This window comes from Dermacentor silvarum, chromosome 1 (assembly GCF_013339745.2).
Source record: "Dermacentor silvarum isolate Dsil-2018 chromosome 1, BIME_Dsil_1.4, whole genome shotgun sequence".
Lineage (NCBI taxonomy): Eukaryota > Metazoa > Arthropoda > Arachnida > Ixodida > Ixodidae > Dermacentor > Dermacentor silvarum.
The window spans coordinates 77235806-77307894 of NC_051154.1; the positions used below are offsets into that span (position 1 = coordinate 77235806).

At 47.5% G+C, this 72089-nt stretch overlaps 1 protein-coding gene and 1 pseudogene across 1 annotated transcript; both read left to right on the top strand.

Moving 5' to 3' along the window:
* The first annotated feature begins 23091 nt into the window (after window positions 1–23091).
* Window positions 23092–23232, top strand: LOC119437913 (U2 spliceosomal RNA; annotated as a pseudogene).
* An 8081-nt stretch (window positions 23233–31313) lies between these two features.
* LOC119449918 (NPC1-like intracellular cholesterol transporter 1) lies at window positions 31314–32129 on the top strand. Its single transcript, XM_037713208.2, has one exon. It carries the CDS (start codon window positions 31363–31365, stop codon window positions 32047–32049), a length of 687 nt encoding a protein of 228 aa, XP_037569136.1. The 5' UTR covers window positions 31314–31362; the 3' UTR covers window positions 32050–32129.
* Window positions 32130–72089: the final 39960 nt, after the last annotated feature.

Sequence of the window (72089 nt, forward strand, 5' to 3'; positions counted from 1 at the left end):
GCTCATGAGGAAATCAAGCTACACACCAAGAACGGGCGGAATATCCCAATAGTCAGTCAGCTCAAGGTACTGGGTCTAATAATCGAGAACAAAGGTACAAACGGGGAAACCATAAGGAAGTTAGACACAAAGGTATCGGACACCATGAGATTAATCAAACGAATTACTAACAAGCACCAGGGTATGAAGGAAGAAAGTATCATACGGCTCATACAATCATTCATAATCAGTCAGATAACATACATAGCAGCCTTCCACAATTGGTTTGCAGCTGAAAAGACCAAAATTAACATCCTCATAAAAAAGGCATACAAACTAGCACTAGGGATTCCAATCAGTACAAGCACAGATCTATTCCTAAAGTTAGGACTCCACAACACACTGGACGAACTCATAGAAGCGCAACAAACATCCCAGGTGGAACGACTAACCAAAACCAAAACAGGACGGCATATACTACGCAAGCTAGGAATGAATTACCACAATCAATACGGGGAAAAGATGACGATAACGAGAGAAATTCGCGACAAACTCCTAGTAACAAATATACCCAAGAACATGCATCCAGTTTACAACAAGGGCAGACGCACGAGTAGAGCAGAGAAAATGATCCGAAGCTATGGCTCAGACGACAGAGCAGCCTTCGTAGACGCGGCTGAATACACACACAGAAATAGCTACGTGGCAGTAGTCGTAGATCACACCCAAAAGCCCCTTACCAGCGTGTCAGTTAATACCAAACATTCCGAGACAGCAGAGGAGGTAGCCATTGCACTAGCATTGGTCTCCACAAATGCTCAATACATAATTAGCGATTCTCAGGCGGCCATTAGAAACTATGCTAAGGGTAGGATCTCTCCTGAGGCGTGGCACATTATCATAGTCAACAAAGCAAAATTTTCTAACGCAGAGAAGAACGGCAGGCAATTGCTCTGGTTCCCAGCGCATACGACTCCAGGCATTCACGCAATCAACCCCAACGAGGTAGCACACCGCGAAGCTCGAGGACTTACCCGCCGAGCTGAGCAAGGAGTGACTTTTATTGGTCAGGGGAACGCGGAGGGAGAGATCTGGAGAGAAAAAGACAGATTAAAAAGATTTAGCGATATTACAAAATTTTATCAAAATCAGAGGCGATTATTACCACCGCCTCACATTAAACTGAACAGAACTGAGTCCGTTGCTTGGAGGCGATTACAAACAGGAACCTATGTGAGTCCCGTGCAGTTAAAGAATTTCTACCCCGAGATATACGCCAGCGATATATGCAAGCTATGCAAGTCTGCTAGAGCCACCCTTCAACACATGTTGTGGAGATGTAAAATATATCTAGAAAAAATGGCAGTCTCCCCGGAAAATCTACGGGCGCGGTTTCGGCCACACTGCTCAGCTCAGAACTCCAAGACCAACTTTGGGCCGTCCAGCGAGCTATGGATGCCGTGCGGGAGCAACAGCTCCCAGTGGCCATCTAGGCGGCCCCAGACCCGGGCCTCCCAATCGCCGGATTTCAAATAAAGTTATGTCACTCACTCACATATTATAGGGCGATTCCGCCGGTCTCAGTACATTAACAGGCCGACATTCCTTGCACGAAAAATCATAATGTCTAGGTAGCCAATAAAAGTATTCACATATTAAACTTTTAAAAATTATTACATTAGGACACATTTGTATTGGTAGGTATGACTTTTGCATGTGTGTGTGTGTGTGTGTGTGTGTGTGTGTGTGTGTGTATGTGTGAGTGTCTGTCTGTCTGTATATATATATATATATTATATATATAGTATATATATATATGTATATGTATGTATGTATGTATGTATGTATGTATGTATGTATGTATGTATGTATGTATGTATGTATGTATGTATGTATGTATGTATGTATGTATGTATGTATGTATGCATGTATGTATGCATGTATGTACACCCGTGAGCAAAAGTATACGGACCAGGGGTTGCGCGAAAAAGCTGTTTTTTTTTCTCTGCCTATGAACGCAACTTGTAATTGAGGACTGCAGTCCAAACTTGACACTGCGAACTTTTAAGTGTAATCATCAATGCCAGTATATGCTTGTTAATTACGAAGAAATTCCCATTTTTCGGCCACCCTGTGGTCCGTATACTTTTGCTCACGGGTGTATGTATGTATGTATGTATGTATGTATGTATGTATGTATGTATGTATGTATGTATGTATGTATGTATGTATGTATGTATGTATGTATGTATGTATGTATGTATGTATGTATGTATGTATGTATGTATGTATGTATGTATGTATGTTAGCACATTGTGCATTAATACTATATTATACTATATACTATATTAGGACATTGTATATACTAGGACATTGAAAAACAGCGTAATAAACTTAAACGCATAGCAGACCCCCCATAGTGCAACTGCGGGTGGTCTGCTCCGGGCCACCGTAAGTTGCATTTCGCTCTTCGACGAGGCAGGACGTGTGTTGAGTGAGCTCCTGAACAACACTTTGCAATGTGGCGAACGCGGTTTAAGTCATGGATCCGGGACCTCAACAAGGTGCGACGTAATGCTAACGCATTTCTCTCGCATTTACCGCTAAATCGGCACTTAGTTTTTTTTTTTTTTTTAATGAATCACGTCTTCCTGAGATTAGTATCACTTTTCACATATCCGTCCACAAAATACATCGGCGTTCCAGATAACATGACAAGGGTTGACGTTCGGCCTTGTTCGTATGTGACATGACAACAGGTATTAAGCGCAAGTAGAGACAGGGATGAAAACGAAGCACACAAGACGACCGCTAACTTTCAACAAACAGATTTCTCGAAACCGACGAACATTGACGGCGCACATGTGCCATCATAAACGTGCGTCTAAGCAAAACGCCGCATCTCTGCGCATGGCATTTCTGATGGCATATGTGCGTCGTCATTAGTATCCACGTGGGCATATGTATCAAATACATCATGTGTTCAAAGCTAGCGTTCGTCGTTATCACTTCTTGCCACCCCGATTGTTTCTAGCGCTTAATGCACGTTATATTCAAGCAGACTTGTATACGTTACAGAAAAAAAAGTAACTCATTACAATTACAATTACGTAATCGATCAGTTCTACATTACTTTAATCCGACATTTTATTAACGTTCCTAGATACAGCAAACAGAACGAGATGTCATGGCACTTTCAGTGCATTCTCTGCAGTCTTTCAAACATTGCTTATGTGCACTAACAATTGCTTTAAAAATAAATATTCGTCAGACATCGACTCTAGTTTTTGTTGTAAAGTGCTCAACCGCGACACTGAAAACTCGCTCGAGGAGGAAAGAGGGCAAGACAGGGAGGGTAGCCAGTTTGCTTCATATGGGCGCCAGGAAACTCAACAGTTTGCAGTCAGTGGTTCTCACGAGTAGAGAAACGACTGCAAGTTACCCACTTTTTTTTTTAATTATGGGGTTGTACGTGCCAAAACCGCGATTTGAGTTATGAGGCACGCCGTAGTTGGGCACTCCGGAAAATTTGGACCACCTGGTGTTCTTTAACGTGCACCTAAATTCAAGTACACGGGTGTTTTCGCATTTCGCCCCCATCGAAATGCGGCTGCCGTGGCCGGTATTCGATCCCTCGACCTCGTGCTTAGCAGCTCAACACCATAGCCACTAAGCAACAACGGCGGGTTACACGTTTTTGGCGTTGCGTTACAATCTCCATTTGCCACGCTATAGTGTCGGGGTCTCTTTGGGTGCCAGGAGAGTACAGATTTTGTAATATTTCGATACATTTCTTTCACTGTGGCAGTGCGCCTAGCCGTGGCGAAAACCTTTCGCTTCTTACGTCTGACAAGGTCAACATGACAGCAGGCAGTCCATTCTCACTATACTACCCGAAGTCATATCCATAGGGTTATACGTTTAATTAACGCTGTTTTTACATGACTTAGATAGCACATATAAAAACAGCGCAATAAGCGTGTTTGAACGCATGACCCAACTGTCTCTAATATATGTTTATATCGAGCGGAAGTGAGCACGCACTGCTTGCTGCATGTTGCCATCGTCAGATGTAAGAGACGAAAAGGTTTTCACCACATCAGACAAAGTACCGTAGAGAGAGAGAGAAACCAAAAGAAACTGGTGCGACGTGGTATCGAACTTGGGTACCCAGGTTCTCAATTTCCGGTTGCTACGTTGGCACCCGTACGCATAGCAACCGGAAACTTCACCGCCACGCCATCAGTGAGGTATACACTTGGGCACATCTGTACTTGCAATATTAAGAACTGACTGCAAACTTTATACGCTTCTGCCGCATGACTTTTGTTGATTTCGGCGTTTCGGGAGGCTAGTTCTTGTGCACTTTACGCACATTCTAGTTTAAACTTTTATTTATAATGTATTTAACGCCTACAGCCAAAAGCAAGCCCTCACTGTAACTGATTGCCATGGATGTCAGATACCTCACGCCGATTCTCCCTCTTGTTTGCTCAGAATACCACCAAGCAGCTGGGATGACGGCAAGGTATACGTGTATGTATGGACAGCTCCGCACAGATTCCCACTCTGAAGGCAGTTTGACGCTTTTGCTGGATGCCGCTTTGCGGGAGAGTTTCTCCTTGTGGATCCGCTGTATCTAACTTGTACAATTGGACGCCTCAGACGTACCTTTAGACACTTTGTCGAAGGTAACACTCTTCCAAAAGCATCCTCGTAGCAGTTTGTTACAATATCACCTGCAATGCCAATACATTTTAGTGGCACGAGCACCGAGTGACGCTCCTGTTTCTTGCGCAGCAACTTCCAGTTAGGGACCGACTTCCGGTTTGTCACAGATGGGACGAAATTAAAGATAAAAAATTAATAACAACAGGTAGATATCGATGGTTCTACTTATGGTTGATGATAGATATGACATCAGAGCACAGGTTTAGTACAGTAAAGAGCTAAGTGTCAGGAATAATTAGAAACAATTTAAGGAAAGTCTAATTGCCATGCACCAAAGCACACAATCGTACACTTTAGACACCCACCGCATCAGTACAAGTTCCTGTGAAACTCCAAGACCAGGAGTGACGCCATCAGTGACGTGACACTTGAACCAGGGGTACCCGCTCATTACTAATTCAAATACATAAAGAATACATAATTCAAATACATAAATACATAAAGAATTCACCAGCTTCAGTGTCTGTCGTAGTTCACTTTAATAACACAAAGTTAACACTAGGAAAACACAAAGTTAACCCAAACAATACACCAGGGTACACCAACGCCGAGGTGCGAGTGCCACTAACAGACACCTAAGTCAAGGATTAGGGTCGTTTCTCAGTTTTTTTTAAACAGCTTTTTGGGACGAATATCTCGAAAGTTGTGATAGACTTAGATCTCTGCTGAGCAGACTTCACTACTGCTCGGATTCAATTTCGCCATTTCAACCTGTTCGTGTTTTCTAAAGTGAACAACCTAAAACGTTTATTTGGACGTAGCTATTTGGACGTGATTTCACATGCCATTAATTTGCGCGTCTTCTAAAAAATTACCTGGAAAGCTGGAACAGTGCTATATTTCACAGCCGATAAAAAAAAGTAATCTTTTCGAACGAAGCAAACGCAGGTGGAATGTATGTTACACATTCCAGTGAAGCTTACACAGAAGCCCATACATCTAAAGCACGGTGGTTAATGAACACGGGTGCCGTCTGCGGGATACATTTCTTCTCCTGTGAAGGGAAATGACCTGCGATGTCACATCCCGAAGGTATGACGCTACGCTTGCGCACAGGGCCATTTCTTTTACCATTCTTATTTTCTTATCACGTGGCACGCTGAGAACCCTCAAAATTAATAATTAGGGATCTAACGGCGTAGGCTGCAATACCAAATTGTGCTTCGCATTCGAAAACATAAGATTCAATAGTTTTCCGCCGACTACATTTTTCTTCTTCTTTTTTTTTTTTGTCGTCGTGCTAAACTCGATGCGAAACTATTGCTAAATTGACCATCGAGAGATTTTTTTTATTATCGATAGTATCGATTCCACTATGAATAGTTTCCTAACGTTTGTTATTGGTAGCGCTACCGATAGCTTAGCAATTGTTGACTAGCAATATTACCGAAAGCTTTGCAATAAGTTACAATCAGTAACGCTCAGAAGCATCGAAATTTGGCCGAGTTGTCGGTTCATTCTGGGAACAGCGTGCAAAGACAGCGCTGTCTTGTCTTATCGTTCTTCACGGCCCCGTCTTTACGCACTTTTACGAGAACGAACAGTAACACTCAGCTGATGCACTTCTGAAATAATTTTTCGGCGAATGAAGTAAAACATTTGTCTTCGGGGTCAAGAATTCCAAATGCGGCTATCACTCACTCATACTCAAAACAATTAACCATGCGCAAACCAGACGAACAAAGTTAGTTTATATTTTCTCTATTTTAAAATTTAAAAATGCAATTAAAATGTGTTCCAGCGCAGTTATCACAGTTATGACGGCTTTTTTTTTACCGTTTTAACTGAACAGTTCAACGTTAAACTTAATGTCAACTTTCTTTCCCTTCAGTTTACTCTTCCTGTTTGAAATTAGAGTACACTCCTGTTAAGATGAACTAAATGAAACTTGTAATTTTTTTCGTCTTAACACAATTTTTTTCCTGATACGAAGTATCAAAAATGTTTAGAATCATTTGATTTCTGAAGTAAACTAGGTTACCGCAGGAGCTGCGGCCGTCGAGTGCCATAGAAACAGTGAAAGTAATCATACATAGATGATTCGCATTGTCATTATCGTAGACGCTATCTTCGGTATGCATGTCGAGAAGCTGCGTAAACAAGAAACGCGAAAGCACGATATAGGAGCGTCTCGCGCCAAGCGACAAATCGATAACAGCGATAATCTGGTGAAAAACAATCTCCGTCAAAAAGCAAAACAATCTACGCGATATAATACGGCGCTCTGACGTCATCGTGGCCGCCATGTTTGGACACTTGCGCAGTGAGAAGCTGTCCGTTCATGACGTCACGTGCAAACTATCTATAGGCTTGCAAGTATTCGGCATTGAAACTTGTATTACTCACGTTAGAAGTGTAAATTTGGAGATCACTGACCAGAAAACAAGAAAATGAGTAGATTAGTAGTAGATTTAGTTTGAAATCACTTGAATCGAGAATGCTGCATGCTATCACACACGCGAGGAGGGCGCTTAATTCCGTCGCGTTTCGCGTTTCGCGTTTTTTTTTTTTTTTGCGCGCTTTTGTATTTTTGTTTTGAATTTCGCGAAAACTTTGAAACTTGGAAAAAAAAAAGATTAATGAAAACTGTAGCCAACTGGAAACTTTTCAACATGATGATTTCAAATGCGACGCACAATTTGTGATTAGAGCTTTCTTCATTAGAACGGTATTTAATAATTTGAATTCGGATCAAATTACTTCCGTTTGAGGAAGGCGACTGCCAGCGGAACACTGTTTGTCGCATCATCGAATCTAATAATAATAATAATAATAATAATAATAATAATAATAATAATAATAATAATAATAATAATAATAATAATAATAATAATAATAATAATAATAAAGTTCTGGAGTTTTACGTGCGACAACCACGACGTGACTATGAGGCACGCCGTACTGGGAGACTCCTCATTAATTTCGACGGCCTGGGGTTATTTAACGTGCATCTAAAGTCTGAGTGCACGGGCGTTTTCACATCTCGTCTGCATCAGAATGCGGCCGCCGTGGCCGGGATTCAACTAACTACCTCTAACTACCTCTAGCATATAACTACCGCTCCGGGTTCCTCGTATCTCGCAGCCTCTTTATGATATCTTGTATCACGTTAGATGTGGCACCCTGTGTGCAGCTACATGCCCACAGAAGCGCATGCGCACATACATGCAAGGTGTCCAAGCAATAGTCACGCCTGACATGTAGAAAACAAAATAAATTGAAAAAAGGCCTTCTATGCGGCTCAAACCAACTTTATGTTGTTAGTAACTATCTTTAAGATCACCTAGATTCTTCTGTGTGCTCTTCAATTTGTTAACACGGAATAATAAAATAACGTTCTAATGATTAACTTTACGGACGCTATCACAGAACTAGGATTTTAGAGCACATTTGAAAACAGCAGTTTCAGTTCTTATGCGGCGTGCTACGTTTTGCGTAGCTCTTCTTTTCCCCGTTTGCACGCACAGGATACGTATTTTGCAGCTTTCTACTTTCTCTTCCATTCTTCTCTTATCACTGGTCGGACCGAGAGGCCGGTTTTAAAGATAACGGCAGCGTGGTGGCGTCCAAGTCAATGACGAAGGGCGAACAAAATAGAAAATGAAATTATTATTGTAAAATAAGGGCCCAGAATATATGCGCGCACAAGGGCGGATTTAGAGGGGGGGGGGGGGGGCGGATGTCCTGAACCCCCCCCCCCCCCCCCTCACTTAATTTTTGAATATATACCCCCAAGAAGCGGACCTATCAGGTCGTACGCAAAGTCTAGATGGCGACAACTGGGCATGACCAGATAGAAGTTGGTTGGGTGGAACGGCACACTGCGCTAGAAACCTTCCATTCGCTTTCCGTGCCCCTTGTTGATGGCCTTGTCGCTAAGGCAACACCAGAGTCTCATGGCTTTGACAGGAACCTCTGGCAGTTCGACTCGAGCTCAGTTTCCAATGCTTCGGGCTTATTTTGCAGGCTGCGAACGTCTGACGTGATCCGCGTTCATAATCCTCAGGAATGTACTGGACTTTATTCGACCAACTGGAACAAAACTTCAAAAACGAGATGGAGACATTGTGGCGCCTACATTGTGATCGACGCAACCATCGCTCCTCTCAAATCGACACCGAGTTCTGCAGCTGGTCTCAGATGGCTGGTCTCAGATGGCTGGTCTCAGATGGCTGGAGAGCTTGCTAACTCTATCGACACACAGCTAACGAAGCCACGAGTTACGGGCTTCCAGCGTAACCGCGAGAACGTGCCATCATTGGATCCGAGCGAATACTACCACCATAACATTGCTATTCCCTTTCTCGATCACGTGATCCAAGAGATGGACGCTCGCTTCCCCAAAAGTGACCGAGTTGGGTTTGCGCGGCTCCGGCTCTTGCCGTCAGCTATTGGCTCAGCTGATTTAGGGAAGCTGAGACAGGACTTTGGGAAATAGAACTGCCGTCACCGTCGTCACTCAAGATGAAGCTGAAAGAATGGTACCACTTTTGGACGCGAGATGAATGCACTGACAGACAGCACGATATTGGCAGTTTGATCAGGTCCACTGAAGATGTGTTTCCGAACATTAAAACCCTCTTGCGAATTGACGGGACCCTACCGAGTACAAGCTTCGAGGTGGAGAGAAGCTTTTATGCCTTGCGCCGCACTATTCCTTTCACACGATCGACGATGACAGTTGAACGGCTGGCGGGTCTCCTGCTTATCCACGTCTACCGAAGCGTGGGCACTGAACCAGAAGTAGTCTCACGCAAGTGCATCAGAATACATCGCCGCAGGATGTTTGAGACGTGTCTCCTTTACGATTAAGATCTGATGGAAACTCTACCACTGCCAGCGACGCACATGTCTGCAACTGTGTGAAAGTTATAGTGCTGAAACCGAAGAAAACAGTTGAAAAAGTGACTCATTCATCTTTTTGTTTCAGTGTTGTGCAGTGCAGTGCTTTGTTTGTTGGCCTAATTGTGCTGGAAGGTTTCGAGGACTGCACTGTCCGGTATTGAGGTGTAGTAACGGCTTTGCGACTCGGTGAACTTTTGAGCATTGTGTAATCAGTGCCACATTTCAACATGGAAAACATAAAGCATTTTTGTTGTTCGTCTTTCTCGTGTTTTACGTGCCAAAACCAGTTCTGATTACGAGGTACGCCATCGTGAAGGGTTCCGGATTAATTTTGACCACCTGGGGTTCTTTAACGTGCACTACAACGCAAGCGCACGGGCGTTTTTGCATTTCGCCTCCATAGAAATGCGGCCGCCGCTGCCGGGATTCGATCCCGCGACTTCGTGCTCAGCAGCGCAACGCCTTAGCTAACTGAGCCATCGCGGCCGGTGGACTTTTGTTGTTGTGGTGGTGTATGTGCGCGAGTGCGAGTGCGTGTGTTGTCTACTGCGTCTCTTTATTAAGTAGAATCTATAGGGGCACTAAGGAACTTTACAAAACCGCCTTTTTACGGACGTAATCTACATGATCTAAGCATTAAAAAAATTGCCATGCGTGGCCTATTTTTCCATTCAAATGTGATCGAATTTCGCTGGCACTATGTAAATTGGTTTCGCGTTCCGGCAACAGCCATGCATTTTGTTTCGAGCGATGGCTGGATTTTGATTCGAGTGAACAGGAAGACGCCGTCCCTGTGCTGATGTGCTCCGCCGGGGTGTCAGCTGTGGCAGCGCGGAAGCCTCCGAAGAAAACGCGACGCTCGTGGGTGCGCCCGTGCCTCCGCTCGCGTGAAGTGACCGGCCACGCAAGCCGCCTCCTGCCCGAACTTTGTGCGCATGACAACGAGTATTATCGAGAGAGAGCAAGTCGTAATTTCTAGTTCGCATTGCGTATATTATTCGATGCATAATATTAAAGCAAAGCTGTTCACCCGCTGTTCACCTTTGGGTGGCGTGCTCATCCAACGAACGGCAGCTGGAAAAAGGGTTTGTGTTGTGCTTTCTTTTCCTGCTGTTTAGCTTCCAGCGAATGCGACCGCGTACATTCGACACGTTGCTGCAACTGCTGCGTCCCAGAATCACAAGACAAGACACCAATTACCGGCCTGTAGCCTGCATATCGTGACGCGGGAATTGCATTTGGCGTGCACGACGACACACATCACTTTTGATTGGTTGAGCAGCTTTGCGACCACGGTCGCGCGACTGAAAAATCGCGCAGTGAGCGACTGGCCCAAAATGGTCGCTTTTCGAGAAAAGCGACCATTTGCGACCATTTGCGACCAACTTGGTCGCGCGACCACTGTCAGTCGCCGGTGTGAATGAGCCTTTAGAGCACGTAGACTAAGCTATGGCGATGAAAAAAATTACTATCTCAGAAACATCCTTATAAGTGACCATTTAACAGCGTCGAGCACCGTCTCGCATCTGAAAGCACGCGCGCCGATTTCTTAGGGTGTTGACACCCCATCTCAGCTTTAGGTATCATACTTCCCAGCTGTGCGGACGTCACACTCCGAATGTTGTATGTCTCAGCGTATCTTCGCACACTGCACGAAGCTCACCGTCACAAACATAAAGCTCATCAGATGAAACAACGACCTGGAGCAGAAAAGCGGCCGCCTTTAGCTTACAGATGAGACTGTTTAAAAGATAACAATTTACTTCTCAATAAAAATAAATTATCACGCGGTGCGCAGTTATATAAAAATGCAAGTGTCTCCTGAGGGCATATAGTGAAACAAAGACGGACGTCAGGAATGCGCGCGTTTCTTCAAATGCTACAAGGACTGCAACACGTCGCACACGTCATCAGCGAAATATGGCATGATAAAAAACTATCAAGATATTCCCAAGAAAAATTATAGCAACTCTGCTTATTTGGAGCCTTAAATTTACGTCATTGGGGGTTGCTTCTCAGCACGGCGTCGCGGGTTGTATTACCAACCAAGGCGGCTGCATTCAGATTGGGCCGCGGGACGACAGAACACTCATGCATCTATACTTGTGCGCTGAGCTTTGCCTGGCACAGTAAAGAAATGCATGTACTTAAAATGAATTAACATAAGCTGCTCTTTTATTTATATTTTGTTGCACCCTCAAGACCATATATTACAGAGGAGAGCGGGTAAGAACATAAAGATGCGCGTGTAAGAATAGAGCAAGAAAAGGAAAAGGTCACGCGTATTCTAGGCTAATCATATCTGTTATGCCGTTACGAAATTTGGTGTTTTTTTCAAGAGCGACAGCCCAACCTGGAAGGTGGTCCTATTCTTGCGAAGTTCTAGGAATGAAAGACTGATAAAAACTTCTGAAAAACAAGTTGGCCGCAAGACTCTGGTGATACCGACGCCAGAGAAGAGAAAAGTGTGTAGCAATGAAAGCTTCCAATTTTGATCGAGCAAAATTATTGCAAGTTACGCAATTCTTCTTTACGAACAAACGAAACAGGTCAACAATATCTTTGTGGTGGTTAATTATGCCACTTGTCGAAACGCTCACACCAGGCAGGTAAGATGAGCATGGCCATTCATTTCAATACATTTGCACACTTTCTTATCGTCACAGAGTTACAAGATGTCACCTCTACAGCATCCCTGCTTCAGTCTCAAACTTTCAGTGTTCCTATTGGTGTGCGTAGGTGTAGCGTACGTCTATGTATACAATATGCTGAAACAATAATCAGGCTCAAAATTCACCTGCCAGGAAAGCAAGCGTCCCTATTGCCCCCTATACCACGGGTCGGGATGAGAGAAACCTGGCGCGCAGTTGACGAGTCCGACCCACTCAGCACGGTGCATGTCAACGCGGACGGGTCGGGTCCGGTCGAAGACCGCAGTTGCGCCGTTCTGTTCGCATTCTTCGTTGACTCGACCCGGCGCTGGATGTCGCTACGATCTCAATGGACCGCTCACATCAGGTCCGTGTAAACAAACGGAAGAGTCGTATATCTGCCGCCTGTATGGCGCTGGACGCGATCCACGCGAAAGGAAGGCGCTTATCAGCGCCGCACCAATGCTCGTAGTGCCGCGTGACATTGTTTTCCACTATGCCGCTGCATGCGATCGAGGGCGCGGACGCCGATTAAAATCGCTACAAGCACACGTCGCGATCAGAAGAATTACGAACTAACATGGCTGGGACGCGCAAGAAATCTAGCCGACTAACAAAGAGTACATGCTTAAGTCTTTGCGCCCAAAGCGGTGCCTTTGACGTACGATGCCATTTATCAACGGTAGCAAGCTACTCCGTTCTTCTTCTTTCTCATAGTTTGTCCGTGTAGGAAGACCTAGCGTGCGAGTGGAGGAATTGTTGTAGTGAAGGACGGGAGGCTTGTATGATGCGCGACACAACCGCATTAACTTTAACTATACCGTATAAAATAGCGAAACCGGTTACTGAAAGCCATGAAACAAGCAAATAAGCCGACCGAACAAGAAAACAAAATGTAGTAGATCTATTGAAACTTCTATAAGGGGAGATCAAGAACAGCGTCATCTGTGAGCGAGCCCTGAAAGGCGATATAAGACTTGTGAATTGAATTTAAGGTACCTTGCCACGTTGATAATTAATTACCAGCTTCAATTTTTTACCAGACAATATCCGAATGTTTCGCTAGCACACCTACACAGTGCCTATGACACAAGAGTACCTGTACATATCACAGTAGTTGGGACTCTTGCGGCTTTTATGAAACAGTCCCACATCTGTGCATCTTCTCACGTTATACAGTTCTGGGAGGTAGTTACTGCGTGCAGCGCTAGACACACTGGACCGTCAGTGACTGTTGTCAGAACAAGGTATATTAGGACAGTGGTCACAACGAACGTATGCATGTGCTAAAGGCTGCTAGACCGCGAATTCGCTTCTCGCGGTTCATCGGCTCGCAAGATAGACTGTGATAGTGACGTGAGCCAGCTCAGAATATTGTGCGCCGATTTCCATTTTCCTACTCATTATTCTCCCTTCCTATCCCTTTAACTTCCTTTTCTTGTTTGTCAATGCAGGGTAGCCAACCGTATATCGTTTTTCTGGTTAACCACCTTGGCTGCCCTCTGTTTCTATCTCTCTCTCTGCACATATATACCTGCTCAGCCTATACAAAGTCACACAGCGCTCTGTGTGTTCACCTCGTTGTTGTCCTTTGTCTTTCTGTCACACTGTATCGATAATAATAAGTCCACACCAACTCAGCCGGTTTCAGTTGTTAGACAAAGCTTTACATCAATAACTCTGTGCTCCTGCCTGTGACGATTGAAACGGACGTATTTGGACAAGTTTATGAAAGTACCTCCTGGTAATGTCCGCTTGTGGGGTCAGCGGGATGTCACCGATGTTTGTGTTCGCCCGAGCGCGCCCGTCCACTTTTTCAGGGTTCCTCGAAACTTTGATTATTAATTACTAGCTGGATCGCGAAGATATACGGGTATCTTTTCGGTAACTACAAGCGTCAGAGAAACAATTTCACAGCACCACCCTTCGCGACAGCCGCCAAATGCTGCGACGGAGCCCAACTGAGTTTACCCTTGCAAGAAACCCTACGTGAAGATCGTAACACGTGTTCATATAAAATTGCTTTTAGCAGTGTTTTTCCAAGAACACTTTTTTTCGCGCTCACTATTGTTCCCGATCGTAGAGAATATTTGCAGCCGGTTACTTCAGCGGACTGCTACTCTCCGTGTATGTTAATTTCGTTCGCGGTGGGTTGCGCGGAGGAAATGTTCGTGGGACCGAACGCTACTAATTCTCGGGAACCAATTGTCACTCCCCGAAATTTTCACGCAGCACCCTCTCCTGGGGTTTAATCTCTGTGCACTAATGGTTTTTCGCGCCGGCAGACCGCCGTAATAACTCCCATTTCTCACTTTTTTTTGGCTTAAGTGTATCCTCACTGTACGCAGTGTACGCTAAGTTTAAGCTGAGTATACCTTTACTTTACTGTATGTGAGGGTTGTTTGCAAATACGTTACACGAACAAGGCGTCTCATAACATAAGGCTGTGTTCATTCGAGTGCGCTCGGCCTGTAGCTGCCAATGGTACCGTGGAACGTAATTACTGGTTTCAACACTTTACCTGACACATAAAAAAATACCTCGCCAATACCGACAAATACTCTGCTCGCGACAAATACTCTCTACAACGTTTCAATACGTTAGCTCTATTCACGCAGCTGCCTGTGCGGATTCTTTGAATATCCTCCCTGTATGCACACCGAAGACAAAAAACTGACGCTGCCAAAAAGAAATTCAAACGAACACAAAGTAGCTTGCTACGCCGTAGTTGACTGCAAGTGAGGAAGCGATTTTCACTTATTGTTACTTGCGCGATGAAGAGAGAGAGAGAGAGAGACAAAAGGGAAGGAAAGACAGGGAGGTTATATAGGTAATGTGTAAGTACCTGCTGGCTACCCTGTGCTGGGGAAAGGGGTAAAGGGCATAAAAGGTGATAGAAGAAACAAATAAAAAAAAGTGAGAAAAATTAACACAATAACGCGATTCTACGCGCTACTACTTTCAAAGTCGGTCCTTAAGGACTTGAGCAAAGCACATAAGGCCTTGAGTGCCGAAACTCATCTGGGCCAGTGCCCTAGAATTTTTTCCTCTGTGAAGGGGCGAGCGTCTAGTTTTTCGAGCGCGGTCGCGAGCATTTTTCTTGCTCACAGAGGAGGTGCTTGATCCTCTCCTCGCAGCCACAGTTGTCGCAAGCAGGGCTGCCGACCATTCCAATGCGGAAGGAATAGGCGTTTGTGAATGCCACGCCGAGCCACAGGCGGCGCAGGAGTGTCGCTTCCGCTCGTGGTAACCCTGGTGGAAGAAGGAGTTGCAGACGTGGATCGAGTCTGTGGAGACGTGCGTTGGTAAATTCACTGGTGTTAAACAGATTCTGCGTAAGCTTGTGCGTGATGAAGGCGTGTGTTTAAATGTGCACGCTTCGTGTAGAAACAGGTGCGGCTGAAAGGAAGGAAACACAGAGCTAGTTCGTAGGAGCAACTTACACACTTGCCAGAAATGAAGGACGAGATGCAATTAAGAAAGCAATACCAGACGTACCAGTACCAGGAACACAATACCAGACGTACTTCGCTTAGGAGGTTGATGAACATGTTGCACCTGACCCTCTACCCTATGGACTTTACTGCACTCCTTGTGTCCACACTATTACCGAATAGGTTATATTGCTCCTGAAGAAATTAAGCCTTAACGCACAAACACGCACAAGAACACGAACGTGTCAATCGAGTGCAAGAGGAGTAGTACCGAGAGATGGCACAGAGGGTGGCACTGGTCGTGGTTTGTATAGAGAAGCTCTATAGGACGAACCGTGTAATTGGAATGAAGTGAATGTGCTTCAAGCCGTCTCTCCTCTGGGCGTGTCTAAACCACTCTATAACGGTTACGCCAACTTCCGAGATTGAAGAAATGCGATATGACAACGATTATATAATGCATACAAAGAGTATGTTTCTGAACTGTTCTTTGCTTACAGAGAGTAACGATTTCATTTAAATCGGATCCTGTTCGCCCTTCTACACTGTACCGCTGGTGAGACCGGAAGCTCTTGCCATCCTCAAAATTTGTTCCAAGTGGATACGCTTGCAATCTCCCTGGCTACAATTCGTAAATTTCAGTATGTGCATGCCGTAAAGTAATGAATTAATAACTTAAATAGTTATCTTTGTCGATTAGTTTATTATGTGTTTCGATTTCTTGCGCAAGTAATGTCCGCCTCTTAAATAATACAGCTCAAGGACTAGAATTATGCTATCTGCCACAGGTGCTTTTTAAAATTCTGTAAAGCCTAAGAATGATCAGCCCGTATACAACTAACCCGCAGCGGCGTCGCTGGCGCCGCAAATGCAGACCAGTTGCCGTTGAGAGCGAATAAATGTGAATGAAAAAGAATGGTATTATTACACCTAAAACTCACTTCTTCGTCCACACCATGACCACCCCAAGTATGCATATATGTAAAGCCAAAAGTACTTAACCTTCAATTGAACTTGCTTCTACAGCGTCTGTAGACCAGTCGCGTTGTTCGTGTGGCGTGTCCTTCGCGTGATGCCTGATAGTTTTTACCCAGCCCAAATCTTTGCTCTCGTCAAGCTTACCTCGATCATAGCAGCGCCGTTTACAGCGAGTGCCGCCGATACGCGCAGAGCGAGAGCGTGACTGTGGTCGGCCTGGAGCGGCCGCCGACGCAGCGGTTTGCACGAGCTTCCCACTGACGCGCGCGCGCGCGCGCATGCATGCAGCTCGGTCACGAGAGCATTCCGAATCGGGCGTCCGGCTGGCTCTGGCCATCGTCCATCTCACCCGGCGGCCCAACGGCACCCAGCAGCCAGCTGAGACACGTCGGGCAATCAACTCACCCTGCGAGGGGCACAGCCGATCTACGCGGCGGCGGGCGTAGCCTGCTGCTGCTGCTGCTGCTGATCGCCTCCCGACCGCCTGCGGTTGATGCGCGCCAAGTCCACCGGCGCTTCCCTGGCCGGTCGAGTCGTGCACACGCCTTGCCGGGGTCATCAAACATGTAGGCGACTCGAAGGAAGGAGAAAAAAGAAGTTAAAGGACGTCCAGGCGAACTTCCTATGCAGAACTGGCGAGACGGGTTGACGCCCAAGGCCTGGCATCCAACCTGGCCGATTGTTTTGAGGCACCTCTCTTTTAACCACTCCCCTCTTGTAGCTGCCCTTAAACCCCGGCTTCTTTCCGCGCTGATTCAGTTTTGCTTCGCCGCTTCTGTGAATCGGCACGACTTTACGCAACTCCTCCGAGCAGTGACTGTTTGTTATCGTCATGAGATTAACTGCACGTGGCGATAAGGTTAAATAGTGCACGTTCCTAATTTCCACAATCGCAGATCGCCGATGATGTTTTCATCCGATGAAATCATTCTTGAAGATGAGCTTGCATTGTGCGCATTATAGTCTGTCATGCATCATGGGGCGCGTTCCGTCGTCTCCAGCTCGTGCTCAAGACGCGACGAAAGTGACAGTGTACCACAGAGACCGCAAGGTGGGCCAATGTGACTGAGCGACTGAGCTCCCTACAAATGCCGCTGCTGACATCAGCCGTTGACTTTCAACGGAAATGGAACGACACTCTGAACGGCAACAGACCGGCGTCTGTTTCATGGCTTTCTAGTAGTTGAACGAGAAAGCCCATATGCATGTATGGGCCTTTCGCAACCGTGTCCTAATTATGCATGTTATGCACAGTTGGGATATGTAGTATAACGTGGAAACACGTGCCCCCAAAGCGATTACATGGGAGTGCGAATGCATAACGTATCTTAGAAAATGTGCTTCTTCCGCTCGCTAGGCTGCATGGCTGCATGCACGAACACATTTTTCCTTTGACAAATATTTGGACAGGTTATCCGACTTTGAAATATAATAAGAATGCTATTTATCGTTATATTTACCACATATCGTATGCCCTAATAGAGCACTATACGCATATGATACCAGAGTTCTTTGATAGTGATGCAAGCCGCGTTTACATGAATAGCGACAAGAGGCGCATTCTATCGCATTTCTAGAGCATCGCATCCGTGTGTATACGGCGCGGCAATGCGCTAAGAAGGCGGATTAAAAAGGAGAGGGTAGATCGAGACGGGTAAGTCAACTCACACGGTGCATGTAAAATCTGGCATCGAGAGAGGAAAAAATAGAGGCGGCTGCCGGCGTATACTCTCCCCTACTCACCGGCAAAATGCCGGAAACAGATTCCAGCTTGTTTCAGAAGAAGGGGAACGTGCCACATGTAAACGCTGTTGTATAGTATTGCCGCGATGTGCTAGGAAAGGCGATACGCTACTATCGCATTCACGTAAACGCGGCTTCTACTAAGGGACTTGTCCAAGTTAAATGGAACACTACGGTGAGGCTTAGCCGGCCGCCCTCGTGCGTGACTTAAAGCAGGCAACTGTAGCACTTGCATGGGCATTGGCTAATCAGTGAAAGTTGCTCGAAAGCGCAACATCAATACGAAATGAAGCTAAGGACATCAACCCGTACTAACCGTTTACCTCCCCTATTCTTTCGTTTAAACGAGTACGCAATTACCTTTCATTCTACCAAATACTTGTACCTAATTCAAAAAGATACATCACACGTGTCTTTTGCTTTGCTTCCTTAATCAAAATATTTAAAAAGAAAACCTCAGAAATAGGCGTTCCCTGGATGCACGGGCGAGTTTAAAATAATATTACCGTATTCACGGGCCTCTGCATGCATTTGGTTTCAACAGGAAATGCTTCATGGTTTCAACAGGAAATCATCATTCGGGTCCACAAAGGTCAAGCGGAGCCAGGCATGCTTTGTGCACGAGTACGCTTGGGCGTTGCTTTCACGCGGCGCTACGCTCACCTTTATCGACCGACCGACGAACAGCCCTGACTGCGAGCACTTTTAGGTGTCTGAAACTGTGGGGCACATGTGTTTGCCCAAGCATATGCGTCGGAGCGACGGACACTGAATCGGCAGGCAACCGCTATCTGAGAGTCTTAATTGTTCTGCGTCCGTGACCTGGCAATACAACTGCAAGGCAAACAGCAATAGCTTTTTTTTTTTTTAAATTTTTCGCATCGAGGCAATGAACGCGCGGCTTTAGTATAGGGCGACTTTGTAACGTACACACTGCGTCAGCAGTGTGTACGTGTGTACGTGCACATCCCTCTCCACCTGTCTTCCTCATCATCATTCTTCATCAGTTACTTTGCTTTAATTCTATCTTCACCAGTGCAGAGCAGCGGGCTATAGCGCACCTGCATGCTCGGGCCAAACTCTAGGCTTTGGCTGTTTTAAAGTCCCTTTATCTCTTGAGCATTATTGCCTGTCCGCATTATAAAACCTGCCGGTAAAAGAAATGAGTGCCTAAACGGAGTACCACCACCTTAAATAGTTTCTACAGCGTGCAAAACAGAGAAATTGAAGCCTGGACGAGCAGGAGTCATCATTTGCGACAGGACCAGTAAAATGTAAGCGCTAAAGACGAGTCATTCATTAAGTTGCGAAACGGTCGAAGAATGTTTCATTTTTTGTCACTTACACTCTCGGAGCCTCAGGCGCAACAGAGGGGAGTGGATATGAGAATGCAGCGAAAATAACAATGCAGCAAAAAAAAAAAAAAAACACAAAAGTGTCCAAGAAATTCTCGCTATCCGGTGTTAGCTAACGTCACACGCAACAGGAAATTAATTTAAATAGTTATAACATTCGCGGGAATTGTGCGTGGATCCAATAAATGAACGCGTGGCCGAAAAAAGACCGGTAAAATCCCTCGGAGGGACAATATTCAGTTCCAGCTTTATGACGGTGGTCGATGCGTTGCGATTCATAGTGTCGTCCTGTAATCAGTTGACCCTGAAATTCAGGATGGTTATCAAATTCGAGAAAAAGTGTTAGGCGCGTAATAACGCATCGAAATGATGATTAAAGGAAGACCGAAAATAGCGTTCGGCGTTGTTACAATTTCCAAATATACAGCAGATCATTTGTGGACACGTTTCAATGAATCAACGAGGCCAGGGCGGCATACTGAAATAGCATGTTCAAATTTTGGGATGTATTAGAATATTGTAAAGTGGACACTTTAGGAAAATTGTAGCGCTAGAAGTGTTACGACCGAAATTGTTCCACATGCACTATAACATTGCGTTAGCCGCGACGTAAACGCCTAGGTATAACTACGAGCTTACAATTTCTGAAGAGGTGCTATTTGAGGGATCACTAGCTAGGCAGTGAGTCACCCACGGACACCCAGTGAGCAGACGAATTTTAAGGATACCGCAGACGGAAGTTGTTTAACATAAATTAGAAATAACAGGAATGCCAGGACCGAGTCTTCGGGTATTCCAGACTGAATGTCCCTGAAACAACTATATCCATCAACAGTAACCGAATTAGTGTGGTTAGACGCAAATCACGCATTAGTGCTCGTGTATGGTTAAAGTCTTCCGGGTGTATTGAAGAATTTGTAATGTAGACATTGTAGAATGAAAAAAAAAAAAAAATCCCGATCTGCAGGTTTCTGATGCAGTTTTTTTCCAATCCTGAAAGAGAGCCCGCGAAACACGGAAAAGTGCCGCGCGACAGGGAATTCTTCAGGATGGTCTACAATTTTCTCATTGACACTTTTGCTCTGAATATAATATTTGAGAAGTTGATTACTTATTAATAGCTAATTATGCAATCAGGCAAAATGCAAGAAATAGTCTGAGTTGCTCCAAGCGACGGCAAACAACATTACCTTGGTTCGGTAATCACACACACACACACACGCACACGCACACGCACGCACGCACGCACGCACGCACACACACACACGCACGCACGCACGCACGCACGCACGCACGCACGCACGCACGCACGCACGCACGCACGCACGCACGCACACACACACACACACACACACACACGCACACACACACACACACACACACACACACGCACACACGCACGCACGCACGCACGCACGCACACACGCACGCACACAAATCAGTGGGACCTTTGTTGACTGAGTGATCTAGTTATTATAAATGATAAGTGTGGGGAAGAAGTAAATTGTTGTATGAATCAATGAAGAAAGTGCGTGTCGGATGAATAACGAGTGAATCCCACACTGTCAAGTGCGGTGTCCCACAGGGCAGCGTTTTATCGCCGCTTCTGTTTAACACAGTACTCGCCGCGCTTCCAAGTCGCTTGCCTCGAGACAGTGACTTTCCTGTGAGCATAGATATCTATGCAGATTGTATTCCTCTGTGGATAAGCGGCCTTTCGCACCTTGAGCCGCGGCTTCAGAGTACTTCGGTGAAGTTGGCCTGCAGATATCACCTGCTAAGTCGGCTGCGATAGCATACCATCCTAAACAACGCGCTCGTCGAACAATGAGCTGACTGTACCTTGACGAAACGCCGATAAGCTGGGTGCGACAATGCCGTTATTTGGGCGTAATTGTGGATGATCGCATCTCTTGGCGTCCTGCCGTTAAATTTGTACGACGGGAACCGCAATCCCTCCTCAAGTACATGTGGCCGCCTTGACTGCTAGAGGTGCTGGCTGCGACCAAACAACTGCTCTGCAGGTGTACCAGTCATCTGTACTCTCAGGCATTATGTACGCGTTACCAGTCCTGAAAGTACCACCTAGTTTGGTGGCCCAACCGGAACGAGGTCATCGGGTTGCCCTTCGACTAATGCTGGGATTACCTCGAGAGGCTCAATCTGTTCCATTACTCACTGAAGCGCATCAGTTATTCCTGAGGCTGCAAGCAGACCAGAGAGCTCTATATCATATTGAGAGTATGCACCGCGCATCGAATGGTCAATCGCTCCTTCATCGTCTGATTCACCGCCTGTTTTCTAGCATGGGAAAAATGGCGGCAATATTTATGAACGTTGCTGATATTTATGAGCATGTTGCTTCAGTTGCGCCTCCACCTCCGAAAGATATCACGAAACATGTATTCCCCATTTACCTCACAATCCCTGACATACACAAAAAGTTTGATATGCCTGTTTCGACAATATTCCAATTGGCTCAGTCACACATGTTCGAAAGATTTCCAGATTACCTTCAAATATTCATAGATGCATCTGCACACAGCGACGGTCAAGGCGCCTCTGCAGCTTTTTTCTGCCCTTCAACTGAAGTATACGACGTATATATCGTATACCCCATCCAGCCTCGTCAACAACTGCGGAGCTAGCAGCAATTAATGTTGCACTGTAATACGTGCAAGAGGAGGTAATCACATCAAAGATAGTCATCTTTACGGACTCCCGCGCTGCACTTAGCAGATTACAACGCAATCATATTGATTGCCCAGTTGTGCGCAGCATTACTGACTCTGCCAACAAAATTTCATCACGTGGGGTATCTCTCGTTGCCAAATGGATACCTTCACACGTAGGGATCGCCGGAAATGAAGAGGCTGATCGGTTGGCTTCAACTTGCACTCATAACGAGTGTACTTGCCCTGAAATTTTGTGCAAGCTTGATGACGCTCGTCTGCTGATTCGTCGCCACCTACTCAAGCAGCATCCAGACTAGCGCGTCGCAAATGGAACTTTCCCGCCCGGGTCGAGGCTCGCCTCGTCTCGTCGAGCTAGAGCGCCATTCCTGAATCTAATGGTTGGCTGTATATATATATATATATATATATATATATATATACAGGGGCTATCACAATTCCGCCTTGCATTTGTACGGAACAGACATCCCCACAGTTAGTGGCATTGTCCTCTTGTTATTCAGGGGTGTATAGTTCTACACACATTTTCTCCTTTCCGCATATGACCACGCCTCCTGCTCCTGAGTGCATGTGCTATTCACAAACGATTCCAGTATACCCATCGACTCAACACAATGAATCTTGATTTATTATTATTATTATTATTATTATTATTATTATTATTATTATTATTATTATTATTATTATTATTATTATTATTATTATTATTATTATTATTATTATTATTATTATTATTATTATTGGCGGAGTGGCTTGAAGCCTGCTTCACCTCCGCCGCGGGTCGGCCCGGTATTGCACGACTTCCGGGATCGGCCCACATTTTTGCCCACGGACACGACAAATGCATTACAGAGTGGAGGTATGCAGCTTCGCTGTAAAAACATCGTCTAAGAGGGCGACCAACTGCGTTAAAGATGCACGGCGAGTTACGGAAGCACCTCTGTCGCTATACTTCCGCGATTCGAACTCCCCGTAAAGACTGCGCACTCGAGATCATTTCTGGCACGCTCGCGTTTCGCTATCGGGGCTGACGAGAAGCGCACTGAGAGGGAGATATAGGCCGTAAGGCAGAAATTATCGGCTGGTTTAAGGACTGGGAAGAGACGTTTCTCAAGTGGTCCAAAAGTAGCCCGTAAGCTGGAGCAACCTTTTGTGCATTCACCCTCCGCGCCTTCCTCTTCGCAGCGGCACAGCTACAAAGCGCTAAGAAGCAAAAGTGCGCTGGTCCCGCCATCTCGCAGCGTGTTCTTCATAGGCCATCAACTATTGCTAGTTAAGCATTGAGCAGCTATAGCCGCAGGGTAACATTACGGCCGGAAATGTGGCTGCTTAGTCGATCGATGCACAGCCTTCTTCTCGCGCCGCTTGCATGACATCCGTTGCACGCGCGCATGGGGAAGCGTCGAGCACGTCGTGCTGTTCGTGGCTTGCAGCGTGGCACTGCGGCTGTTGCGCTCGACTATACGAGCGTATGCACCCAATCGCCGCTACGGGGCCTCGCCAATTGTTAGCCAGGCTCGAGTTACGATCCGGCGGTGACCGTGGGCACGTTCATCATGCGGCGTCCGCGAGCGACGTCGCCGGCGCTGACGAGAGAAAGCGCCCCCCACCTGCACGCACGCTCCCGCGAGAATCTCCAAAGTGGACAACGGCGCCCGCGCCGTGTGCTCGCTCTCTCTAATTCAGTTTTCACTCCGACTGCCTTTTAATTGCTCGTCAGGGATTTGGAGAAGGCGGCTTGTGTTTTCCGGCCGTCACTGCGGGCATCACGACCGCCACCCGAGGGAGCCGTGATGGATGGGCGCCGAATTTCGGGCGAATCGTGACGGTGGCAATGCGGCCGCCGGCACGACCCGCGGCGGCTGCTGCAGCGCCTCCTGATGGATGGGGGGCCAGCGCAATGTGTCGTTTCATTATGCCACGGCAATTAGCTTGTTCCGAAATAGATAAATCGGCGGCGCCGCAGGCGATGCCCTTCTCGACGGTTTACTCCTCGTATACGGACGCATCACCGTGCGACTGCCTCGCATGCTCTGAAAACAGCTCGTTTTGCCCCCCCCCCCCCTCCCCCTTTCTCTCTCGAAGCAATCGCCGAGGAACGGCCTGTTCCATCTCTCTTGACAGCTCTTGTTATAACAGCCCGCGATCATTTTTATTTTTATTTTTCTCTTGTTTTGCACTTTACGTCTTCATTTTTCCCTGTTCAAATAAATAAATAAATAAATAAATAAAAATGACACGACACCGCCTCCATCAACATTTCACTCAGCGTTGGTGCTGGCGTCGCCAAGGTCGATGTCGCTGCGTAGTGGCGCGTTACTGCCGGCGTATGCTTCGCTCTCATATGATTCACGCGAGTCCGCGATCGCACTATGTCGCGAGCGGATTGTGGCACGGTGTCTTGGCCATTTGGTCTCCATTTAGGCGGTTCTTCAGACAGCCGACAATATGATTACCAACCGCGGCCGCCGCATTCCGACGGTGGTTGAACATAAAACGTGCGTGTACTTACTTCAGCGGCAAGTTAAGCAAGTTTGTGCCGTGCCACTGGGGTGGAACACCATTTCACGTGTATTTAATTTCGTATATTTATTATCTAGGACCTGTGGAGGCATTACAAACAGATGTGGTACAATATATAACGGAAATACTTTTTATTATGGTAGCACATAATTGCAAACCGCAGGTTCATGGACGTTTCACTATCTGTGGCAGAGACATGGAAGCAGAAAGACGATTCCGGTCTTTGCTGGTCTTCCAAATTTGACTTTCGAAATACAACTCACACTTGCATTGTGGCACCTCAAATTTCATTTCGCGGTCAATGCAGGGTGACAGATACCAAAGAGGTGTGCAATTAAATAATTTTTTTAAATCACTGTTATTATTGCAGGAACATTCAAAGGGCGGTATCTACGACGTCTGCTAACCAGGGTGTCGAACCGAAAAAAAATACCGATTCGGTTCGAATTCGGGTTTAGCACGTTCCGATATTATTCTGGTTAACTTCTGGTTTGAAGAAATCAACTTTTTTAATGGTTCGCGAACCGGTTCAGCACAGTAAACTTTATTCTGCCCTATGGCGAAATGCTGCACAGTGGTATCGACTTGTCCGCAAGGCGCATGCGCAGGCTTGGTCAGTAGGTGGAATAAATGGGCTCCCTGGCACACGGGAGACGCAAAATATGCAAAAGGAGTAACCAATCATGATACAAATTGCGACAAGAGTAGATACGCAGCACGGCTAGTGCCAGCGCCACCTAGATAGCACAAGGCCTACGCACTCCGATCTATGACGTCATGCTGGCTGGCCCGACTGCCATAGAATCTAATGGGGATGCTCCCGCGTAAGCAATAGTGATTTTGACGTCACCGCTTTCGTCACGCCAGCCTTGGCAATGGAAATTTCGGGCCAGGTAGCATGACGTCATAGATCGGAGTGGTGTAGGCCTTGTGCTATCTAGGTGGTGTTGCTATAGTGCACAGCAGTGACATCGAGGTGAAAGCAACAGCACCGACGCTCAGTTCAGGCAGCACGCGCGCTACAGAGACACAAGAGAAGAAAAGAAGGGGTTGGCAGAGCGATGAGCAGACGGTGATGACTGAACCAACCAATATCCTTCGCTTCTCAGGACCCCGCCGAAGCCGTGATGCCTGGCCATATTTGACCTTCTTCAGATATAGTGAAAGCGAAAGCTTCCACGGCATACAATGCTCACATAATATTAATGCTTCGGCCTCAACACGTACCTATCAGCACATATCTATTAGCACATGCCTATAATCATACAGAGTTATCAATACCATCTATCCCCATTTGGCACATAACGCTACTCGCGAATCGTAACGGTGTTCTCGTGGGGAGTGCCGACACAAAAATAGTTATTTCGAAGAATCGCTTTCGGAGAATCGCGGGCAAACCTTGTACTTGTTTTTCCCGAATAAAAAAATGTATGAGCCCCAGTTTGCACCCTATATGCTTGAATCATTACGGACCGAACCGGTAACCATTATAATTTTTTTGGTTAAGTTTCAGTTCGGGCTCAGGTACGTTCTAAGAATATCGGTTCGGGTCTGGGTTCAGCTCTGGCTAGAATTCCGGTTCGGTTTCGGTTCGACACCCTGCTGCTAACAAGGTGTGGTATGGCAAGTGTTTCCGTCATGAATGATGCAATGGCTAAACGAATTAGCTTTGGAATTATGTAACGAGCAGAATGATTCTGTACAAATCCAGCATAGAATATGAACTAGACGGCGAACCCCGCATGTCTGAAAGGTGATCAAGTTTAGAGCGTTACAGCGTCTTATGTGGAGAGGCCGTCAATGAAATAGGGTTTAGGGGAAATTTTCGCGAAGAAAGTTGAACCACGTATTGGTATTGTTGGTAAAGTAGTCGGCATTCTTTCGCCATGACAGGTTCTCACTCATGTAAATGATTAGCTTTCATATCTGTCGACGAACTCAAAGAGGAGACTACGAAAATGACAGGTAAATGAGCTAGACTGTTTAACTATTCGTGTCACCCTCTCTCTTTTACATTTGTTAGTGTAAAGATTCATAAAGTCAATCGTTGCACCAAATGCACGAAATTATGTCAAGGTTAGATTGACGGCTATAAGTACCAGACGTGCTGGAAATTTGTCGGTATATAACACAATCATGATGAAACCGCTCGAACTTAAACGCAATGCACGACTTACACCCCACGTATGATACCCGAACAAACATTATGTCTTAAGGTAAGCCTTAATCGCAATAAGAAAAAAAAAGCCTTATATTTACGATAATAGTATCAGGGAGGCCATTTATGTAGTAAGAATAAGAGGACGCCTGAATACAGACCTTTCAGGAATGCCCGACGTTACTGCAGTTACTGTATGTGAGCTGAAGGGACATTCAGTAAGTGTTACCTTTTGCGTCCTATCTTATAAAAAATGCTTGATCTTTTTTAAGAATGCTATAAGCAATGTCAATTTTATTAAGTTTCAACAGCACTAACTGGCGTGATAGGGCACCAAGTGGCTCAGCGAAGCCGATTATTAAACACTCGCTTGCTTAATAGCGACAAAGAAATCATTAATAAGAGCGAATAATGCAAGCGAAAACCCCTGATATGGTCGAAAAATCACCGGAGTTGCTAAGGTGTAAGATTCTTAGTAGTAGTAGTAGTAGTAGGAGTAGTAGTAGTAAAACTTTATTATAATCAGAAACCGGACAGGCTCCTACCCCAGTCCACAGAGGGGGTAGGGGGTTGAAGACGAAGTTTGTCCAGCAGGGTGGAGCCCCTATTCCAAGGCCCCACTAGCACGGGCACTAGCACTAAGTATATTGCAGTAAATTATAAGTTTACGTTGCTTGAATGAGATACATGGTAAGGAGACCGGCCTGTAATTGAACGAATTATGGCCAGCTTAAAAATCGTGCATGTGCGATAGAATAGAACTCTGAGGAACACGTATCTGTATATTGTTCGTGAGAGTTGTGGTTCCGGCTGCCGCTATGGATCTGAGTGTTCTGCTCTCCCGCAAGGACTTCAGAATGCTTAGGGAGCCAGCGTTCGCGGGCATTTTCCTAGTTTTGGAATATGGCCCATCACCGAGTACTTTCACTTTCACTTAATTTCGTCCTATATTCAAACTTTTTTTGGCTCTTCAGTCAAACGTATCGCTCGAGATATGGAGCCGGACGTCTCTGTAGTTAGGTCGCTTGCCCACACCGTCGTCCGCCTATTTATGCCGAGATGCACTGATGGTGGGAAGTTGAGGTTGCGAAGAGAGGCAAGCAGCAACCTGCTCATTTGCATATTTAGTTCAAGGACTGCCACGAGGTCTTCTTTTTAAACCTTGAAACTTGGCTAGACCGGATACTACGAGATGGATGGTCAATCAGCTGGGCCGTAGATGTCGTCATGATGTCCCGCCTGCTCCTCTTATCCTACGCTCGCCCATCCGCGAGAGTGGGGAGAAGGGTGAACAGATTGCCAAACGGGAGACTGTCTCCGGGTGCCTTGGTTACTCCCGGATCACACAGTCTGACCGAAGGTTGCTCTTTCTAATAGGGCTTCACAGAATATCCAATCTACGCAGTTGTAGTGGTTGGTTCAGGCTACTGGCTAATTCGTCGCAAATCTTGCCAAATGGCTGGCTTGCCCATGGCATGCTTTTCTGGCAGAGGTTCACAGGAAAGCCATCAGGAGACTCAACTATTGTACGTAAGGTGGGCACACGTCGTTCCTAGGCTTGTCACCGATGCCTGTGCGTCGGGCTTCTCGATAAATACAGATGAGCTTGCCCTGATGAGAGGCCCTTCTCGACCGCCTTTAGAAGATGGGTCATTGAAGTGATAACTCCGCTATAGCAATGTGTAATATCAGGGTAGTTGGCATTCCGTTACTGAACGTCCAACGCACTTGCGAGTGATTACTCCGACACCAACCTTACAGAATTCAGAGCGACTCAGCATCCATGATTAATTAGGAGTAGACGGTGCAGTGTTCGCCACCCCCAGATGCAGCTGGCAAACGCTTGCCAGCCCACACGCAACCCGTTGTGTTCTGACTGCGAGTATATACCTAAAGTCGGTGAACCGCTGAAACGAATCATGAAACGTGAATCGTGAATCGTGAAATGAATCAAGGTGACGCTAGCGCTGACACACATTCTAGTCGTTATGCGCGTTGAACTTACTCAGATCGAGTTATACTTTGAAACATGCTAGAAAGTTTAATCAGCCGCAGTTTCTGCGCTCACGTCCTTTCATTAAGAAATGAAATTGTCAAAAAAATTCGCCCCTGGACACCTTTCGTCACAAGGGTGGTGGTGTTCTGTGCCGATGTAGAGAGAGAGAGAGAGAGAGAGAGAGAGAGAAGAAATGGGGAAGGCAGGGAGGTTAATCAGAGGGGAAGATCCGGTTTGCTACACTACCCTGGGGAGAGGGGGGAGGGAGAGGTAAAGTGCAGGAAAGTAGAGAGAGAGAGAACGAAAGGGAGCACAGATACACAATCACAGTCGGTCACTGTCACCGCAAAGAATCACTGCACAGCACAGTAGCACTTGTAGCACTGTAAACATCAATTCAGGCTACAGCCGCTTGTCCAATTCGCGTAGGTCTGGTAATAAAGATATAGGCATAATGTTGTAATCAACCTAAAGTACTGTTCCAGTTAGGCGGTATTCAAGTACGTTGTAAACATGGCGGGACAACCAAGATATTCCAACTTTCTTGAAGTTAGATAAAAAAAAACGAATGATCAGTGTTTTAAATGCCGTAACTTGACTGCGTGCCCGTCAAGGCAGGTTCTCGAAGTTTTGCGGACTATTGGCAGTAAATATACATGAATCTCCCGGTGAATATTGTGCCAGAAAGGATAATTATAGAGGTTTAGTGCTATATTTGTATTATGGATAATGACAATGTAAAAATTAATTTGCACACACCTTCTGCGTATTTTTTTTCTCTCTTTGTGCGTAATGGTACATACGGCAGTAAACAATCCATGACACCCCCTTATATTATTTAACGATGTATTACGACATATATATTACCCGCCGCGGTGGCTCAGTCAGCTAAGGCGTTGCGCTGCTGAGCACGATCGCGGGATCGAATCCCAGCCGCGGCGGCCGCATTTCGATGGAGGCGAAATGAAAAAACACCCGTGTGCTTGCGTTGTAGTGCACGTTAAAGAACCCCAGGTGGTCAAAATTAATCTGGAGCCCTCCACTACGGCGTGCCTCATAATCAGAACTGGTTTTGGCACGTAAAACCCCAGAATAAATCAAATCAAATCAATCAATTACGACATATAATTATAAGTTATATCTTTGAACGAGTATGAGGCTCCAGGAATCTATCATTTCGTTAAAACAGCATCCTCAAGTAGAGTGTTACTACATTATTTCTACCAACCTCTGTCCGTCGATTATTATAAATTTACAGTTATATGTTTTTTCACCACAAGGTGCCAACGGAGAAAGCATTTTACAAATATGCATAGGTGGTCATGCATTTAGGCAAACCACTTAGGTGCTCATCGTCGTGACAAGTGTGCTTCAAAGCATCGCTATAGACGCCGACAGAGCTGATATGATGACGTCACGGGGAAGTGGGTGTTGCCTTGAGCTATTTGTTGATTGCCTGTTGTTTGTTGTTTCGAATATGCAATGCAACTGTGCAATAATATCCCTACAAACACGCACTGATAAAAACTAAGGGCCTTTCACGGCATAATTTTTCCACAGTACTAATAATCATCAGTCTCCCGTACATGTCCTCTCTTTAAGGATATGCACCCGTTAATTTCCTTTGAGGAACGCTACAGGTTGCCAAGAGAGGCAAGGTAATTCCTGGGAAGTACCGACACGTAGAGACAATGAAATTAAACGCGAAGAAGATTGATTGTGATTATTGTTGTGGGACAATGCATACGTAAAGTTAAGTTTATTAAAATTTGATGCTGCTTGCTGTCTAACGTTTCAAATTACGCTCATAATGTGGCTCCTCCTCTATTCCAAAACGTCGTTTTTTTGAGTGATGTTAAGTGCGAGTTATTGAGAGTGAATCACCTTTATAGATGTAATTTATTTTACATTCATTTATTTTCCCAAGGACATCGCTACGTGCTAAGTGCCTAAATGGTCCGACTGCCCTCATGTTCAGTGAGGCCTTTTAGTATTACGCAATGCAACACTTGACATACGAACCTGCAGTCGAACGGCTGGCATCCCTGCATCAGACAATTAAGCGATATGAGCTGCAGGGGGTATCTATCTAACGAAGGTCCGGCGTTTATCCGCGTGTGTTATCTATAAGGTCACTCTGCGTTATCTAACTCACACGAGAAACTGCGGGCTAAGCACAATTGTCGCGCGAACCGAGCGCTGCGAGCCGTATAAAAGGAGCAGACGTTAGACCCACGGATGCACCATTGAGTCCTCCGTGACGGGCACGCATCACGATGTCTAACAGCTGGCTTTTCACCATCGCCCTCAGCGTCGCGCTTGTGTCGTCGGCACTGGCCGAGTGCGTTACTTACGGCAACTGTGGCACAGAGCCGGACACCGGCAAGCCGCTGCCATGCGCCGTCAACCGTGGTCCACAGCCCCTCGAGAGTAAATTCCTGGAGAAAGCGTGTCCCGCTCTGCGCGACCCTTCCGGCAAGCCAGCGCCAGTTTGCTGCGACGCTAAGCAGGCGGAAAGCATGGTGTCCGAGTTCAAGACCCTCCGCAACCTCGTCAACGAAAAAAAATATAAGGGGTGCTTGCTCAACTTCCAGAACCTCGTCTGCCAGGCGTACTGCTCGCCGAAACAGTCCGAATTCGTCGCCATCAACGGGACCAGCACCGAGGAAAGCGGCAAATCCTCGGCCACGGAGTTGGTCTATGCCGTGCACCCGAGCTTCGCCGAGGGACTGTACGCAGCTTGCAAGGGCGTTCCCACCCGAATATTCGGTGTCAAGTTGATGCGTTTCATGTGCGGAAAGCACGGCGCTGCCAAGTGCTCGCCCCAACGCTTCCTCGACTTCGTGGGCTCCGTCTCCTCGGAGGGCGGCCACTCGCCGGTCAAGATGAAATTCGAACTCACCAAGAGCCAGTATACAGTGGGTGACCGGAAGCTGGAGCCGTACAACCCCAAATTAATCTGACCTAGCAGAAAGCTGGCGCGCGCACGCGGTTGAAACGGTTGATATTGGTGCAATAAATTGCATTACTCGACACAGCAGAAGCTGTAAGAACTGTTTATTCTTACTCTCTGCCATTACGGTGGCATCTATCGAAAATAATTTCTCGGAGGTCTTCAGTTATTCATTGCAGGCCACGGTCAGAAAACGCATCACTCCACATAGCTTACTTATCGAATGCTGTAAGTGGAACGTGGGGACGGCCTTAATGTCGTCTGAGCAATCCTGAAGGACACAATTTTCATGGTCCAGGCTGATTAAGCATATGCATACAGTTCCAGCTTGTTATACAAGTTTCAGCATTATAAAATTGTTTATTTGCGTCTCCAGACTGTGACGCCAGAAAGCATTCTGTTCTATAGTTTGAGACAGGCCCAACGCGCAAAGGAGTAAAAACGACTGAAGCAGCCAGCAGCCCTCACGTGGCCTTCATGTAGATAATTCCCCAAGACGAAAATCAAAAGATTGCTCCTCAGCTCTGTGCGTATGTTGAGTCCTTGCTGGTTACTCACGTCTGGTAATACTCGAATATATGGCCGAATTATGCATACTTTGGCTTTCGGAAGGCTGGCAATCGTTTGCGTTGATAACAACAACGAAGCTCGTTGCGTTTCGTGTCCGGTCGGTAATTTACCCATAGAAGTATAGAAAAATATACTTCTGAGCGGAACCCAGTGTTCTGGTTCACGGACGGATTGCTGGAGCAGCGAAACGCATCGGGCATAGAATTTCGTCGTTGGTTCACACAAAGAGAGTTTAAAAGTGACCACTTTCACAAACTAGGAAATTGGAATGCCGGCAGCAGGTTTACCCCTCGCCTTGTCTGAGCATACTGTGCAGGATGACGAATCTATATATATATATAGTTGCCACTGGGCGCCTGCAACCGCTGCAGCTGTATGCCCAAACTACGATCGTAATTCAACAACAATAACAACAAGACGTTGAAGACGACTTTTGGTGATGAAGTTCATAAACGCAATACATCTGCGTAGCATAGCAAGTTTGGGTTAATTCGGTTTCGGGGAGGATGTGCGCATAGTTCCATCGAAGTGGCATATTGCGATGGAAGTACGGCAGCATTTCATTCAAAGGCGTCACTAACTGCAAGGACAATTTTAGACGCATTGTAGCAAAGTGATGAGCCGCTATTGTGCTGAAGAATATCTTGAGTGCTCTTGTTGGAGTACTCAACTGAGTACTAATGATTGGAGGTTAAAGCATTCATGCATTAGTGTTTCCGCAAAGCTCGCATTGCGAGGCAGTCTTGTCATTCGGAAACCGTGGAATCTTCTCTAGCATTGACGCAAGAGTAGAAAACAAACGGAGATTAGAGATCGCACACGGAACTTTGTGGTGATATCACAGGCACGCGGGACAGCGCACACGCTAAGCGACACGTATGTTTTGTCTTTTGTCAGGTCTGTCAAGGTCGTTTTGTTGAATGCTCGCAGATGTTTGCGGCTTTGCAGAAATGTAAATTCAGTTGGTAATTTTTGAGTATCACATGGCTGTTGGGCGCCTCGTATGCTACTGCGACTGCAACTTCTTGGTACCGACCCGACAAGTATCTCCCTACATTTCTCCGCCACCCAGATGCATTTATTACTTCCCAATAAAAAAGTTATTTGAGTGACACTATGAGTTGATGTATAAGAGGTGCAGTGAATGCCTGAAAGATTCAACAACCGCAAATATATTTTTAATTACGGCAGAAATCATCTCACGATGACTGTCAACGGTAATGCGAATTAGCATTCAAGCAATGCAGCGAAATACCATATTGGTGAAGTCAAAGTCAAGAGAGAGAGAGAGAAAACAAGAGGTGGAAGGCAGAGCGGTTCGCCAGGTTAAGTGTGCGGTTGGCTACTCTTCACAGGGGGATGGAGTAAGGACAGAAAAGATGAGAAAACAAGAGATGACAAAAACAAAGAACGCATCATTTCGCACACACTATAGTTTCCGATCAATCCCTTTGCTTTTAAAAAGCACATTAGCCTTTTTAAAGCAGTTCGGGCCGACGTTGGCTGGCACCAGGATCCAAGAATTCTGGCTTTCATAAGGCGACGGTTGTCAACCTTGTCGAGCATCGTGTTGATGGCTTTTCTTTGTGCATTAAACGACGACAATCGCACAGAATGCGCGCAATCGTCTCTTTGCACCCACAAATTTCACATTCTGGAAAGCGACTCCTAGCCTTATAGACGACAAATGAGAGGTACCTCCCGTCGTGGTGCGCCGTGATGAAGAAGGCCGCGCTTCAGATGAGAACCCAAGGAACAAAAGGAGCAGGTTTTTATTGCCTGCCGAATTCCACTTGACCAACGAAAGCTTGCGAGCAAGCGCATGGAGCTTTCCCGCTGCGTCTGTTCTTGACATCGGGATAGCGACACAATCGCCACTGTCATGTGAAGATCGAGCGGCTGCGGCTGCTTGCTCGTTTCCAAGAATTCACAATGACTTGGCAACCATTGAAAGACGATGTCACGTCCTTTCTCAACTGCCCGACGGTAAATTTATCTTTAGTCCATGACAAGACGTTCATGGAGTCCACGGCGTAATGCAGAGAGCAAACGCTGGATGGGGCTGCCTTGAAATCGCAGAAGATGGGCCATTTCTTGGAGTTTCCTGATTGATCAATTGAGGTGCTGCACGCAGAGCTGTAAGTTCAACAGTCGTCGTTGATGTCAAGTGCAATGTCCTGAATTTTATCACTGTAGATTTTGCTGGAATAAATACTGCAGCTGCTGAACTAGAGTGCATGACCGACCCATCGGTCTAAACATGTAAGCGGTCACGTTGACTTCATATGTATAGTAGCAATAATGCTGCCTGCATCTATGCTGCTGACGGCATTTGTTTCTTCTTTATGCCTGGAATGGTAAGGTACACTCGAGGTGAATGCAGAGAGCACAGTGGCAACGAAGGTCATGCTGCTGGGACGTAATTCGATGGTAGCGATGCTCCGTGAGTAGTCAGGAGACGGCTAAAACTGTTATGCGACCTATAGTTGTTGGCAGACAAGCGAAATGGTGAAAGGGTTTCCTTACGACATGTATAATGTGCACTCTTAGGCGTCGACTGCAATGTACGTTGCTATATGGTGCTCACGCGCTATGGCGATTATGGTTGCTGTGGAGGCACACTTAGGGAGGCGGTATACTCTGGAGTGTGCATAGGTTCGTTTTACTGGTGTTACCCAGCATGGTCAGGCTGTATTTTAGGGAGCTCTAAACAGTGCATGGTATACCTGTAGCATCAATTGCACAGATGCGCCCCAAGACTTCCCGCCGACAAATTTGAATACATGGGCTATTGCAGTGAACCTCTCCTTCATACCGGGTGCTCAAAATTAAGCTTTACGGAATTTTTAGAAATCGCCTGTGGCAGGTAGCATAATTCTTATCGTTGAGCTGGGTTATTCGAAGAGGCGGAAATTAGTAGCACGAGAAATCGAATCACAAGTTCAACTAATTAACAAAAATTGCCTAACGAACTTCTTTGTTAATTACTTTACGACACATATTGCACTTTACGAAATGTAGCCGGTGAGTTTGCAAGACGCATCCACTTGAAATGAATTTCCAGGATGCCGTGCTGACGGCGGCATAATCACGATTAAGTGACGATAGCATGATCGAGATAGAATGACGAAGACGGAATGACATCAATGAAACAACGTAGGCAGTATAATGACGACGGCATGACGACAATGAGCTGACGTTTCTGAACTGATGATGATCGTCATACGACAGTGTGACGCCGACGGCACGACAACAATCGCATGACAACGACTGCGTGACGACGATGGAGTTGACGATTAATAAAATTTAATTATGGGGTTTTACGTGCCAAAACCAGTTCTGATTATGAGGCACGCCGTAGTGGGGGACTCCGGAAATTTTGACCACCTGGGGTTCTTTAACGTGCACCTAAATCTAAGTACACGGGTGTTTTCGCATTTCGCCCCCATCGAAATGCGGCCGCCGTGGCCAGGATTCGATCCCGCGACCTCGTGCTCAGCAGCCCAACACCATAGCCACTGAGCAACCACGGCGGGTTGGTGTTGACGATGATGGCATGACGAGAGTCGGATGACGAAGTTAGATTGAGAACGATGGCACGACCACGAGGGCATCACGACGACGGTCTGACAACGAATGCGTGACGACGACTGTGTACGACGACAACGCTTTGACAACGATGACGTCACGACGACGACAGCATGACGATCGAGAGTCGCACGACGAAGCTGGAGCGATGACGTCGGAACGACCACAACCACCTCACGATGACGCTACGGCAACGAATGCATGACGACTGTATTGACGACGGCACGAGGAGAGACGGATAACAAGGCTGGAATTACGACGATGCAATGACTACGACGGCATCACAACCATGAGCACATACTTAGTGGCCTCAGCTATTAGACAACTTACGCCATGACGCGTGTTGGTGCACTTGCATCTTGCAGAAAACAACACGAAAAGGAACCGAAGTAGGCAGGATGGCGTTGGAACGGTAACCGTATTACGTTTACTGCTTGGTTGAACTGTACGTATGAGTTGCCGAAGTGATGACACTTTCCCAACTCGCTACGGGCGGGAGCAAAAAGCTAGAAAAATGGGCAGATTTTACAGCAGCTTAGATCTGTTTGTAGCCGCGAAAGTCTCTTGGAGATTTCCAGCTTTCTCCAGTGTGGTGTAGACTGCAACTGTGGCAAGCCACAAGTTCATACGTGTGCCTTATTGTGCTCATGCTGACCACAAAGACAAGTATAAAGAAACATTGGTTTCTTAGAGTGACAAATCGGGCTAGTTCCTAACGATCCATTGTGAGCGAACCCATTTAATACAAGCGCGTTTCCGACGGTTCTTCTCCTCCTGTTTTGGTCTAAGTGATGCTGCTCGCAATATATAGCATGCGTTCTTTCTACGTAATTTGCTAAATTTATTATATTGTATTCGTTCCATTTTTAACAATCGACCTCTAAGCATGTGAAAGGAGGACTGAGCAGTGAAGCTCTGCAGCAACTTGGTCTTGGCAACATTAACTTGACAACATTACCAGTACAGAAAGATGTCTACACGACACAAAGGACGAAAACAAATTGCATGCATTAGGATGTTCTTCTCGTAGAATCAACAAAAGCTGTTTATTATGCGCGGCACACTCGGAGGGATGGTGTCTGATAAAAAGCCACATAACACGACAGTAACTTCAAAGTCCGGCAACTATTTCATTAAGATATAAAGCCCCGAATTGCCATATTTTATGGATATTACTTTTCACACTACGACTTAGTCGATGGCTCTGAACACCTGAATGGAGGCCAACGTGCTAAGCTGGCTGTAAGCTGCCACTCACAAGGAGTAATGTCGCATCGCATACGTGCGATAAGTGACCTGTACCAGAATCAATTGTGGAGGATTTCAGAAAGCAATAGATTCGACTGTACTCCGATAAGATATACGCAGGCCAACACCTGAGCCCCTAACGTAGCAGATGCAGTTTAAGGCTCAGTCGGTGAGGACGCCAACTAAATGGCAACGACCGAAGTCACCAACGAATCGCTCTGCGGGTTCTGAATGGGACCTGCTGCTGATTCAAAGAGAAAAGAAAGGCGCTCAAAATTCAGCATGCACTGTACAGAAACGTGAAGGGACGCGCCTGTAATAATGAGGTATCTTCCGAATTCATGCATTGTCCCTCTGCAATGTTTCGTTTTCCGGTATTCATTCTAATGAAGGGGCGCAATAGTTCCTTAGACCCATTAGGTCGGTCAGCAACAATCAGGGTCCTGGACGTTGATAAGCTCTGCAACCAATAGGCAGATTGCCATCGCACTGATATACGACTGGAAGCGCACCACAACCGTAAACGTCCTATCCTGCGTATTCAATGACGCCATCAGGAAACGAAACCAATCGGCGTTGCTTAAGAATGTTACAGCTACTACGTCTTTTACGTCCGTAATGTGAGTCACGGAATTTTTCTCTGTTTCTATCATGCTAATCTATTGTACATAAGCAAACGAAAAAAAAAGCACTGCGAAAACTACCCAACACAGCGAATGTTTTCAATAAAATTATCACTATTCAATTCGAGCGTCAGAAAAAGGGATTAAACTATTCGCCTTACCCACTAATCGTCACTGTTCTCGCTTTTGTTTTTCGTAAAAACACTTGTTCCTTGTTGCTTGCGACATCTGCGTATCTTATCAAATATTATCCTTGCATATCTATTATTGCCCCGCGGCTTGTCTAGTACAGAAGTTTAAAATGCGGGCAGTTCCGACTCCAACTTGCTTTTGCTGTACTGACATTTTTGTTTCCGTAAGTAGACAGCCAGATGGCACGTGTTCTTTCGCACACTCTGGCAATCACGCCAATCTAAGAATTCGCCTCTCAATAGATTCCTGCTTGCGCAAGACCTCATTTTGAGCACGCTATCCTGAAAGCGATATCGAACACATTAGCTCAATTCGGTTTATATTATAACGAGTGATACACAGAACTTTATAACTTAATCCAAGAGAATACTAAATGAAACGGTATCTTATTTTAGTAACTATGCATATGTCCACCAAAAACATCAGGCAGAGCGCGTCCTTTGGGGATGAAATCTAGGTCATTGCGATTAGCGTTGAAGTGGTGGTGCATATGGGCTTATGGTGACAGGTCATCTAACTTGGAGGTCACAAGCGGGTGATTTGATGGTGAAAATGAAGCGGAACCCGAAGCGCGTCTTCTTTTATAGCCGTTCGTGGCGAACTCAAGCCACCGCCGGAACGCGTCCCGATGAGCCGTGCACTGCCGCCAGGCCCCTCTCTCGCGCTTCCGATGATGACGATGATTTATTTACATCCCCTTTGAAACTTGGCGGTGACAAATAGTCACCTAGCCTGCTTGAGCTAATCAGGTACGCTATACATGCTTTTCAGTGTAGTGTTTTCTCTACATCTCCTTAGTCTTCTTTCTCTACCTTAAAACTTCCATATATACCTTCTACCGCTACCTATTCCTGTAACGGATCTCGTCCTATCAATCTCTTGACTGCTTTGTCTTTCATCAATACTATGACCTGGAGATGCTAGCGCCACTCAGCGGCGCGCGCGCGAAATCTCTTTAATTTTGCGTGTCCTCCGAGATTGTGCTGGTGGCGTGCCAGTCCGTGCTAACGCTAAAGCCCAAACCGCATGAGAGCGATTTTGTGCGCGACGGCGACGAGCGACGGCTTCGATCGACGACACGGGCCGTTGAGCGAACAGATCGCTCGTTCTTGTCGCTCGATCGCTCGGTTCTGGAAATCTAGAATTCGTCGCTCGTCGCCCGGAATTGCTATGAGCGACTAGCCAATAGCGCGAAGCCGGAACAGGATGTACTATCGACCAAAGAAGTTTGTCAGAAAACGCTAAATATCTGAGCAGCCTTTAACAGTAGCCAGTAAAACCGTAGATGACAATGTTGTTCGCAGTAGAGGCTGGAAATGGGAAATACCAGGCTGTGTTTTGAGACTGCGGAGATTTTCAGCTTTTTGTCAGATCCCTTGGTCCGTAAACTTTTTTGGTCGATAGTACATCAGTCAAGTACTACCGATTGTCGCACGGAACGAGCAAACGACTAAATTTTCATACGTGCAAGGATAAGAACCTAATGCAAGACGTTTAGAAATATTTATGCTGCTCTTAACAGTAAAACACATCAACTCAATATAATAAAGCACGCGTCACGCCAGTTTCGGTGCGTATTTGCTGTCCTCATACCGGCAACACCGGGGAGACGTCGCTCAAAGTCGTCGCTCGAGTGCGGTACGACTTGTAGGCGACGAGCGAACGCGACAGCCATCTCCATCGCGTCGCTTGTCGCTGGCGCGCCCAAGATCGCGTGCATGCGGTTTATACTTAAGAATCGTATGCATGCGGTTTATACTTGAGGAACTCGTATGACGGTGGTTCGAATCTCCACAGCGCCGAAGATTTTTTTTATTTTGAAGATAATATCTGGACACAATGTGGGCTAAAGTAAACTAAGAATGCTAACCGCAATAAAAAATACAAAAAAATAAAAAAAAACCATGCCGATCCGATAATGCGCATGGTGGAATATATGCGAAACGTTTATTTAAATGCTCCACAACTAACGGCAATGCGCACAAATGTGTTTATTTTCATGCTATTACGCAGCGTGCAATCTCATGCAATGTCTATGTTTACGCGCCACAGAGGATACAACTTTAACCTCAGGCAAATTTTATATTCACGCACTACACCGTTCAACGTTTCAGCTATGCAGAAATGCAAACAGCAAATTGCTTTAATAAAAGCTCATGATCTCATACCTGTATGCCATGCCACTCTCATCTGACCGACAGACAAACATGGTGCCCGAGTGACACCGGATGGAACGCTGGAGTTTCAAAACTTGAGGCGCCGACCGCTACCAGGCAAATTTCCTGTTCACGAGTTACACCCAGTGCCGTGTATAACACTACAAGAAACACCGAATTTTCGTCGGGGTATAGTAAAAATGACTCAACGTCGAACCAACAAGTGTTGTGCTAGTCTGACTGTCCACGACAGTCCGGTAAAACCCCCCACCTGAGTAGTAATTGGTTCAATGCTGATTCGGTGGCCGCTTTCTCACGTTGAACGGCAGAGTACAGAAGAACACCGAGCGTCACCCGTGCATTGCCGCACCGAAGAGCCGCGTAAAAGCCTCTTCACCCGGACCCGTATAGCTCGGCGTAATGACGGAGCACGCGCCGAGGCGCTTGTTGCTGGCGGGGTAGTCCGTGGCCGAGAGTCTCGAGTGGACAGAGGTGTGCGGGTTATTTTCGGCGCTCCGGGGCAACATATGCGCGCGGTCTTGTTCTTCGCGAACTGATCAAACAGCGGCCGATGCTATCGCGCGCCGGCGGTTGTTCCTAACGCAAACACGGCCGGCCAAAAAGTGGATGGGAGGGGAGCTCATGAAGCGCGGCGCGAATTAGGCGGCCGTGCCGGCGCGATGAATCAGGCGCGCGCTCCGTGCAGGTTCCTGCGCGGCCCCAGGTGAACGATGGGGGCACCGCCGAAAGCAGCGCGCGCGCGAGACGGGCACGTGGATAACGGATGCCTGCTGGGCGTGCTGTTGTTGCCCGATGGTGCTGGACGCGGAGCGGACTGCGCTGGGAGCGGCCTCGGTTTTCGCGACGTCACCAGCGGGGCGCGATTTGGCGTCGATGAGCTTGTCGGCAGCTTGGGGAACTCGCTCTTCGGAAAACGTGACGCTCGATGTGTCAGCCCGTTGTTTTCCCCGCCCTTTGGTTTGTTTCCTCGTTGCCGCCGTACAGGCAAGGACCAACTGTGCCAACTAAGAAATGTTACGAGTTCTTTTCCCCGTTTTGAAAAGGAAGCTAAATGTTAGAAATGGCAGAAACACAGCGAAAATGTGAGCGGAAACCAAAGAAATTGTAAAAAGCAAAAACAGTTTGGTTCTTGTGGCGCGGAAGGCCGGAGGCTCCTTGACAAGAAAAATAAAAAATAAAACATAAAAAAACCCTTCATGTCAAGTATTAATTCTTTAGCACGTTTACTAAGCGTTAGAAAATTAAATCTGTTGGGCAACTTGGGATTGTGCGACTAAATGTCAGTTCTAACGGGACACTTTCTTCGTAAGGAGATGAGAATGTTCGATAACGCCGGTGTTATATGTGATACAGGCGGGGCTGTTTTCAATTGTCTCACACACTCTCATACAATACCCGTGATAACAATAAAACGAGCAAACACAGTTGTTCGGGATCTGGAGCTGGAATGTTAAGAAGATCACGAAAAATATATAGCATAAGTGCGAGTGCGATTATACCGAGCACAAAGCACCTGACATGACGACTTGCACTGTAGCCCTTGGAGCGGCTGTCGATATAGCTATAGGAAGTTCACTTCCGACAGTCATCATTTCACGCGCGAAGTGACGATCAATTTTGAATGTTGAGAGAAGAATGCTGAATTGGGGGATGAGCTGGTATCAATTTGTGCTCTAAGCGCCTCTAAGGCAAACGAGTGCACATTGGCAGAAACGACAAAATGAATACGCAAACGTAAGTGTTTAATAAATATCTCCATAACTGACGGAAAGAGCGCACGCTATCATACCCTAAACCATGCGTCTGCGCAATGTGAGCGCCCCTTTAGTATAACAAACAAAACGAAAGAATAGAGCCCTGAAGAAATAATAAGGGAGCTCAATCAAATCACCATCAGTCGAATGACTTCAAAGTTAAATGAAGGAGCGGCTAACGCGGAAGTGCATTTTTCTTTCCTTCTTTCTTTCCTACATGGAAAGCCTTAGTAATCTTTCTTGTCCGATTGCGGTTGCGGAAATAGTTTCCATTTCCCAATTCTGAAGTACGCTGTACTCCCTGCTTGCTGCAGGCAGGTCAGTGACATGCGGGAACACAACCTCCAGTTTAGGGTAGCAAACCGGACGCTCGTCTTGTTGACCAAGCTTTACCTTTCATCTGTCTTTCTCTCTCTACGAGAACCCAGTCCCTAATAACTTCCGATACTTGGACGGCTCAGCTTTTGCCTTGTATTGCAGGGTCTACTGTTGTAGGAGGCGTACATGTTTCCGCGTAGGCAATGAAATGGCAAGAGAGATTATCGATACTTCTGCGTCAGCCATATATCTCCGTTACGTTTCACAAAAAAGGAAATTGAAAGTCAAGTCGTAGACCACATACAATTTCATTAGACACTCTTCCTCGTGTTTTTTTTTTTTTTTTTTTTTTTTTTTGGGGGGGGGGGGGGGTTCGGTTTGCGTTTCCTATTTTCCTTCGCACGAGAGGTGTTCGTAGGTGCATGACAATAGTGTTGTGAGATGGTTCTATATATAGGTGTACATATAAACATAAAATCATATTTGAGTGGCTGCCTGGACACACCAGTGTTACTAGTAATGACGTCGCCGATGGGGCATAATCGAGCCCGAATGGTCCAGATTTCCGTATCCGGAACCGACGTTGCGATTCAACTTTATTTCCTAACTCGAACTATGACAACAGACTTGCTTGTCCTACTTGTCACTTACTGTGTGTAACTAACCAACTTCCTTGTCTTACACACTTACAACCTTTCTAGCTGCCGCCATACATGCATTGGATCGCTCCTTAAAAAATCTGCAACTGCCATCAAAAGTTTCCTATTCCGATGCGACATTGTTGTGCCGCCTCTGGCTCGGGGTAGCATTTACAAAGGCTAGTACTCGTTCCTCGGCACGGCAGTGGGTTACTCTTGCGGAAAGAGAAACTTCTGAACACATTATTGTCTTTGTTCCGGTACGAATTCGAACGTCAACCTATCCGGACAGCATTAAACCGGCTAATCTCAAGACCGCTTTCAGAAACGAAAATTTCTTTGACCATGGCTGTGCGCATCGCTGGCGCAGAAAGCAACGAGGGCATTGCCACCGTGCCTGAAGTCGACAGGTCTCTAGCTGTGCATCTTCACGTGTGCGCGTGCTGTTTCTGTGCCCTTCTTTCTCTATTGTGGTCCCTGTATCTCCTTCCGGAACCCATCGAAGGATAGCAAACTGGACATGCGTCTGGTCCTGGTCTCTCTCTCACCATATACATATATGAGAAGCAACACAGGGGAGAGGAATCAACCGAGGGACCTGATTTCTGTTAGTCATGACAATATAAAGGCTGTTGTTGGCTTCATATTGTCGTGACTAATATATATATATATATATATATATATATATATATATATATGTCTGCAGTTGTCTGCAATGAAGGAACAGGAACGTTTCAGCAGTCTGCACTCTGAGAAGACGAATCAGCTTTTGGTTGTTTCAACACGGTATTTTTGGGCAAAGATCAGTGACGGCGAGATATTTCTAAACGAATTCGAGTATATATGACTTAGTAATGTAGGGGAATAGTCAAAGCTCACAAGCTCACTTTGTACGGCTAACAAACGTATAGATTGTTTCCCCATTGGTCGTCGCCGACTTAAATGACTGCCACTCAGGATGGTGTGTTAGAGGTCTTCATAAATAATATGTGTAGGCATGTTTTACGGTTATACCATCAGATAGTGTACGGACGACGTGACGAGCCTGGAAAAAAAGTTATTCTCTTCTGTGGGCACCAAGCGCATCCCCTCCAAGTATTCTTTGTTTTCTGGTAGGCTTCGTTTATTCCCGCGTGTCGAATGCGAAGAACCGTCTTGTGAGACAGGAGGAAAGTACCAATGTGGCGGAGAGAAGGGTGGCGCGACCCGCTCTTCTGTCGGCTCCATGGCGTGCGGTGCTGGACTGATCCGGCATGTTTGTTGTGTCAGTGGTTCGCGATGTCACGTGACCTCTAGCTAGGATCACAGTGCTGGGATCTCGGAACCAAAGAAAGCCACGCCGGAATCGAATTGCACAATGCAGTGGTAGCGTTAAAAGATGACAACATTTGATGCAGATTGGAACAACTCAGACGCCACACGGTGATTACAAGCTCATGAACTATACCAAGTAAAGCAAAGTAAAAAAAAAAAAACATTAACTTGATTGGGTAGGCTGTATCGGGGACGCAGCCATAGTGGGGTACGTGAAACGTTTTGTGCGTGTTGCTGAGAGTGTATATGGGTACTATAGGGTGAGGAATAAACGTTAAAAAATACACAATTAACACTTGTTCAAGCATTACAAAGCTGACATACTTAACTTATGATACAGCTAGAGGGGGTCCTAAGGTCTAATCTTGCGATGGCGTTCACTCCCTTTTCGCAGTGGGCCCGCCATGGAAAGATGGTGGGCGCGGATTGCCTTCTGCCTCGCTGCCCGACTCTCCTCACGCCATTTCTAGATCCTACACGTTCTCGAACGCGGGGGTGTCATAGCCGAGCAACTGTCAAATTTCTGCAACAGACTGCACACTTGTAAGCCTTATAACTTCTAATGAGCACAGGGGTGAGTTTGACGGCTGAGTGAGCTGCTCTCAAACGCAACCCCTCCCGTACGGATCGACAAATGTACTGCCGAGCTACGCCTCTCAGAAGGCCCAAGAAGACGGCGAGGATCACGCAGTCAAAGAGAGGTTAAGTGATCATCCCCATCTCCTTTCCTTGTCGCTCGCGTTCTCCAGGCCGACCTCTCCTCCATTCTCTTCATTAAAATCTGCTCCTCCTTTCTCTGGCGCCGTCTGTCACTAGCGCGTAACGTAGCGTGACAACAGCGCCATCTGTGGATGTGACACACGCATGACCGAGTAATGATTTTTTTTTTTTTGTACACACCGGTAGTAAGGTAAAATGCGTGGATAGTACCGTTGCAAATGTATAAGCTGTATGAATATCACATATTTTCGTTACATACATGTAAAGTTACATGTGGTTAAAGCAAGCGAGCTCACCCCCCCCCCCCTTTCCCCCGTCCCTATGCAGACCAAAATGAAAGACATTTCACGTCAAGGAAAGCTACGATACCAAATATGTCCGTCCTCCTTTAGGCGAGCTTCTGTCATGGCAAGCGATCAGAGAGGCCTTGGATATTACTTTCGAATGGAAAGCAAGCAAGCAAGTGAAAGACATGTGTCACAAACACCTGTGCACTGATTGAAAATACTGAACGACGTCATTGATTGCACTTACGGTGGGAGGCCGTTGTCGATAAGCTGCGATGACCCAGAAAAGCGCCAGCTGTGGGAGATATTCCGCGAGAAACTATTTTGCTCGGCTGCGCTACGACGCACACGCCGACGTTGGCCGCGCAAATGGCTGGAAATTGCGCATCTGTTTACCAGAAGGAACTTATTTTTCTGTTCTTTTCTTCTTCTCGGTGTGCGCGATATGAGACCCGGTGACCTTATATTGCAGTGTTCAGTACGACGAGGTGGCCCTGGAGGCCTCTGACATCCAAGAAAGGTGGGGCATGATTCAAACGCCTGTTCAGCTTAAGGCAGCTCGTCTTGCTTGACGGAGCGCAAACAATTCCACTGCAGTGCTAGAAAATGCCGTAGCACTTTGTTTTAAGCTGCCGACAAGACCAAGCACTTGACGTTCAGCATGATTTTGATTCTCTGGCGTCTCTTGTCGAATGACATGGAGAGCGGTATACGAAACTATCCACTTGAAAGCGGAGAACGAGCATCTTCTATACATATTCGCAGAAAGACAATCACGGTGACTTATATAGACAGCACAAACGAAAAAAAAAAAAAATAGTGGCCGCAAAGGGTGAAAAACAATTTCAGACCACTCGTACTTGAGCACAGCAGTCTATTTCGGCACAGAGCGTACCGAACCTGCGCTGCACTTACCTCGCCCGCACCCTTCTTCCGGGAAACTGACCATTGTTGATGGGCGAGCGCACGAGGAGATATCCCGCTGAGCGCGCCCACCGACTCTGCTGCTCCGACCTCTTCAGTGCCTTACGAGTCTGTCCGACTGGAACACCGCACGCGATTCACGTCCCGACGTTGGTCTGCGCGTATATTTGTATTCGCCAGCGTCTGGCAGTGCAGCAGAAAAGAGGAATAACATAGGAAGAAATGTACAGTGCTTCATCGGGCGATTGTACAGCACACGGTTACGCGAGGGTCATTTGGTTGCAGTTGTTTGAGCATGTGATTCGTCTTTCGCGCGCAGTTACGGAGTTGCCGAGGCCGTGTTACTGCCGGCACGCCCACAGAGAGACGGGCCACTATATAGCGCACGCAAACAGTCGTTCACTTCTGTTCGTGCTCTTTCTAGTAGGAAGTGCAACTTTGTTATATTGCAGCGTAGGAGCACTTCTGCACTGTGGCATGCAGGGCGAGTGGCAAAGTACGCATTCCGGTCGCTCCGAATAAAGTTTATTTATACGAGGAGATAGGGGGTGCCGAGGCTAATTTGTTTTATGTGGTCGGAATATGTAAATGTAACTATAGCGGAAAACGTACTGTGCGGTGGGTTCTCGTTTCTTTATTTTTCTCCAGTTTCGGGTGCCTATTTTCTCGCACTCGCTCTGCATATCGAGAAACAGTAGACTGTTAAAAGGGGAGAAACTTGATTATTGAAAGCGATGAAAATCTCTCAGTGGCTAATAAGAATGACTAAATTTAGTTCCCAGTACCTTCAACTGCACGACCGCCATTGCGGCACAACAGCATTTAAAATGCATCTTAGTAGCGCGACCGGATTCCCCCGAACGATGAGAGAGAGGGAAACCTTATTACTAGGTGAGAATATTCAAAATTTTGAATGCGAATCGAATAGTCTTTCCGATTCGATTTGTATTAAATTCGAGAATTTGCCAATCGAAGCTGTCCAATAAAGGTTCCGTTCGGATACTGTAAGGGACAAAACAGTTCTTGCAGTCTACGGGGAGAAAGACTGATGCAAATGGAAACTCATCGGAATTATTCTGCATTGGAAATATCCGCGGTTGCGGCGTCGAGGAACCGGTTCCTGAACCAACACATGTAAAAGGTCACACATGCGCAATAATTATTAGCCGTTAAGTAAGGACGTCTCGTCTCGTCTCGTCTTAGGAAAGCAATTTATTATTTAGCCAATCTCACCAAGTTTGAGACAGAGCGAGGCGAGGAAACGCAGGGAGGTCAACCGGACGCACGTCCGGTTTGCTACCCTGCATTGGAGGAACGGGTATAAATGGGTGAAAATAGAGAAAGAAGGGAAGAGAGAGAGAGAGAGAGAGAACCCGTCGTGCGCACACTTGAAGTAGCACACGAAGTCTACATACGGCCGCAGAGTCCTGTTGGCTTCAATTACTGCACCAACGCATTCGTTGCATTCTGCGCATGCGACGCACACGGCCATGGTCCAAGAATCTCGGTTTCTGAAAACGGCATTGAGTCCAGCCGGTGTAATAGGAAACGACGGTACTGGACGTCATAACTGGAACTAAAGCACAGGACGTGTTCAGTAGTTTCTTCGGTCACGAAGGAGTCGCCCGTAGGTGTGTCAGCCATTCCAATGCGTAACAAGTATGCTTTCGTGAATGCGACCCCGATCTAGAGGTGGCATAACAACGTTGCACTGGAGCGGGAAATTTGTGATGGCAGTATATTGCAGCTTCAATGAAGTATCAAGCTAATGTAGGTGATACTAGAAGACGAGCAAGAAATGTGCGTGGTAGTACGAGCGAGGAAATGCTTTTGATTTAACAAAAGCGCACACCTTAGACTGGACAGTGAATTGACACGAGACAAGACACTTTCCCATCTAAGCTGTGTGCTTTTGTTAAATCAAGTATGAAAGAACTCACCCAGCAACACGTTCTCTTAAAATAAAGTTGTATCACAGCGTCGGTTCCTGAGAGATGGGAGAGGAACCACTCGGTTTCCTTTATTGGCTGACCGGGCCGCGTTGTCGGCGAAGTCATTACCAGTGATACCGGTATGTCCTGACAGCTATTTAAACATGTCGTGTCCTTACGAGCTTGATGGTGATCATTCCTTATCTCCTGTATCTATTGCTAGTGAGTCCTGTGGCCTAGGGTAAACTGTAATATCTGGAGGGCTGCCTTTGGAGTCGCAAATTATGATCCATTTGCGCCGTCGCTCTTGTAGGACGTGTTGTATATAGCAGCACGCGATTGGCACGCTCTGTCGCCGCAGATGTTGTTGTGTGCGACAATTTAAATTTAATGCGACTAGCGTAGCTGGAATAACAACGGCAGCTGCTAAGCTGGTGGACGAGGCCAACCAATCAGTATAGATGTGCCTCCGGTCCCCGTATGTCTCATTCAATAATAGCAGCGTCGCTTGTTTTAAAACTTATCTTGGGTGATCGGTGGCTTTCTTAGTTATCCCCGGAATGGTAAGGCGCACCTGTGGCTGGTGGAGACAAACAAGGAAGACGAAGGTCTCGCTGCTGATGTATATCCTGATAGAATACTGTCTTGATGAGTGGCGATAGCTTCTGAAAATGTCGCTTGAGGTCGTTGTGAGGGCAAGAGGCCTTGAAGTTCATGTGCGAACAATCATGGGTCACATCTGTATGTGTATCTCTCTCTCTCTCTCTCTCTCTCTATATATATATATATATATATATATATATATATTTATTTATTTACATATACATATATACATCCCTGCTACAGTTATACAGGGCTTTATTTCTAGGAATAATACCTGCCAGTGTTCCAATGTTGCCTGCCAGTGTTGTCCAATACGTGCAAGCTCAATGTTCACTAATGGGAGAGCTTACAAGGCCAGGCTCTGCGCCCCTGTCTGGGAGCTGCCCTCAAACTGCTTCAATTTCTGTAAAAATCGTGCTTTCCAGAGATCACCCAATCAAAACATGCATCACTGTCGATTGTCTCAGTGCACACATTCAACATACCGCATTTCCCGCATTCCCAGTCACCACCATGTTTGAATTCCTTCAAAGCGATGTGCGGTGGTGTATAGTATTGACTTTAGCTTCTTCAACGACCTTTACGCTCTAATACATAAGTCTGGTAATGTGCTGTTCCTTTTCTTCATTACTGTAGTTGTCATGGCACGCCAGATGTGTTCGTACTTTTCTTTGTTTGTCATTTACATGCTGCTCAGTTGACCTGAAATCCAGCTGTTTATGGCATTAGATCTATAAAGCAATGTAAACCATTCGTTTCCTGCAGGACAGGATGCACAAACCTTCAATTTCACTTTTCTTTCGAGAAATTGGAAATATTCGATAGTCGATCGATATTCAAAGTATGTTTTTCTCGAATGTTCGTATTCGATTACATAAAAAGAATTGCACTTTGAACCCCCCTACTTATTTCTTAACGACCCTTAGTCCGAGTCATCGCTGTCGGAGTCCAGTTGAGTCCCCTCCCGGTCTTGGTGGGGAGTGCATTTGCCTGGATGTGTTTGATGTGGGCCATGAGCAGTAGCCAAAGTCCAAGGTGTCACGCCGGTCAGCCCATATACGGGAGGACTGTATGCTCCTGTGGCGGAGCAGTACAGCTCTCCCAGGTGCAGGGAAGGAAAGGTGGGGCGTTTGAGCGAATTATAAAAGTGTGGAGAAGAGAGCGCTCCGGGGCAGTCCCAGCAAGTCCCAGCGTGTCAAGACACCCTGACTTGTCATGCCTACTTTCTATGTGGTGTTGGATGGTACGTTTGGGTAGTGTAAACGTCTGTGCCTGGCGGATTAGTACAGCGTCCTTGCTATGGCGATAATAAGAGAAGTATATTTCTGTTGCGTTTCTTGTGCCGATTGCGGCGTTGTTTTCGATGTTCAGCTCTGACACGTCTGGGGCATATCTATATTGCCCCATGAAGTGGCCCAAAACCTATAGGTCTGAGTTGATGGGGTTTTTTCAGTGTTATGGAATCGCGAGCTAAGGCACGAGCTCGTTCATTGCCCTCGGTCCCCCGGTACCCACTCAAGATTCTCGTGGAGCGGGTACCAGGACATGAGCGATCAGAAATAAACAGCAATGGGCCAACAGCGAGCATACGCGTCGCAGAGTAGGGAAGCATTCGTAAAATGAGTCGCTTATACGGCACTGCTATTTCGAAGTTAAGCTTTTCAGCCCCTGGTCAAAGAAGCTCGCTAGGAAGCGCCTTGGAAACGATTCTTTTGAGAAGTCTCTGTTGGCATTGGGTGTCAAATTAAGAATTCAGTAATATCCCTTCTTCTTGTCCAACATCTTCGACAGCCACATTTTCCCGTCGTTACCGATAATTTTCCTCGTGTATTTTTCACAGAATCGGATTCGTGTGACTGCCGTAGCCGGCACACCCAGCAACGAGCACATTGGCGATAACGCGCCTCAACACAGGCACACGCATCGGTATGCGGCCGATCTTCGACTCTATACCACCGTTCGTAGCGGGTGGTGCAGCGTCGGCCGCCTACGCGTCAGAACAAACGACGCGACCTTTTAATTTCTTCTTCTTCTTTTTTTTTTCTTCTTTTCTTTTCTTTTTAGTTTTCGAGAGTCTCACCGCTCGCCTGCGCCTACGAAACGTTGAGAGTTTTATTGGCTTCTGTCGCGAGTCGCCTTGGTCGCATCACGTCGCAAGCGGAGGGGGGGGGCAGACGTTTAGGAGCCTGGGCCTCCCCTGAGTGCGCATTTGTCACTACGTGCGCGGACACCGCGCAAACGCATTTGTCACCGCAGGCTGTAATCCGCGCAGCGAGCAGCGGCGGTCCCCCGTCGGGACACCAGCGATGCCACCGCGTAGGTGCCGCTTCCCTGAGCGGGTAGCCGTGGCAAAGCCGATTACAGGCGTTGCTCGCACGCGACAGCCGCCCAGTGCGCGCGTGCGGCCACGCGGATATCACGATCTCTCCATAAAACGACATCTTTTCTTTATGCCGCAGTGGCGCGGAGGCCTCCGGGCGGCGGTTGGGGGACGAGCGACATGCGCTGCCCGTGTCACGCCGCGGTCGGCCCGATGCGGGAAGACTGTCTGCTGCGGTCCGTGCTCTTCAGCTATTGGCTTCGCACCTGACGTCCCGCGCTTCGCGAGCTGCTAATAGGCGTTTTTACCCGCTGTTCGTCGCCGCTTTGCTGCGGGTGGGGTGCCTTCGCCAGCGGAAAAGCGACGGCGACCTGCCCGTGCCGACCAGAGGCGTCCGGCGGGGAGGATCACGACGCGGTGCGCGCCTGCCGAGCCTCGGGCCCTTGAGCGACAGAATGGGAGTATCCCGGAAATCGCGCCTTCGCGCTCATGGGGGCCTCGTGCAGGTCCCGATCCATTTCAGCGGAGCTCCTAACAATAGGGTGTGCCGCGTCATTTCGAGCTCTTTGGCACGGACGCTCCGCGGCTCCTCTGATCGGCGCTCTCTCCTCCCTCTCGGCAAGAAAAAGAAAACAACGCGGGAGCAGTTTTCACCATGCGTGATTGTAACACTGAGGCCGCTTCTGTTTCCTCAAAGCTCGGCCGACTCGCTCAATCAGCGTGTTACCTCATTTCGCTGCTTCTGTCTATACAGAAATCGGGCGTCTCTTCCGAGGCGCGCTCGAGAACGCGTCGTGGCGGACCGCCCTCGCGAGGAGCGCCTCGGAAGTTGCTGCACAGTGCCGAGGGCAAGCACCCCACCATGATTCGTGCCTGCAGCGCCATGTACGAGTGTGTCGGGCCCCTCCGCGCACGCGTCTCGCTGCGGCGAGAAGATACCGCGTCGAAAAATGCGTGGCACGCTGGGCGGACGCCATGCAAAAATGGGCGCCAAAAGGTCCGTCCAGAGAGAGAGCCTAGCTGGGCGCGCGATCGTGAGCGCGCCGCGGGATTTGGCCGCCCGCGACAGGCGCGCGCGTTCTCTATACGCCATCGGCGCGGCTTGAGGTCACTCCGCGGGGGACATGATTTATCGGGCCGGCCGAGCCGCTTATCGAGCATCTTGCTCCTCGCGAACCATCGCAGTATAAGAAATAAACATGCTCGCGTTTACGGGCCCGTATGGAGAGTCGGCGGTGGCTGCAGGGGCCGTGGCGCTCCTATAATGTCAAAAACGAGAGGAGGCGATCGTGACCGGTGAGGGCACAACACCGGCGGGTGTCGTAACCGCTGCTGCGCGAACCGAAACGCTCTTTATGGGCTCTCCTTTCGGCTTCTCCGCGGGCACGTCATCCTCCGCCTACCGCTGCATTGTCTCTCGCGCCCTGGCCGCGGCGGCGCCCCGGCTGCTGCACAGCCGAGTAGGGGACGAGCCACTCCTCGGGGTGACATTGGCGGTGCCCGGATGGGTTTAGCGCTGCGCGTGCCCCTGTCGCAGGAGAACCAGTTCTCCGAAGCTCCAAGACAACCGCTCGATTCTTTGAGGCCAAATTCTCCGGCGCTTGGCTCAGCGTAACTATACACGTAGCCATACACGAAGTGTTTCCGAAAGTATTACTTTTGCCCCCGCATACGACACGGTCCAGTTTCCGCTGCTCTCTCATCCCTGCGTATCGACTCCACCCCGCTTCGCCGCATATCGATTACGTTCCGAGCCTCTCCCCCGTATTTTCAAACGAACCTCGACTCGATGTTCTTCACTGACTACAGCGAATGAATCATAGCGCTGCAATAACGCTCCTCTGTGGTTTCCTTCGATGAGAAGTTGCTTTAGAAACAAATACATTCATTTCAGTGCGTTCGGGAATAAGCCATATGGGTGACAACATGTTCACTCTTGGCATCGGCTTGGAGGGGTCGTTGTCGCACAGTGATTCAAGGGTCAGCGCTGCCATCCACTTTCCCCAGTCGAAGTGGATGGTCGAGTGGAGGACGGCTGCTTTGCACTCGCTCGGGCCCATCTTGGGCTCGCGTCATGCGCTCCGCATGTATAATATCCCTGTACGCCCCGGGCCGTCTCGGTTTACACAGTCTCCGGGACCAGCCCATCGCAAGACAGCAGCCAGCACCAGCAAAGTAGGAGAAAGAGGCAATGGAATGCTTCAAAAATTCTACATAAGTACGCCACGTAGATATAATAAACTCGTCGCCATAACAAGCTACCCGCCGTAGTGGCGTAGTGGCGTTTACGCTGCTAAGCCCGAAAAGGCGGGATCGAATCTCGGCCGCGGTGGCCGCATTTAGGTGTGGGCGAAATGCGAAATCTCCCGTGTACCGTGCATTGGGTTCCTGTTAAAGAACCCGTAGAGGGTCAAACTGAATTCGGTGTCCCCCACTTCGGCGTTCCTCATAATCATATAGTGGTTTTGGCACGTCAAAGCCCAAGAATTTAATTTTAATAACAACCTCGTTAACACTGGACTGCAGGACACTTTTCGTAACGGATTGTATACGGGTAACACGTTGAGTTTTATTCGACCCTAAATCACTGCCAGTATTTGTTTAGGCGCGGGACGTGTAGATTTAGATGTAGAGCCTAGATGTTAGTGGCATCGTGTATACCAGCGAAGCACATGCTACTCATCCTTGTCGTTTTCGGACATACTGAGAAAGGGTGGCAGTTTGCATGGTTGCAAAGAATGTTGTTTTGCGACACCTTCGTCGCGTAGGGTGTAGGCAATGAGCGCAACGCCCAACAACACAGCTGAATTTTCGAGGTAGAGCTATCTTCATCAAATGCCAATGATGAATTATGTGTTGTGTTGAACAATAGATCATGTTCAATCCGACGCTCTGCCTACATCATTTGCGATCCATATGTGATCCCGATCTTGCATCATAATACTACGCTGGAAGCAACGTCGATAATCGGGACAAGCTCTGTTCGGCTTTTCTTGTCAAATTGCTTGAATATAACCGCGTAGTCCCAAAAAGTTTCGACGAGGAATCAATCAATAAGCACGCTCATAGAGTCACAAATAAGGACAAACAATACCCTTTCTCCGCGGCGGATGTTTTCTTTTCTTTTTTTTCTTCACTAAAGGGGTGAATTTTGAGGTTTTATGCGCCAAACTCACGATCTGACTATGAGGCACGTCGCAGTGGGGGACTTTGCAGTAATTTTGACGCCGTGGGGTTCTCAAAACGCGCACCGAATGCAAACCGCACTAGCATTTTTGCACTTAATTCGCCCCATCAAATTGCGGCCGCCGCGGCAGTGATCGAGCCCATGACCTTGGGCTGATCAGCGTAACGCCATAGCCACTGAGCTAGCGCAGCACGTGTCATTCGTATCGATAGCGAAATTTCTGCCAAGTCTTTCCCAGAATTCAGTAAGAATTCCGCGAACTTTTGAGAAAAATGCGTCATGCCTGCCGCGTCGTATCATGCTGTGTTGTGTTTGGGGTGTCGTGTTGGGAACTACATAAGTTTTCCCAACGAGAACTCCAGGGGTATCTGGAGTCCTGAACTGCCGTGAACGAGCGTTACTGCCGCGTTGCTGCCCCAAAAAGCTATGTAAAAGTGGTACCGCCCTCCTTGCTCTCTCCATCCGGTGCTCTCTCCATCCGATGGAAAGGTCTGTAGCTTCGAAGTGAGTTATGCCGCAGTCAAAACACAACGTCGCGAATACACGAATCGAGTCGCGTTGTGTAACCTTGCCATTCACGAGTTACTGCACGAAAGACGAGAGGGAGAGAGAGACAACATTTATTTGGATCATCTAAGTCGTTGATCTTGAGGACGAGTGGGTGGTGTCCTCATTCCAGGACTCCACTGGCCATGCCACGGAAGACGACAAAATTCGCAGTCCCCAAGGACTCTTCGGTTACCACGGAAGCGACGAACAAGAGCACGCAGACCATTTACACATTTTACAAAAGCAAACGGCGCATGCATGCGCGAGCTGTAGTCACGGTAAGGAATTTATGTTTAAACAGAGCAAAAACACACGTTTGTTTTCGTAAAAATGTACCATAACCGGTGCCCCATATATTGGATGAAAATAAATGGGCAGTTTGGTTTTCCCGAATGTCTTGAAGAAGAACAAGCGGCAAAAGTACGCGTGATAAAACAGGGTCCTTCTTCACGTATTCTCGTTCTCATTTAGGCTCGGGTTGGTGTAAGTTGCGGAAGGGAACACTTTCGCCATACCAAGGCGCAGCCCCTCAACAACGACAGAGCCCGGCGTGCTCTATTCCTAGCGACATGCAGTCAAAGACGGAGGACGTGTTGCCAGTTCTTTTCGGCGAGTCGTCGCCTGACACTCAGTGCGTGCAGCAATTGTCGATAACTGAAAGGGACACTAAAGAGCAACAGCAAATCAGTTTACTCTGGTAGCATTTAATAGACACAATTTTCACAGATTTGCCGGAATAAGGTTGGTTGGAAAAAATGGTTGGAAAAAAATGAAGAGAAAGCTTTATTTCATTAAAAACCAAAAACTGCGTTTAAACTATTGCGCCGGTACGTCGGTGTCAAGTCATGGATTCATTTCGCTCTCTTTTTTCTTTTTCTTTTTTTTTTCTTGGAAGGGAGGGGGGGGGGGGGGTGAGTGTTTTGGTGCAGGAACTGTTGTCTAAGCTTGCTACGTTTAAAGTTTGGTTTCTTGGAATACAATGTTGTCCTTTCTTACAAATAAACGATTAAATGCGCCCGATAGGAGAGGATGTCAAAATCCATGCCGTTACAAAAAAGATGGAGTGGAAACTTTAAGCTACTCGACGCGGTGCGCTCAATGGATATGGCGTTGTGTTGCCGAGCACAAGGTCGCGGGTTCAATGCCTGGCCGCGGTGGCTGCATTTCGATGGGGGCGAAATGCAAATAACGCTCCCGTACGTAGAATTAGGTGCACGCTAAAGCGCACCAGGTGATCAGAATTGAGCTTATCCTTCCACAACGGCGAACCAATGTGCAGTTTCGCAGGCGTTGAACTCCGCAATTTAACTTTAACGTGGTGTTGCTCCAAGTTGTTCGTTCTTACCGCTTTTCTCGCCTTACTTGTCACGGTCAGCGTGACCTTACTGCTACTGCAGGCACATATTAAATACAGCTGGAATTAGTATTCCTCTTAAATGTCTCTTAAAAAAAAAAGCTGAAAAAAAAAACGTTTAGCTATATTGGCCTATTATATACTTCTGGAATACCGAAGAGGTAAGTCTTACGCGAGCGGTGAATTTGTAATCCACAAAGAAAACGCAAACAAGAGATCGGTGGCGACACCAGGCTTCCCGCAACAGCTCTTCCAGTGACGTCACATATGTTGACAGCGTCCGCTTCAGGCTAAGTGAGCATCAATGCAATGAGCAGACAAGATTTGCGGAAGTATCATGAAAGAGAAAATTATCATCCAAAGAACGATTCACCGCTCTGGAAAGGAAAGAGAAACAAAAAAAAAGGAAAAAAATACAGAGACAGCCTGGCAGCTTTTGGGAGCGTCTCTTGTGAAGAAACAGCCGGAATACTCGGAAATGCGTCGAAATCAGGGACGTTGCACTAACGTCATTGGTGTCGCGCTGAAGGCGAGAAATTAAAAACGAGAAATTTGGGCATGACTTTCTGTGCTAACTGCCAACATTTATGCACCAAAAGTTTGTCAAACAGGGTTTCTTTTTTTTTTACTTTTTTAATTATTTTTGTGATGCTCGTCTTGCTAATTTCACCGGAATTCGGCGTGAGTCGTTGGTTTTCGGTTTCTCCCTTGACAAACGCGCAAGCCCCGCTCCAGAACTGACAATGGAGTGGCAGCGAGCGCACCTCTGTTATTCGTAATCAAACAATAATGTACGAATACAAACTGCAAAATTTCTGCCAGCTCGTAGGCATCCCTAAAGTACACAGAACTTCTTAATAAAGAATGCATATAATATTCAACGGCCTCCGTCATTTTCATAACTTTTCATAGAGTTATGATCCACTTGCTCTGGGCCATGGCAAAACTGAGCTTCAGGCCAGTCTAATCAACGCTCAGTAAACTTCCAATTCAGATCTCCACGCGCACGCGGCGTAGAGATCAAGATAATAACTTCGAAACAAGATGGCATAACTCAATGTAGTGCACAACAAAACAACGGACAGGGACACTAACGAGCGCTAGGTGTTGGCATAGGCTGCGAGCCAGGACTTGAATCCGTGCCTTGTTAAGCTCAGTCACTGAGGCACCCACCACCCACTAATAGGTTGCCTACGTTACCTATTATCTGCCCGTTTGCTATACTTACAGTGTGTTCTTATATCAAGAGATGAAGCTTGTGGTACGCCAACTTGGCCTGTTTCGCTCAAATGCGCCGCGTGTAGCTTTAGGACTTTGGCATCACGAGCGACTTTTACATATGAACTGCTGAAGTCTGAGCGGTGACTTCTCCAGCGCATTTTTGAAAAACAGATACGAAGTTGCCCTTCACCTGCTCTCCACTTCTATATTAGTTGTTTTGGCACCTGTCGATGTTGTCCACTTTTGGCCTCCAGTCGTGCGTCTTTTCGCTCTACCTGAGCGCATGAATTCAACTTCGGTCCTCCAGAAGATCCCCCCCTCCTCCCATTTCTTCTTTTTCTTCGAAAACTGGTGAAGGCACTGGAAGAGAAAGCAAGGTTTCACACGGTAGTCGAGCAATGCTTGCAGGCGGCACGGCGCGACGCAGCTCGCGAAACCACTTTTTGCAGCGCAGCAGAAACAGCGCCCTGCCAGAAACCAGGCGTGTCACAACGCTGGCGCCTTGAGGAACGACGGCAGCGGCGGGTTTCACGTCGGTAGTGCACGAGATGAGACCGCCTAAAAACCGTCGACCTTTGTCAGTGTCCCAATGAAAGGATTAGATAGATTTAGCTTGACGTTTATACTGTCCGCTCAGCTCAAACCGGTGTATGTATATACCACGGTGCGGTACGCACAGAGGCAGGAAGGCTAATCTGTGTGCTCACAGTGCTCATGCGAGCAGCGCAAGCCAGACGCTGCCATGGCTCCGGCAGGGCCGATTGAAGCAGCAGGTGATGACGGTTCGTTCACTTGGCTTCGTCGTTTTTGCAGCCAAACGCACTGCGCGTCCCTGAACACCTCCTCCCCCTCCACGTGCGGGCCGCGAATGCACCGTCGATAGCAGGGCAACACGACGGCGGCGGTCTCGAGTGTCCGTATAATTGCTATCACAATAAAACGTGTTTAGGGAAGCTGCACCCAATGCTCAGAGCGTCCGACGAACAACTTTAGTCTCCTCAGCGCCGCACATTCGGTCAAGCAAAGTGTTGCTGCGTCTCGCAGCGCGGCTGACGATTGTACACGCCTCCATTTGCATCTTGTAAGTGAGTTCGCGCCGCAACACTCGCCGAGGTTAAACAAGGCAAAAAAAAGCAAAAAAGCAAAAAAAAAAAAAAAAAAAAAAAAAAGACCGCGGGAGGGGGTGTTTGGCGGCTCGTGCGCCGAGAGATGGGCGCGGATCTCTCCATTTGCGCGAAGTTGGCGGCGCGTCGTCCGAGGCGCGCGCGGGGCCCGTTCGGTCATTCGGTCGTGACCAATAGTGGCGAGGAGCGCGGCGCGCTGCTTTGCGCGTCTGATGGATGCGGCCTGCGGTCGCGACAGGCGCCGCCGAGGGGCCGCCCCGAGCCGGCTGCCACCGAGGAGCAAGGGTTTTCGCCGGGCTCCCGGAAATACAAAGTGAAAACGAAACCGCCGCCGCGCATCTCCGCCCCCCCCCCCTCCCCCCTTCCACTTCCCCCTGTCCCGAGCAACAGCGTGCCCTTCTCCATCAACGTCATTTTTCCGCAGATGAGGAACTGAAAACGGGAGGTGCCCGCAACGCGGTGCGACCGTTTGCGGCTCGCGTCGCACATCCCCCTTGTTTCAACTTCGCGCGTGCATTCGCGAGCTGCGAAGGGGCGAAAAGAAAACGCTGTCAGTGCCCAAGAAGGGGTGATGCGGCCGCATCATCGCTTACACGGCGCGCTTATGCGGGATGCGTGGAAAGACACGGTGTAGCAGCGTCCCAACTGGTGGGATACGTCGAAAACCCGCGCGACAGCCGGCTCGGCCGACGAGTGCGAGAAACACGCTCGTACCGAGGATCGAGTGCACGCTTTTTGCTTGCAGTCGTGTGTTTGTGCATGTTCGCGCGTCCTTTCTCCCTCCCTCCTACTTTTCTTCTTCGTGTGCTCCTGTATTTTCTTTAGCGTAGAGATAACGAGAATATTTGCCTTCATGCTGCTTTTGCTTATATAAATGTTGTGTTGCTTTCCTAGTTTCGGAAGAGTCAGATGTGTGGATGAGTGACAAAGCGAGCTAGACAGTCTGGAGGTGACTGACTGTGTCCGGGCCGTCGGCTACATGCGAAGATTGGAGCCAACGAGAGACGACTGGGGAATGTTTGGCCCCGTAAGGATAAAACTTGGGAACTGCGGGGCAAAAGCCACGACAGATGAAAGAAAGACTAGACGGCCGCGGCACTGACTAAGAGACATTTAAAAAATATTAAATGTTTATGAATATACATACACGCGTGACGCGCATGACATGGGTAGCAAAAGATAACTTCTTACCCGATGTAATAATAATATGTAAGGAAGAAGAAATGCCGGTTAGTCAGGTGCATCTCCGGTGTATGAAATACGACGAAGAAGTGCCGGTCAGTCAGGCGCATCACCAGCGCTTTTACTCACGGGGCTTGTCCTGACTGCTCGCAGGGTTCTGGCTGCCGCACCGAGTTCGACCTCTCAATCCTGTCAATAAACACCTTGACATTTGGTGGAGGTGCTGGGTACGACTCCATCAACGCTGGAACTTCGGAGCCGAACCCTTCAATCATCTCGGCCAAGCCGGACGATCCAGCCCAGTCTTCTCGAACCATGCCTGACGATCCAGCCCAAGAAGCTGCAGTCACGGCACCAACTGTCATCTGTCCTGGCGTGCAGCGTCAGCGGGATCCTGCTATTTTTGCGGGTACCGGTGATCAGGACGTCGATGACTGGCTCGCCTCGTACGACAGAGTCAGCAGGCACAACCACTGGGACGATAGGGTGAAGCTCAACAACGTAATTTTCTACTTGAGCCACGTTGCGCACTTGTGGTATCGGAACCACGAATCCGACATCTCGACATGGTCGGCGTTCAAGACCAACTTCACGGAAATCTTTGGTCGTCCTGCTGTACGTAAACTTCAGGCCGAACAACGCCTGCGCGGACGCGCCCAGCAACCAGGTGAGAATTTCACCAGCTATATCGAAGACGTCGTTAATCTGTGCAACAGAGTCGACGCAACGATACCAGACGCCGATAAGATCGGGCATATCCTCAAGGGAATTGAGGACGACGCCTTCCAGATGTTGGTCGCCCGGAACCCGACCACAGTGTCTGTCGTCATTGCGCTGTGTCAAAGTTACGACGAACTTCGAAGGCAGCGAGTTGTCACACGACACCCGCCGCCCTCAGAATTCGCCCCTGTCTCAGGTCTGACGCTAGGTGTTGACGAGTCGCCTCTAATGCACCAGATAAAGGAGTTCGTGCGAGAAGAAGTTGCTCGGCAGCTTTCCCTGGTGCCCTTTACGAACGCGCAACCAGACTCCCCACTGACACAAGGGTTACAGACTGTCATCAAGGAGCAAGTCGCTGAGTGCCTGCCAGCTGCTATTCCAGCCGCCTACAGTCGCGGCGCCCTTGACATACGCGGACGTCGCTGCAAGGCCGCCCTTCGCTCCACGTCCACCTCGCCAAGCTGTTGCGCGACCGCCCCCGATTCCCTTCTCGCCGCCTGCACCACAGCTACCACGCCAGCCAAATCCTTGGCGCACAGCCGACAACCGCCCGATTTGCTACCATTGTGGTATTCCGGGCCACGTTGCCCGCTTTTGTCGACGCCTTATGCAGCCTACTTATGATTACCGCCGACCCATGAACAGTTACGTCCCTCGACAGCTACAATCCCCTGTGCCACCAGATGAAACCCCTGTTCCCTACACTACTCGTCGTTCGCCATCCCCACGCCACCGTTCCATCTCACCGATGAGACGCCGGCAGCCGTCTGCCTCAGGGAAACTAAGTGTCGCAGTTCCCGAGGCGAGAACTGCGTCCCCTTCGCTTTACCCAAGGCCTCGAAATCACCCCTGCAACGTAATTGAGATATACGTCGAAGGGATTCCAACATTCGCACTGGCTCGATACGGGCGCAGCAATCTCGGTGTTACGCGCAGGATTTTGCCGACGGATAGGAAAAGTAACGACGTCGCTTTCCGGACTGTATTTGAGTACTGCGAGCGCACAGCCTGTCGAACCTTTGGGAGCCTGCACTGCTCGTGTTGTCATCGCGGAATCTCTTCATGTCATTGAGTTCGTTGTCCTGCCGTCCTGCTCCCACGATGTCATTCTAGGCTGGGATTTCCTTTCGTCTAACAATGCCATCATTGACTGCGCCCGCGCCGAGGTGGAGTTGTTTCCTTCCGCTGCAGCCATGGACCAAGATCCTGTGACGCCTCCAAAAATGATTGTGGCCGAAGTTACCGATATCCCTCCTCAGTCCGCCGCCGTCGTCTCTGTGTCTTGCGTATCTGCACGTGACGCAACCGTCTTATTCACGCCATGTGACTTGTTCGCCCGTCGCCGTTCCCTTCCGCTGCCCTTTGCCGTCATCGCCATCAGTGCTGGCCGTGGTGTAATGTGTGTGTGCAATGTGTCTTTCCTGCCGGTTACTTTGCATCGCGGAGAGTGCCTCGGTTATGCTCAAATTGTGGATTCTTCGATGCTCTTCGATGCTCCCGACACCGCGCATTCGACATCCCTCGCCGCGCTCGACAATGCGACTCGACCGCCGTTGGAGTGCTTCCAACCGTCAATCTCCGGTGATTTGACAACCATACAACGCGCGCAACTTGTCAGCCTGCTACGCGAATTTGCCGCCTCCTTCGACTGCCATCAACCTTCTCTCGGCCGCACCACCACAGTGTCGCACAGCATCGACACCGGTTCGCACGCCCCACTCCGGCAGCGTCCTTACCGTGTCTCAGCTTCTGAACGCCGCGTCATCGACGAACAAGTGAGCGATATGCTTCGGCGTGGCGTGATTCAGCCGTCCCATAGCCCGTGGGCATCGCCTATTGTCCTCGTAAAAAAGAAAGATGGTTCTATTCGCTTCTGCGTTGATTACAGACGTCTTAACAAAATTACGCACAAAGACGTATATCCCCTACCGCGCATAGACGATGCTCTTGACTGTTTGCAAGGTGCCGAGTTCTTTTCCTCTTTGGACTTGCGGTCTGGATATTGGCAAGTCCCCATGGCAGAGGCTGACCGCTCCAAAACCGCCTTCGTTACACCGGACGGATTATACGAATTTAATGTCATGCCATTCGGCCTATGTAATGCGCCCGCGACGTTCGAGCGTATGATGGACAGTATCTTGCGCGGTCTCAAGTGGCACACGTGTTTGTGCTACCTATAGATGATGTCGTTGTCTTCTCACCTGATTTCTCGACTCACCTCCAACGACTAAGAGAGGTATTAAGCTGTCTGACTAAGGCTGGCCTGCAACTTAACATCAAAAAATGCTTCTTTGCTGTTCGTAAGCTTACCATCTTAGGCCACGTCGTATCCAAAGAAGGCGTGCTTCCGGATCCTGCAAAACTCCGTGCAGTTGCCGAGTTCCCCAAGCCCACTAATCTGAAGACACTACGCAGTTTCGTCGGCCTCTGCTCCTATTTTCGCAGCTTTGTGAAGAACTTCGCCATGATCATCGCCCCTTTGACTCAACTGCTGGCTAGAGACAACGCCCTATCCGCCTGGTCGAAAGCATGCGATGACGCGTTCACGACCCTTCGCCATCTGCTCACCTCTCCTCCTATTCTGCGGCATTTTGACGGGGGACAAATGTAAGGAAGAAGAAGTGCCGGTTAGTCAGGTGCATCTCCGGTGTATGAAATACGACGAAGTGCCGGTCAGTCAGGCGCATCACCAGCGCTTTTACGCACGGGGCTTGTCCTGACTGCTCGCAGGGTTCTGGCTGCCGCACCGAGTTCGACCTCTCAATCCTGTCAATAAACACCTTGACAAATAATTTATTTCCCATGAAAAGAATTACATGGTGGGGTTCTGGATAAAAAGTTGCGCGCAGGCAACTTGACCAGCCCAAAAACCCATCAAAGGCAACAGAGGGCGTCGGGCACTCACATGTGAGTAAATAGATCGGAATGTGTTAAAAAAAAACATAACATAGCACTATATTCAGTGCAGCATAAACTAAAGCAAATAAAGGGGGGAAAGGTCATACAGTATTGCATATGAAACAAACTCATTAAACAACAAGGATTAACAAGGATTCGTTTGACTGAAAGTAGTTGTGCAGGCTGCATATGGACAGAAGGTCTATTTCTCGTAAGGCGAGGTTATTGAGTAGAGTCGGAAGTGTATGTCGAAGCATTTGTTGACCATAATTCGTTCTTGAGTGCGGAATGTTCCATTGTTCAGGTGTCCTAGTGTCATAGGCTGCGACATGTTCGTGTAGGCGAGCTATGTTTCGGATTCCGCTTACCGCGTGCCTGAGCTCCTTGCGATACGTCAGTGCCAAACGTTGTTGAAAGAGATTTTGAATTTTAAGTAGATTAAGTGTTGTGAATAGTGGCTGAGTAGGATCATCGTACGGCTTATTACATATCAAGCGTATTATATTTTTCTGCAAGATGGAGAGACAGTGTATATTAGTTTTTGATGCGGTGCCCCATACTAGACAGCAGTAATTTAAATGACTTAAGAATAAAGCATTGTAAATGAGTATTTTTATTTTGGGTGGAAGATATTTAAGGCAGTACACTACACCAACGACTTGGGACAGTTTTCCAGCGAGGAAGTCGTAATGGGTGTTCCACGTCATGTGCTCATCGAAAAAGACACCTGGCGTTTTTATTGTTTTTACAATTTCAATTCTTGAGCCCCCTATAAGTAGATCTGTTTCTGGTGTACTTTTCTTATTTTTAGCTTGAAACAACACTGCTTTGGTTTTGTTTGCATTAATTTGAGACCGTTTTCAACAGACCATTCGTAGACTTTCCTTAGAACAAGGTTAGCGGTCATTATGAGGCTATGTGCATTGTTTGAGTTAAACAGCAAAGTGGTGTCGTCAGCATAAATAACATATTTTGTGTTAGAATCAACATTAATCAAGTCATTTACGTAGAGATTAAAAAGGAGGGGCCCCAGGATGCTTCCTTGTGGAACGCCAACCTTGACTGGTCTGACATGGGATACAACGTCAAGTTCCACTAGCTGCTTTCTGTGTTTCAGGTACTAAGTGATTAAGTCTAGAGCTATACGCCGTATACCGTAATATGTTAATTTTTGCAACAGTAGAGCATGATTTATACTGTCGAATGCCTTACTGAAATCTATAAATACTCCTATGGTTAAAAAGCGCTCTTCAAGGTTGTTCAGAATGAATTCTTTTTGTTCAAGAAGGGCCATTTCCGTGGATAAATGTTTTCGAAAGGCATACTGGCAATTAGATATCAGTCTCTTTGTTTCAGTGAATACTGTTATACGACAGGCAATAATTTTCTCCAATCCTTTCGAAAAGACAGGTAATGTTGAAATTGGTCGATAATTACACATTTGTCTTTTATCTCCTTTTTTGAATATTGCAAGTACCTTAGCAATCTGCATGTTGCAGGGCAACCCACCAGAAGAAAGACAGAGATTGTAGATATACATTAGCACTGGAGCTACAATGTCAATACTATATTTCACAGGTCTGATTTGTAGATTATTAATATCGCGTGTGGTGCTATTCCTTAATTCGTGGAAAATGGTGACTACTTCAGACACAGTCGTCGGGCTCAAGAAAATGGTGTCCGGACACTTTGACAGGCATTGACAGGTGTTCGTGTTCACTGGTGGGTTGTCGATTTGAGTAAAATGTTCATTAAACGCGTCCGCCAGACGATCACCACGTATTTCTTTTCCATCGCGTACGATGCATTCTATCATACGATCTTTCGGTGAACGGTTGAGTAGCGAGTTTAATTTGTTCCACATCTTCTTGCTGTCATTTTCACAAGACTGAAAATAATTCTCATTATAACATGTTTTCGCTTTGCGTAGCTGAGAATTTAGCTTATTACGGAACTTCTTAAATATTTCGAAGTCAGCTATGTTACGGGATTTGTTAAATTTGTCATACAATTTATTTTTCAGTTGAATATCAGCATACAATTCATTGGTTATCCATGGTTTGCATCCAGGTGCTTTGTCGTTGTACCTAGACAGTGGCCTTTGTATCTGAAAACAGTGGAACACAGCCGCATTCCTTAATGCAAAGATAAATTTGATAAATTTGCCTTTCAAGGAAGCTCTATGATCTATTAGACGAGTATTCACGCAGCATCCGGTCTGGCCAATGGGACAATTTCCACGGGAGAGGGGAATGTCTTAGACGACGTTCGTGCTATACAGCGGGATATTTTTTCACGGTGCATTGCGTTGTACCCGTACATGCTCCTGCACGCAAATGTCATGCGGTATTCCATAGAATACCGGTATAGAATACCAGCATGACTAACACACCATTCTAAACGGAAAATACAAAAGCTATACATATGCAAGAAAGCAACGCCGACCGACATTGGTTGCAAGAGGCAACGAGGTGAGCAGAAAGTACGAGGAACGTCTTAAAAGCATAGAGTTGAGGTGATATTGGGTAACCGCGGCTGGGAGTGCGAAGAAACTCAACATGAGCAGCAACCTATAGGTAAATATAAATAGCTGAGAGAATAGGTGACAGAGCCTGTGGTCTTTGGAAACAGCTCCAGGGCATAGCGGAGCCTATGCATGAGGCACACATACACATATACTAGAAGCTCGCTTATATGGCCGCATTGAGCGTACGCCATGAATAACACTTCGAGCTACGAGACGCACCTGAACGGGGTGCAACCCCGAGCGCTTGTTCTGCGCTGGCCTCATCGAACTAGTGTGGTTAGCTTTCGGTGGTGCCCAATTGGAGCGCGTAAAGCGACTGCGGTGCGTTTCATGTGTGTCATTCCACATGACATCGCTTTCATTTAAAAAGGTCCCAAATCCCTTTTGTGCGCGTCGTAGTGGTTACATAGGTAACGTTGCAGGCGATGTTAGGATCGCATGTTTCTGCAGGCTTTCGAGACTTTTGAGTGTTCGCATGCAGTTTAGTGTTGTGAGGGCATTTTTTTTTCTTATTTTTATTTTTTATCTCATTCCAGGTCTCCTTGTGTCACCTTTAATTTGTCATATCGCTTACTCCAGTACAAGGTAACCCAGGTGGTTTCGCACAGGTAAAAACTCCCTGTCTTTCTCTATCTTTGTCCTCCATCCTTGCTCCGTCCGAGTAACGCTGACAAGCATGAAGCAGCTTGCAGCGTTAGGAAAGTAAAGAGAATAAAAGAGAAGGGAGACCGAGGCAAGAACTGACGACCGCCCCACGCTAACTTAAATAAACAAGGTGCAGTACTAAACAAAACAGAGCTCAAACGAATCGCTTCCAAAAACATACGCCCATCCCCTTTCCAGAAAGAAATGAATAATAAATAGATAAATAAAAAGAGCAGAAAAAAAAAATAAGATGTAGAAACACAGCAGCGGATAAAATTAAAACAGAACGCTCGCTCAGAAGTCCAACATCGTAGAAAATCAAGATGCGCAGACGTGGTAGGGGGTGGTGCACCAACGCCGACCAACGCGATACCGATCCGGGTGATAACAAGGCGATAGCCAATGCACCAAAGAGTTGAGATTCACCTTCGCGTATAATAGAAGTGTTCTAGTTTTCCTGAGACGGCAAGCTGCTAGCTCGTGGGTGCTCGCGGGTGCAAACCAAGCTATAAATATGAAAAAAAAAAAACAATGTGTAACATGGGTTCATGTAGCATGGGTTCATGTAGCATGTGTAGCATGGGATGAAACAGCAACAGAAGCGTCGCGCTTACAGCGGTGCCGCATCTGTATACCAGCCAGAACGGTGCAGCAATGACGAAAAGAGACGCGCCTAAGACACAAATGCATTGCATCATTTTTTTAGGAAAATTGGCTGAGAAAAACCGTGAAGCAGTACACCGCTTTAGCAGTGCACACTTTAGCAGTACACACTTTAGCCGTAGCCCGCGCAATGGTTGGAGGTGACTTCAAAAAAGAAATAAAGACTTTGCTATCTCAATTAGTCCGTTCTTAATATATAGTTGTGTTAAAGAAAATCTATATCGAAAGGTGAATTACCTCTTGACTGGAAAAGAATCAAATTAGCTCCAGTTCACAACAGCGGCAACAAAACGAGCATACAACTTAGCAACCTATTTATTGTGTGAATCCTGCTCAAATTTTGAGCGCATAATTTGCACAAATTTAAGGAAGCACAATCCGGCTAACAGCTTGTTTTGACAGACGCAGCGCATCTCTAGAAAGAATTGCTCGTGCGATGCTGAATTATTAGGATTTACACACGACGATACCAATGTACTCAATTCTGGCAGCCATAATTACTGTATGTTTCGAGATTTCAGAAGGGTGCGTCCGATTACTATATCCCATACACTGTCATACACAGCACCGTTACTGCCTGCGATGGAACACTCACCCGTACTGTTGTTCCAGGTGTTCCTCTTGCTTGGCGCGGCTACGGATTTCTCGAGGACGGAGCAGTGCTGCACAAGTGCCGACAGGTCCGACGATTGCCCACCGATGTTGCTTTTGGATGGCCACAATAACTTCACCTGGCCACTCGGATCATCGACACGTGACACCGCAATCAGCAAACTGGGCGCGCCATATAAGCCACTCTTCCGTGACCTTCCGCCGGGGCACAGCACCGATACTGCGATGGAACACTCACCCGTACTGTTGTTCCAGGTGTTCCTCTTGCTTGGCGCGGCTACGGATTTCTCGAGGACGGAGCAGTGCTGTACAAGTGCCGACAGGTCCGACGATTGCCCACCGATGTTGCTTTTGGATGGCCACAATAACTTCACCTGGCCACTCGGATCATCGACACGTGACACCGCAATCAGCAAACTGGGCGCGCCATATAAGCCACTCTTCGGTGACCTTCCGCCGGGGCACAGCACCGATACTGCGATGGAACACTCACCCGTACTGTTGTTCCAGGTGTTCCTCTTGCTTGGCGCGGCTACGGATTTCTCGAGGACGGAGCAGTGCTGTACAAGTGCCGACAGGTCCGACGATTGCCCACCGATGTTGCTTTTGGATGGCCACAATAACTTCACCTGGCCACTCGGATCATCGACACGTGACACCGCAATCAGCAAACTGGGCGCGCCATATAAGCCACTCTTCGGTGACCTTCCGCCGGGGCACAGCACCGATACTGCGATGGAACACTCACCCGTACTGTTGTTCCAGGTGTTCCTCTTGCTTGGCGCGGCTACGGATTTCTCGAGGACGGAGCAGTGCTGTACAAGTGCCGACAGGTCCGACGATTGCCCACCGATGTTGCTTTTGGATGGCCACAATAACTTCACCTGGCCACTCGGATCATCGACACGTGACACCGCAATCAGCAAACTGGGCGCGCCATATAAGCCACTCTTCGGTGACCTTCCGCCGGGGCACAGCACCGATACTGCGATGGAACACTCACCCGTACTGTTGTTCCAGGTGTTCCTCTTGCTTGGCGCGGCTACGGATTTCTCGAGGACGGAGCAGTGCTGTACAAGTGCCGACAGGTCCGACGATTGCCCACCGATGTTGCTTTTGGATGGCCACAATAACTTCACCTGGCCACTCGGATCATCGACACGTGACACCGCAATCAGCAAACTGGGCGCGCCATATAAGCCACTCTTCGGTGACCTTCCGCCGGGGCACAGCACCGATACTGCGATGGAACACTCACCCGTACTGTTGTTCCAGGTGTTCCTCTTGCTTGGCGCGGCTACGGATTTCTCGAGGACGGAGCAGTGCTGCACAAGTGCCGACAGGTCCGACGATTGCCCACCGATGTTGCTTTTGGATGGCCACAATAACTTCACCTGGCCACTCGGATCATCGACACGTGACACCGCAATCAGCAAACTGGGCGCGCCATATAAGCCACTCTTCGGTGACCTTCCGCCGGGGCACAGCACCGATACTGCGATGGAACACTCACCCGTACTGTTGTTCCAGGTGTTCCTCTTGCTTGGCGCGGCTACGGATTTCTCGAGGACGGAGCAGTGCTGCACAAGTGCCGACAGGTCCGACGATTGCCCACCGATGTTGCTTTTGGATGGCCACAATAACTTCACCTGGCCACTCGGATCATCGACACGTGACACCGCAATCAGCAAACTGGGCGCGCCATATAAGCCACTCTTCGGTGACCTTCCGCCGGGGCACAGCACCGATACTGCGATGGAACACTCACCCGTACTGTTGTTCCAGGTGTTCCTCTTGCTTGGCGCGGCTACGGATTTCTCGAGGACGGAGCAGTGCTGCACAAGTGCCGACAGGTCCGACGATTGCCCACCGATGTTGCTTTTGGATGGCCACAATAACTTCACCTGGCCACTCGGATCATCGACACGTGACGCCGCAATCAGCAAACTGGGCGCGCCATATAAGCCACTCTTCGGTGACCTTCCGCCGGGGCACAGCACCGATACTGCGATGAAACACTCACCCGTACTGTTGTTCCAGGTTGGTTATTTAGACCATTCTTACTGCTATGTCAGGAGCGACGATCGCTTCCTAATTGTGGTGTTGTGCGCCAGTAAATGGCCACTTGTATTGACTAATTGTAGACAGAGTGTCGCAGCGTTTTTTTTTTTCTGATATGCTTTTGCTGCTCTCCAGAGATATTGAGTCAAATCCCGGTCCTGATACTGACAAGATCCTATAGTAACTGTCCTAGCAACCATTCAAAGAATTGAGTCAGGCCAAGACGACATTCGGAAAGATCTTCATGCCTTAAAAAACTGGCAAGCCTCTGTGGCCGTAGAGCTACGGCAGTTGGCAGCCCGACTTCGTGCGCTAGAGGTCGACACCGAAACAATAAAATAACAGCTAATCTAATTCTTCATCTGTAGGGTCACCGGAGTCCGTTCTGTGCTTGACTGACAAACCTAAAACTATCGAATCGCGCCGTGATGACGCCGAGAATCGACGCCGGCGTACAAATCTGTTTTTTTTTTTTCGGTATACCAGATTTGCATGATGAAAACTGGTCGTCTGCGGAAAAAAAAAGTGATAGAATTTTGCTCACAGAACCTTGGAATAAGTATGGAACCATCGCAAATCGAACGCTCGCATCGCCTTGGAAAGTACAACGCTGACAAGTGCAGGCCAATTACTACTAAATTCACACTTTTCAAGGACAAGCAGCGTATCTTAGAAAATGGGTTCAAGCTGAAAGGTAGCAAATTGGCAGTACGCGAGGATCTTTCCCTGCAGACGTGAGTTGCTAGGAAAAATTTGCGTGACTTCGCGAAATCAAAAGGCATGCCGTACAAACTGAACGTTGATAAGCTGCGAATTGATAGCACATACTTTTACGATGCCATGTCATGCGCAGTTGTTCAATCTACGCGATAGCTAGGACGGAAGCAGACGGCAAATATTACCGGTCATTCGCAACCCCAGCGCCTGAAGGATGAGCCGCTACATTTATCTCTTGCCTATACTAACATACATAGCATTCTATCAAAACACGTTGAACTAAAATCGCATCTTGAAAATTGCGAGTGTGATATACTAGCTATGACAGAAACTTGGCTTCATTCGGGTATTTCGGATCAAAATTATGGGGTTTTACGTGCCAAAACCACTTTCTGATTATGAGGCACGCCGTAGTGGGGGACTCCGGAAATTTTGACCACCTGGGGTTCTTTAACGTGCACCTAAATCTACGTGCACGGGTGTTTTCGCATTTCACCCCCATCGAAATGCGGCCGCCGTGGCCGGGATTCGATCCCGCGACCTCGTGCTCAGCAGCCCAACACCATAGCCACTGAGCAACCACGGCGGGTGGGTATTTCGGATCAAGAAATTTTACCAGACACTAACGATTACGTTGTCTATCGCAAAGATGGCGAAGGTAAAAAAGGGGGTGGTGTTTTAATTGCCGTTAAAAGTGGCATAACATCATTTGTTGTAGATATTCCCAGCCCACTGGAGATCCTATGGGTCTGCATCACGTCATCATTTACTAATTCATTCATTGGCGTCTGTTACAGACCACCGGACAGTTCTCCTTCTTTCACGTCCGATTTTCGCGCCATTCTCGATGCTATTTCAGAGAAGTATCCTAAATCCAATATATTCCTAGCGGGTGATTTTAACTAACCTGATATTAACTGGCCCTCTTCAATTTCCACCTCTCGCACCTCGAATGAATTCATTAAGCTCACCCTTGATTTTTCCTTCGTACAGTTAGTCGCTACCCGAGGAACTAACACCCTCGATCTCATTCTCGTGTCAAATCCCCAGGTTACTAGTGCCGTTACTGTAATTGATGGTTTCAGTGACCACAAAATCTTAAACCTATTATTATCCCATCATATTCACGAACCGTTACTCCTAAGCGCATCTTCAATTATAAGAAAGCCGACTGCACTGCCATTAACACTGGTCTCGAAACGTTCTGCGATGCATTCATACCATCTTTTTCCTCCCGTACACTTGACGAAAACGGGACAACTTTCAAGCACAACCTATCGGAACTAATGCATGCTCATATACCGCTAATCTCATTCCGATTTAACGTATCAAAGCCATGTAATCACAGATCTCTGCGAACTCTACAAAATAAAAAGAAACGCT

Excerpts from the sequence above, each read along its gene's own strand:
- LOC119449918 (XM_037713208.2), top strand. The coding sequence starts at position 31,363 with ATGTCTAACAGCTGGCTTTTCACCATCGCCCTCAGCGTCGCGCTTGTG.